Source organism: Rutidosis leptorrhynchoides, chromosome 9 (genome assembly GCF_046630445.1).
Source record: "Rutidosis leptorrhynchoides isolate AG116_Rl617_1_P2 chromosome 9, CSIRO_AGI_Rlap_v1, whole genome shotgun sequence".
In the NCBI taxonomy this organism is placed as follows: Eukaryota; Viridiplantae; Streptophyta; class Magnoliopsida; order Asterales; family Asteraceae; genus Rutidosis; species Rutidosis leptorrhynchoides.
This window is the reverse complement of record NC_092341.1, coordinates 2,111,570-2,183,658: the sequence shown is the minus strand read 5'-3', so window position 1 is coordinate 2,183,658 and position 72,089 is coordinate 2,111,570.

Below are 72,089 nucleotides of genomic sequence, written 5' to 3'. Positions count from 1 at the left end.
CTCATATTTTTGTAATTTTATGAGATATTTCATGCTAGTTGCCAAATGATGGTTCCCACATGTGTTAGGTGACTCACTTGGACTGCTAATAGCTGATCATTGGAGTGTATATACCAATAGTACATACATCTAAAAGCTGTGTATTGTACGAGTACGAATACGGGTGCATACGAGTAGAATTGTTGATGAAACTGAATGAGGATGTAATTGTAAGCATTTCTGTTAAGTAAAAGTATTTTGATAAGTGTCTTGAAGTCTTTCAAAAGTGTATGAATACATATTAAAACACTACATGTATATACATTTTAACTGAGTCGTTAAGTCATCGTTAGTCGTTACATGTAAGTGTTGTTTTGAAACCTTTAGGTTAACGATCTTGTTAAATGTTGTTAACCCAATGTTTATAATATCAAATGAGATTTTAAATTATTATATTATCATGATATTATGATGTACGAATATCTCTTAATATGATATATATATATATATACATTAAATGTCGTTAAAACGATAATCGTTACATATATGTCTCGTTTCAAAATCATTAAGTTAGTAGTCTTGTTTTTACATATGTAGTTCATTATTAATATACTTAATGATATGTTTACTTATCATAATATCATGTTAAGTATATATATAACCATATATGAAATGACCCGTTCATATACATTATAAACGATTCACAATAGTTGATTACATCGCGAGGTATTTGACCTCTATATGATACGTTTTACAAACATTGCATTCGTTTTTTTTTAAAAGACAAACTTTCTTTACATAAAAAATTGACGGCATGCATACCATTTCATATTACATCCAACTATAATTGACTTAATATTAATCTTGATGAACTCAACGACTCGAATGCAACGTCTTTCAAAGTATGTCATGAATGACTCCAGGTAATATCCTTAAAATGAGCTAATGCACAGCGGAAGATTTCTTTAATACCTGAGAATAAACATGCTTAAAAGTGTCAACCAAAAGGTTGGTGAGTTCATAGGTTTATCATATCAATCATTTCAATATATTAATAGACCACAAGATTTCCGTTTATAAATATATGTACACTCGCAAGTGTATAAAAGTATTCTATAAGTTGTAGGCACCCGGTAACAAGCCTTAACGTTCATGTTTTACCCTCTTAAGTACACCAAATCAGGTGTGTTTAATATAACCTCGAAGTACTAAAGCATCCCATAGTCAGGATGGGGTTTGTCAGGCCCAATAGATCTATCTTTAGGATTCGCGCCTACCGTACATAGACAAGTAGTTTAATGTTACCAAGCTAAGGGTATATTTCTGGTTTAAACCCACATAGAATTAGTTTTAGTACTTGTGCCTATTTCGTAAAACATTTATAAAACAGCGCATGTATTCTCAGCCCAAAAATATATATAAAAAGGGAGTAATGAAACTCACCATACTGTATTTTGTAGTAAAAATACATATAACATCATTGAACAAGTGTAAAGTTTGGCCTCGGATTCACGAACGTATCAATATTGAGATTTAATATTGCAGGAAAGGTACGCAAACGCAACGGAGATGACAAACACTAGATTGACTCCACGAACTATACCCCTGATCCATACCCATCACCTCCATAGCTAGAACCCATAATTTCCTTAGCCCTATCCCACTCGAACAACCACCTTGAAATCGCTCCTACGTACCCTCGTCGTAGTATTTTATGTAAATAATACTAGTACTAATAATTAAAGTATGATTAATAATAACAATAATAATAATTTTAATAATAATATTATTATTAATATATATAATAAGAGTAGAGAGAAAGATTGATCAGTTGTGGAATGAATTCGGTCACTAGACTTGCGATTTATAGTATATGATTAGTCTAGCCATCCCATGCGATTGTATGATTTTAAATGACAGCTGGTATCCTCAATTGCCTTACCGACACACGCATCATAACACATAACACATGTAACACGTAATGTAAAGTTATTTATATATTAATTAATATATAATTTATTTAATCTTTAGAATTAATTAAATATTATATTATATTTACGTGCGTAGTAAAAATATAATTTTTACAAAAATGACTCGTACGTTGTTACTCGACTCATGTACCACTTTCCGTTTTCCGGGCGCACTTTCGTACGTTTAGAAAACTAGCCCTTTATGTTACGTGACGTGTACCTTTTACAAAAATTAAGCTTACATAGCAATGAATTACTTTTATAAAAATATGACTTATAAAGTTGAGCGTTGTGATCATTTACTTTTATAAATCAGTGACTCGTTGTTTATCAAAATATTTTATTTTAAATTAAACGTTTTGTGACATGTACCTTTATTATTAACTAGACTTAAATTAATTAAAAACTAATCCACTCAAAGTGTAACTTAATCTTTTGAGTGTTTTGGTCATTTCCTTTTATAATTCGACGTCTCGTTATATAAAAAAATATATATTTAATCTTATTAGTTTGAATCAAAACGTTTTATGATTAAAATAAAATATATGTACATTTAAAATTTATAAACTTATACATAATACATATGTTTGAAATATTTATCTAATAATATAATATTTTACTTTTCAAAATTAATTATATTTCAAAGACCAATATAACATTAAAATCGTGTGAATACTAGATATTGTTATATCACCTAACGGTTATGCTCAAAAACTTAATCTGATATAACTTATTTATGCGTCAACCTTTACTTTAATTTCTCAAAGGCTCTAGTTAAAATATCTAATTATAAATCGAATCAATGAACAAGGATTACTATCTTTTACCTAACTAATATATCTAATATACATAATCACGTTCTATATACGTTGCAAGTTATCAACCAAGTGTTATGAAATTCAATCCTCCACCAACCTTTGACTAATCCTCGATAAGAACACTGTCGTTCTTGCATGCGTATCATTTTACTAAATTTCCGAATACCGTTAAAAATGTAATAGTCTCTTAAATCATAGTGGACCTTACGACGGAGACTCGTGATCATAATTCAATGTATCCGATAATTCAATCATTTGATATTATCTTTTAATCTCGTCGATAAACTTACATCGAACAATTACGTTCGTATAAAGTATTATCCATTCAATACCTTGATAACATTTCCAACCTCATTAGATAGATCTCAAAGCTTATATTCATATCAACTAATCCGTTCAATGTTTTATAATATGTGTCAATCTAATAAGCACACATGTATATATATATATATATATATATATATATATATATATATATATATATATATATATATATATATATTTACACGTAATTGTTCGTGAATCGTTTGGCATGGTCAAAGGGTATTTAATTAAATGAATATAATTTCAAAACTTTCGAGACTCAATCATTACAGATTTTCTTATCGTGTCGGATATATATAAAGGTTAAAGTTTAAATTTGTTCGGAAATTTCCGGGTCGTCACAGTACCTACCCGTTAAAGAAATTTCGTCCCGAAATTTGATCGAGGTCGTCATGGCTAACTTTAAAAATGTTTTCATGACGAATATGAGTTGATAAATAGAGTTTTATCATCATTGAGTAATATAGATAAAACAATTTGATTACGCGAAGAGTATAAGTGAAGCTATCGCAAGAGAGTGAAATGAGTAAAGTATATTCGTTTTAACCGATGACGTAGTTATGATTGATTTCCGGAATTCATGGAATTTAAAGAAAATCTTTGCAATAAGATTTGGTTCTTTGGCGATTAAGGAAATCAGGATCTTATTTGATTAAATGCGATAATCTGTCTCGATTTCTCTGTCTGATATTTTACTATAAATCCACCCCTTCGTTTCTTTATTTCCACAGCTCACACCTTCTAGTCTTTCTCCCCAATTCATACTTTAAAGCATTCGTTAATATGCTTCATCCAGTATTGATTCTTGATATACTCTTAACTTTCATATCTGTCATTCTTGTTTTTCATCTACCACCGGAGGAAGTTATTTTCTTCTACCATTACCTTGGGGTTATTTTTTTTTTCATTCTCCCGTGTCTTTATATTGCTATACGCATTGATATACAAGGTTTGTAATTTCGGGGTTGTTATCGGGCTTTATATTCTCCATTATATTTCGGAGCTTCATGCTTTCGTTTTCTCTTCCCGACCTTAAGTCAAGCGGATAATGGTCCAGAATTTGTAGATATGAATTTTTGGATGAACATAGTTAATGTTCCAAGAAGAAAATCGTAATGGCACGATCTTGATTTGGCAAATTACCAGAATATCCTAAAATATAGAGCTATCAAGATGATATGTTCTTAATATGTTTGGAAATTGGGTAGAATGTAAGAGTCGTGTAAATAGTACATGATAACGGTATGTTCTGTGAATCATCACGTTCCATTAGAAACTCAGTATGACTTACTGTAATATAATCACATTGATCAAGTGTCATTATATTATACTAACTCATGCTTCAGTTCCCAATACTACTTCAAAAACATTCCTATTTTAAATTCGAATTTTTTTTTTCTTCAGAATTTAGAAACTAACACAGTTTCTTTTTATGTTGTAACGCAGATATTGTGAATAGATAGAATATTTTGGATAAGAATAGTTGTGAAAATATCTTCAGGAATATCGAAGATATTTATAATAAAAGATACGATAATATCTTAGAATTCTTAACATAGATGGATGATGAAGAAGATTTGTCTGTGAAGGTTTAGAATAAGAAGTAAGGTGTTTTCTAACTATCTCAGTAGACTTTGAATCATTTGGATCCTTTGAAGGCAGGTTTAGTCTTTGTGATTTTTCCACAGCCTCCTTCATGGTCTGCTCAATCCGTTTTCCAGTTTCAAACCTTCTCTTTTTCTCAGCTTTACCACCATACTATTCTTTATCATCAAACTTTTGACTGTTAAAGTCGTTTACAGTTTTTGCTGCTTCATCAGCATTTTTCCAATTTCGGAGAACTAGTTCATAGTTTGGGATGTTTTTCAGAAAATTCACATTCGAAGTATGTAAGTCTAGGAGATAGACGTTATATGTATAACTTTTGACGTAAAATTGTCGCGAAATTCAAAATACTGATTGCTAATTCCTAGTAGTTGGTGTGACAATTATTGTTACAGGATGTAGGTGAGTACATGATGGGGTTTTAATGAATAAGTATAGTGGCTTTTCGGAGAGGCTTAAGTCGAAGGTTAATGAAGTTGTTGATAAGTTTACTGCTAATGTGGCGAGATATGAAAGGTTCTCCGGTAACAATGATGAAGGGGTAATTGTTATAATAAGGTTTATTCGTATAAACAAATGAAGGTGATTTGCTGGAGCTGTGACAAAACTGTCTATTTTGGAAAGAGATTGAAAAATTATATTTGGTAATAAATATCAAAGGATCTGACATGGATACGTGTTAAACTATAACTTTGGTTTCGAGAGCTTTTCAGATGCATGACAGTGGGTAATATGTGGTTGGATCATCATCTCGCATGTCTTTAGGAATTTCGAAGTGTTTGAACACATATTGTAATTGTTAATATACATATGATGTTCTAAGATTTTGAATGATATAAATATTTTTGTGAGTTCCATGAATAGAAATGAGGTTCTAGGACAGTTTTGAAGTCAAAGTATAGTTTTAAAAGATGTAGGAATCTAAGAGTGACGATTTCGGTTATATCTTGAATCGAATTATGAGATTTCAAAATCATAATATGTAATTAGATTTTGAATGAGTATGGTTGTTTTGATTTTTATAAAAGAATGTATATTGTTGTGAAAGTAGGGAGTATAATGGATGATTTGCTGAATCAGATTCGAAGAATGTAACATAATAATTGTGAATTTATATATCTCTCGGGTATTACCTACCCGTTAAAAAAAAATTCACAATTAATATTTTGTACAAAAGAATTTTATTACAGTCTTTATGGAAATATATATGTGTATATTTCTTCAGATGTAATATTGATTTAATGAGTTAATATTAAATTAAACTCATTTGATTTATGGTTAAGGCGAGGATAGATAATGTCTAAACTTTAGAAATTACATAATCGCCGTAGAATGTTTCCCCAATGAAGTTATGAATCAATACTTCATCGTTGTGGTATTCCTTGGTATCTACATGGCGTATGATGTCGATGCTCGTGGGACAGATTGTGAAGTTGAGGTTTGCGATGCGGTTGTTGTTGGTGGTGGTAATGGTACTGTTGATGTTGTTGATGGTGGTACTGGTTATGCTGCTGGTGCTGCTGCTGGTGTTTGTAACCTTTGCACCATATTCTCCAAAGCCACTACCCGAGCGCGAAGCTCGTTGACTTCTTCTATTACACCGGGGTGATTGTCGGTTCGGACGAGCGGATAAATAAGATCTAGAATTTGGTGTAGTATACAATTATGACGAGATACTCTGGAAATGAGAGAGAAAATGGTGTTTCGGAAAGGTTCGCCGGTAAGTGCTTCAGGTTCATTGCCAAGAGGGCAATGTGGTGGATGAAAGGGATCGCCTTCTTCTTGTCTCCAATGGTTAAGTAGATTACGAACCCATCCCCAATTCATCCAGAATAGATGATGGCTAATTGGTTGATTCATTCCGGTCACGCTGCTTTCAGAGCTCATGTGGAAATCCATATCGGCATAGCTGTCGGAATCCGAGGAACTCGAACTGGTTGAGGGATCCATCTTGTATGGTCAGGGAAAGAATTTTTTTGGTATGAAATAGATTGTAGAATTTAGATTTGGTATTCTTCAATACATAATTTACATATGTATATATAATACTAAAATCCCATAAATTACGGAGGAATCTTTGAAAGATGTCAGTCAAAGTTCACAGTAACAGATATGCTAAGATAAGAATTCGTCTATACACTATTATGAAATAAATGTAGGAAAACGCGTCTAGACTTAAGAATGATAAGCAGGTAATTTCCTAAGGATGGTAAGTAGATGATTTCCGACTAAAAATGATAAGCAAAAATTTTGACATGCAAACACGGTCGAAGTCCAGACTCACTAATGCATCTTAACAACTATCAGTTAGACACACTAATGCAAGACCTGGTTCGCTAAGACCATCGCTCTGATACCAACTGAAATGACCCGTTCATATACATTATAAACGATTCACAATAGTTGATTACATCGCGAGGTATTTGACCTCTATATGATACGTTTTACAAACATTGCATTCGTTTTTTTTAAAAGACAAACTTTCTTTACATCAAAAATTGACGGCATGCATACCATTTCATATTACATCCAACTATAATTGACTTAATATTAATCTTGATGAACTCAACGACTCGAATGCAACGTCTTTCAAAGTATGTCATGAATGACTCCAGGTAATATCCTTAAAATGAGCTAATGCACAGCGCAAGATTTCTTTAATACCTGAGAATAAACATGCTTAAAAGTGTCAACCAAAAGGTTGGTGAGTTCATAGGTTTATCATATCAATCATTTCAATATATTAATAGACCACAAGATTTCCGTTTATAAATATATGTACACTCGCAAGTGTATAAAAGTATTCTATAAGTTGTAGGCACCCGGTAACAAGCCTTAATGTTCATGTTTTACCCTCTTAAGTACACCAAATCAGGTGTGTTTAATATAACCTCGAAGTACTAAAGCATCCCATAGTCAGGATGGGGTTTGTCAGGCCCAATAGATCTATCTTTAGGATTCGCGCCTACCGTACATAGACAAGTAGTTTAATGTTACCAAGCTAAGGGTATATTTCTGGTTTAAACCCACATAGAATTAGTTTTAGTACTTGTGCCTATTTCGTAAAATATTTATAAAACAGCGCATGTATTCTCAGCCCAAAAATATATATAAAAAGGGAGTAATGAAACTCACCATACTGTATTTTGTAGTAAAAATACATATAACATCATTGAACAAGTGTAAAGTTTGGCCTCGGATTCACGAACGTATCAATATTGAGATTTAATATTGCAGGAAAGGTACGCAAACGCAACGGAGATGACAAACACTAGATTGACTCCACGAACTATACCCCTGATCCATACCCATCACCTCCATAGCTAGAACCCATAATTTCCTTAGCCCTATCCCACTCGAACAACCACCTTGAAATCGCTCCTACGTACCCTCGTCGTAGTATTTTATGTAAATAATACTAGTACTAATAATTAAAGTATGATTAATAATAACAATAATAATAATTTTAATAATAATAATATTATTATTAATATATATAATAAGAGTAGAGAGAAAGATTGATCAGTTGTGGAATGAATTCGGTCACTAGACTTGCGATTTATAGTATATGATTAGTCTAGCCATCCCATGCGATTGTATGATTTTAAATGACAGCTGGTATCCTCAATTGCCTTGCCGACACATGCATCATAACACATAACACATGTAACACGTAATGTAAAGTTATTTATATATTAATTAATATATAATTTATTTAATCTTTAGAATTAATTAAATATTATATTATATTTACGTGCGTAGTAAAAATATAATTTTTACAAAAATGACTCGTACGTTGTTACTCGACTCATGTACCACTTTCCGTTTTCCGGGCGCACTTTCGTACGTTTAGAAAACTAGCCCTTTATGTTACGTGACGTGTACCTTTTACAAAAATTAAGCTTACATAGCAATGAATTACTTTTATAAAAATATGACTTATAAAGTTGAGCGTTGTGATCATTTACTTTTATAAATCAGTGACTCGTTGTTTATCAAAATATTTTATTTTAAATTAAACGTTTTGTGACATGTACCTTTATTATTAACTAGACTTAAATTAATTAAAAACTAATCCACTCAAAGTGTAACTTAATCTTTTGAGTGTTTTGGTCATTTCCTTTTATAATTCGACGTCTCGTTATATAAAAAAATATATATTTAATCTTATTAGTTTGAATCAAAACGTTTTATGATTAAAATAAAATATATGTACATTTAAAATTTATAAACTTATACATAATACATATGTTTGAAATATTTATCTAATAATATAATATTTTACTTTTCAAAATTAATTATATTTCAAAGACCAATATAACATTAAAATCGTGTGAATACTAGATATTGTTATATCACCTAACTGTTATGCTCAAAAACTTAATCTGATATAACTTATTTATGCGTCAACCTTTACTTTAATTTCTCAAAGGCTCTAGTTAAAATATCTAATTATAAATCGAATCATTGAACAAGGATTACTATCTTTTACCTAACTAATATATCTAATATACATAATCACGTTCTATATACGTTGCAAGTTATCAACCAAGTGTTATGAAATTCAATCCTCCACCAACCTTTGACTAATCCTCGATAAGAACACTGTCGTTCTTGCATGCGTATCACTTTACTAAATTTTCGAATACCGTTAAAAATGTAATAGTCTCTTAAATCATAGTAGACCTTACGACGGAGACTCGTGATCATAATTCAATGTATCCGATAATTCAATCATTTGATATTATCTTTTAATCTCGTCGATAAACTTACATCGAACAATTACGTTCGTATAAAGTATTATCCATTCAATACCTTGATAACATTTCCAACCTCATTAGATAGATCTCAAAGCTTATATTCATATCAACTAATCCGTTCAATGTTTTATAATATGTGTCAATCTAATAAGCACACATGTATATATATATATATATATATATATATATATATATATATATATATATATATATATATATATATTTACACGTAATTGTTCGTGAATCGTTTGGCATGGTCAAAGGGTATTTAATTAAATGAATATAATTTCAAAACTTTCGAGACTCAATCATTACAGATTTGCTTATCGTGTCGGATATATATAAAGGTTAAAGTTTAAATTTGTTCGGAAATTTCCGGGTCGTCACAATATATATGTCATCATATAGTTTTTACAAGTTTTAACGTTCGTGAATCACCGGTCAACTTGGGTGGTCAATTGTCTATATGAAACCTATTTCAATTAATCAAGTCTTAACAAGTTTGATTGCTTAACATGTTGGAAACACTTAATCATGTAAATATCAATTTCATTTAATATATATAAACATGGAAAAGTTCGGGTCACTACAGTACCTACCCGTTAAATAAATTTCGTCCCGAAATTTTAAGCAGTTGGAAGTGTTGACGTATCTTCTGGAAATAAATGCGGGTATTTCTTCTTCATCTGATCTTCTCGTTCCCAGGTGAACTCGGGTGCTCTACGAGCATTCCATCGAACCTTAACAATCGGTATCTTGTTTTGTTTAAGTCTCTTAACCTCACGTTCCATTATTTCGACGGGTTCTTCAATGAATTGAAGTTTTTCATTGATTTGGATTTCGTCCAACGGAATAGTGAGATCTTCTTTAGCAAAACATTTCTTCAAATTTGAGACGTGGAAAGTGTTATGTACAGCCGCGAGTTGTTGAGGTAGCTCCAGTTGGTAAGCTACTGGTCCGACACGATCTATAATCTTGAATGGTCCAATGTACCTTGGATTTAGTTTCCCCCGTTTACCAAATCGAACAACGCCTTTCCAAGGTGAAACCTTAAGCATGACCATTTCTCCAATTTCAAACTCTATATCCTTTCTTTTACTGTTCGCGTAGCTCTTTTGTCGACTCTGGGCGGTTTTCAATCTTTGTTGAATTTGGATGATTTTCTCGGTAGTTTCTTGTATTATCTCCGGACCCGTAATCTGTCTATCCCCTACTTCACTCCAACAAATCGGAGACCTGCACTTTCTACCATAAAGTACTTCAAATGGCGCCATCTCAATGCTTGAATGGTAGCTGTTGTTGTAGGAAAATTCTGCTAACGGTAGATGTCGATCCCAACTGTTTCCAAAATCAATAACACATGCTCGTAGCATGTCTTCAAGCGTTTGTATCGTCCTTTCGCTCTGTCCATCAGTTTGTGGATGATAGGCAGTACTCATGTCTAGACGAGTTCCTAATGCTTGCTGTAATGTCTGCCAGAATCTTGAAATAAATCTGCCATCCCTATCAGAGATAATAGAGATTGGTATTCCATGTCTGGAGACGACTTCCTTCAAATACAGTCGTGCTAACTTCTCCATCTTGCCATCTTCTCTTATTGGCAGGAAGTGTGCTGACTTGGTAAGACGATCAACTATTACCCAAATAGTATCATAACCACTTGCAGTCCTTGGCAATTTAGTAATGAAATCCATGGTAATGTTTTCCCATTTCCATTCCGGGATTTCAGGTTGTCGTAGTAGACCTGATGGTTTCTGATATTCAGCTTTGATCTTAGAACACGTCAAACATTCTCCTACATATTTAGCAATATCGGCTTTCATACCTGGCCACCAAAAATGTTTCTTAAGATCCTTGTACATATTCCCCATTCCAGGATGTATTGAGTATCTAGTTTTATGAGCTTCTCTAAGTACCATTTCTCTCATATCTCCAAATTTTGGTACCCAAATTCTTTCAGCCCTATACCGGGTTCCGTCTTCCCGAATATTAAGATGCTTCTCCGATCCTTTGGGTATTTCATCCTTTAAATTTCCCTCTTTTAAAACTCCTTGTTGCGCCTCCTTTATTTGAGTAGTAAGGTTAGTGTGAATCATTATATTCATAGATTTTACTCGAATGGATTCTCTGTCCTTCCTGCTCAAGGCGTCGGTTACTACATTTGCTTTCCCCGGGTGGTAACGAATTTCAAAGTCGTAATCATTCAACAATTCAATCCACCTACGCTGCCTCATATTCAGTTGTTTTTAATTAAATATGTGTTGAAGACTTTTGTGGTCGGTATATATAATACTTTTGACCCCATATAAGTAGTGACTCCAAGTCTTTAATGCAAAAACAACCGCGCCTAATTCCAAATCATGCGTCGTATAATTTTGTTCGTGAATCTTCAATTGTCTAGACGCATAAGCAATCACCTTCGTCCGTTGCATTAATACACAACCGAGACCTTGCTTTGATGCGTCACAATAAATCAAAAAATCATCCCTCCCTTCAGGCAATGACAATATAGGTGCCGTAGTTAGCTTTTTCTTCAATAATTGAAATGCCTTCTCTTGTTCATCCTTCCATTCAAATTTCTTCCCTTTATGCGTTAATGCAGTCAAGGGTTTTGCTATTTTGGAGAAATCTTGGATGAATCTTCTGTAGTAACCAGCCAATCCTAAAAATTGACGTATATGCTTCGGAGTTTTTGGGGTTTCCCACTTTTCAATGGTTTCGATCTTTGCCGGGTCCACCTGAATACCTTCTTTGTTCACTATGTGACCGAGGAATTGAACTTCTTCCAACCAAAATGCACACTTTGAAAACTTAGCGTACAGTTTTTCTTTCATCAATACTTCTAGCACTTTTCTCAAATGTTCTTCGTGCTCTTGATCATTCTTTGAGTAAATAAGTATGTCATCGATGAAAACAATGACAAACTTGTCAAGATATGGCCCACACACTCGGTTCATAAGGTCCATGAACACAGCTGGTGCGTTAGTCAATCCAAATGGCATAACCATAGACTCGTAATGACCATAACGCGTCCTAAAAGCAGTTTTTGGAATATCATCCTCCTTTACTCGCATTTGATGATATCCAGAACGTAAATCGATCTTCGAATAAACCGACGAGCCTTGTAGTTGATCAAATAAGTCGTCGATTCTCGGTAGTGGGTAGCGGTTTTTGATGGTAAGTTTGTTCAACTCTCGGTAGTCGATACACAACCTGAATGTACCATCTTTCTTCTTGACAAACAAAACAGGAGCTCCCCACGGTGATGTGCTTGGTCGAATAAAACCATGTTCTAAAAGTTCTTGTAATTGACTTTGCAGTTCTTTCATCTCGCTGGGTGCGAGTCTGTAAGGAGCACGAGCTATTGGTGCAGCTCCTGGTACAAGATCTATTTGAAATTCAACAGATCGATGTGGAGGTAGTCCCGGTAATTCTTTCGAAAATACATCGGGAAATTCTTTTGCGACGGGAACATCATTGATGCTCTTTTCTTCAGTTTGTACTTTCTCGACGTGTGCTAGAACAGCATAGCAACCTTTTCTTATTAGTTTTTGTGCCTTCAAATTACTAATAACATGTAGCTTCATGTTGCCCTTTTCTCCGCACACCATTAAGGGTTCTCCTTCTTCTCGTACAATGCGAATTGCATTTTTATAACATACGATCTCTGCTTTCACCTTCTTCAGCCAGTCCATGCCAACTATTACATCAAAACTCCCTAACTCTACTAGTATCAAATCAATCTTAAATATTTCACTACCAAGTTTAATTTCTCGATTCCGGCATATATTATCTGCTGAAATTAATTTACCGTTTGCTAATTCGAGTAAAAATTTACTATCTAACGGCGTCAATGGACAACTTAATTTAGCACAAAAATCTCTACTCATATAGCTTCTATCCGCACCCGAATCAAATAAAACGTAAGCAGATTTATTGTCAATAAGAAACGTACCCGTAACAAGTTCCGGGTCTTCCTGTGCCTCTGCCGCATTAATATTGAAAACTCTTCCGCGGCCTTGTCCATTCACGATCTCCTGGTTCGGGAAATTTCTAATAATGTGGCCCGGTTTTCCACATTTATAACAAACTACATTGGCATAACTTACTCCGACACTACTTGCTCCGCCATTACTCGTTCCGACACCATTTGTTCCTTTCGTTCTGTTAACTCCTGGTCCATAGACCTCACACTTCACCGCGCTATGACCATTTCTTTTACACTTGTTGCAAAATTTGGTGCAGAATCCCGAGTGATACTTTTCACACCTTTGGCATAGCTGCTTCTGATTGTTGTTGTTGTTGCGGTTGTTATTGTTGTTGGGATGATTGTTATAGTTGTTGTTGTTGTTGTTGTTGTTGTTGTTGTTGTTGGGCCGTTTGTTGTAGTTGCGATTGATGTTGCGATTGTTGGGATAATTGTTGCGATTATTATTGTAATTGCTGTTGTTGTTGTATTGGTGATTCTTATCACCGTTTTCCTCCCACTTTCTTTTGACTTGCTTCACATTGGCCTCTTCAGCCGTCTGTTCTTTAATTCTTTCCTCAATCTGGTTCACTAGTTTGTGAGCCATTCTACATGCCTGTTGTATGGAGGCGGGCTCGTGTGAACTTATATCTTCTTGGATTCTTTCCAGTAATCCTTTCACAAACGCGTCGATCTTCTCTTCCTCATCTTCGAACGCTCCCGGACACAATAGGCACAATTCTGTGAATCGTCTTTCGTACGTGGTAATATCAAATCCTTGGGTTTGTAACCCTCTAAGTTCTGTCTTGAGCTTATTGACCTCGGTTCTGGGACGGTATTTCTCGTTCATCAAGTGCTTGAATGCTGACCACGGTAGTGCGTACGCATCATCTTGTCCCACTTGCTCTAGATAGGTATTCCACCATGTTAACGCAGAACCTGTGAAGGTATGCGTAGCATACTTCACTTTGTCCTCTTCAGTACACTTACTTATGGCAAACACCGATTCGACCTTCTCGATCCACCGTTTCAATCCGATCGGTCCTTCGGTTCCATCAAATTCCAAAGGTTTGCAGGCAGTGAATTCTTTGTAGGTGCATCCTACATGATTTCCTGTACTGCTAGATCCAAGGTTATTGTTGGTATGTAGCGCAGCCTGTACTGCGGCTATGTTTGAAGCTAGAAAAGTACGGAATTCCTCTTCATTCATATTCACGGTGTGTCGAGTAGTCGGTGCCATTTCCTTCAAAATAGTCAAATGGAACAAGTTAATCATACAGAATATTAAGAGTAGTTAATAGTATTTCGTAGCATAATATGAACTCATTTATAAAAGCTTTTTCTTCATATTAGCATTTTATAAGTTTAAATTCGGGTAGTACCTACCCGTTAAGTTCATACTTAGTAGCTAATATACAATTCAACTACTACAATTCTATATGAAAAACTGATTATAATAATATTTCGCGTTCAAACTTTTATACAATATTTTACCAACTTACAATACCGCTTATTTTACATAAAGCATGAAATATAGCACACAATAACTTTGATACAAGATAGTTGTGAAGATAATTCTAGCTAGTACACAAGTCGTTCAGTAAAGGCAATAAAGACACGTAATTCATACGTCCAGAAACAAGTCATGCATTCTGGTTTTACTAGGACTACTTCCCATCCTTGGTCTTGTGGAACATAACCGTTATGGCCGTTGATAAGACAGTGTGTTGTAACGTCATCAAAGGGACGAGGGTTACGTAATGTCCAACAGTCCCGTAACAATCTAAAAACCTCATTTCTTACCCCAATTACCGACTCCGTTACTTGTGGGAACGTTTTGTTTAATAGTTGTAGCCCGATGTTCTTGTTCTCACTTTGGTGAGAAGCGAACATTACTAACCCGTAAGCATAGCATGCTTCTTTATGTTGCATGTTAGCCGCTTTTTCTAAATCATGAAGTCCTATATTCGGATACATTGAGTCAAAATAATTTCTTAACCCATTGCGTAAAATAGCATTTGGGTTCCCCGCAATATATGCGTCAAAGTAAACACATCGTAACTTATGGGTTTCCCAATGTGATATCCCCCATCTTTCAAACGAAAGTCTCTTATAAACCAAGACATTCTTGGAACGTTCTTCGAATGTCTTACAAACTGATTTCGCCTTAAATAGTTGTGCCGAGGAATTCTGACCGGCTCTAGACAAGATTTCATCAATCATGTCTCTGGGTAGGTCTCTTAAAATATTGGGTTGTCTATCTATTTTGTGTTTTTAAACTGTAAAATAGACAAGAGTTAGATTCATAAAAAAAATTACTTATTAATACAAGCAATTTTTACATATATCATAAAGCATAAGCATACTATATTACATATATTACACCACACGAATACAACTATCTTATTCCGACTCGCTCGTTTCTTCTTCTTCGGTTTTGGTTCGTTTTGCCAAGTTTCTAGGGATATATGATGTTCCCCTAATACGAGCCGTCGTTTTCCACATTGGTTTAGAAAAACCTGGTGGTTTAGAGGTTCCCGGGTCATTGTTACAACTTAAGGGCTTCGGGGGTTGACGATACATATAAAGTTCATCGGGGTTGGAATTAGATTTCTCTATTTTTATGCCCTTTCCCTTATTATTTTCTTTTGCCTTTTTAAATTCAGTTGGGGTAATTTCTATAACATCATCGGAATTCTCGTCGGAATCCGATTCATCGGAGAATTGGTAATCCTCCCAATATTTTGCTTCCATGGCGGAAACGCCATTGACCATAATTAACCTTGGTCGGTTGGTTGAGGATTTTCTTTTACTTAACCGTTTTATTATTTCCCCCACCGGTTCTATTTCCTCCTCCGGTTCCTCCTCTTCCGGTTCTGATTCTTCTTCCGGTTCCGACTCTTCTTCCGGTTACTCTTCGGGAACTTGTGAATCAGTCCACGAATCATTCCAATTTACATTTGACTCTTCGTTATTATTAGGTGAGTCAATGGGACTTGTTCTAGAGGTAGACATCTATCACATAATATCAAACGCGTTAAGAGATTAATATATCACATAATATTCACATGTTAAAAAATATATAGTTTCCAACAAAATTTATTAAGCAATCATTTTTCAAGTAAACACGGTCGAAGTCCAGACTCACTAATGTATCCTAACAAACTCGATAAGACACACTAATGCAAAATTCTGGTTCTCTAAGACCAACGCTCGGATACCAACTGAAATGTCCCGATCTTATTGATTAAAAACGTTCCATATTAATTGATTTCGTTGCGAGGTTTTGACCTCTATATGAGACGTTTTTCAAAGACTGCATTCATTTTTAAAACAAACCATAACCTTTATTTCAAAAATAAAGGTTTAAAAAGCTTTACGTAGATTATCAAATATTGATAATCTAAAATATCCTGTTTACACACGACCATTACATAATGGTTTACAATACAAATATGTTACATCGAAATGCAGTTTTTACACAATATCATACAAACATGGACTCCAAATCTTGTCCTTATTTTAGTATGCAACAGCGGAAGCTCTTAGTATTCACCTGAGAATAAACATGCTTTAAACGTCAACAAAAATGTTGGTGAGTTATAGGTTTAACCTATATATATCAAATCGTAACAATAGACCACAAGATTTCATATTTCAATACACATCCCATACATAGAGATAAAAATCATTCATATGGTGAACACCTGGTAACCGACATTAACAAGATGCATATATATAAGAATATCCCCATCATTCCGGGACACCCTTCGGATATGATATAAATTTCGAAGTACTAAAGCATCCGGTACTTTGGATGGGGTTTGTTAGGCCCAATAGATCTATCTTTAGGATTCGCGTCAATTAGGGTGTCTGTTCCCTAATTCTTAGATTACCAGACTTGATAAAAAGGGGCATATTCGATTTCGATAATTCAACCATAGAATGTAGTTTCACGTACTTGTGTATATTTTGTAAATCATTTATAAAACCTGCATGTATTCTCATCCCAAAAATATTAGATTTTAAAAGTGGGACTATAACTCACTTTCACAGATTTTTACTTCGTCGGGAAGTAAGACTTGGCCACTGGTTGATTCACGAACCTATAACAATATATACATATATATCAAAGTATGTTCAGAATATATTTACAACACTTTTAATATATTTTGATGTTTTAAGTTTATTAAGTCAGCTGTCCTCGTTAGTAACCTACAACTAGTTGTCCACAGTTAGATGTACAGAAATAAATCGATAATTATTATCTTGAATCAATCCATGACCCAGTGTACACGTATCTCAGTATTGATCACAACTCAAACTATATATATTTTAGAATCAACCTCAACCCTGTATAGCTAACTCCAACATTCACATATAGAGTGTCTATGGTTGTTCCGAAATATATATAGATGTGTCGATATGATAGGTCGAAACATTGTATACGTGTCTATGGTATCTCAAGATTACATAATATACAATACAAGTTGATTAAGTTATGGTTGGAATAGATTTGTTACCAATATTCACGTAGCTAAAATGAGAAAAATTATCCAATCTTGTTTTACCCATAACTTCTTCATTTTAAATCCGTTTTGAGTGAATCAAATTGCTATGGTTTCATATTGAACTCTATTTTATGAATCTAAACAGAAAAAGTATAGGTTTATAGTTGGAAAAATAAGTTACAAGTCATTTTTGTAAAGGTAGTCATTTCAGTCGAAAGAACGACGTCTAGATGGCCATTTTAGAAAACATACTTCCACTTTGAGTTTAACCATAATTTTTGGATATAGTTTCATGTTCATAGTAAAAATCATTTTCCCAGAATAACAACTTTTAAATCAAAGTTTATCATAGTTTTTAATTAACTAACCCAAAACAGCCCGCGGTGTTACTACGACGGCGTAAATCCAGTTTTACGGTGTTTTTCGTGTTTCCAGGTTTTAAATCATTAAGTTAGAATATCATATAGATATAGAACATGTGTTTAGTTGATTTTAAAAGTCAAGTTAGAAGGATTAACTTTTATTTGCGAACAAGTTTAGAATTAACTAAACTATGTTCTAGTGATTACAAGTTTAAACCTTCGAATAAGATAGCTTTATATGTATGAATCGAATGATGTTATGAACATCATTACTACCTCAAGTTCCTTGGATAAACCTACTGGAAATTAGAAAAATAGATCTAGCTTCAAAGGATCCTTGGATGGCTTGAAAGTTCTTGAAGCAGAATCATGACACGAAAACAATTTCAAGTAAGATTTCCACTCGAAATAAGATTGTTATAGTTATAGAAATTGAATTAAAGTTTGAATATGATTATTACCTTGTATTAGAAAGATAACCTACTGTAATTAACAAAGGTTTCTTGATCTTGGATGATTACTTGGAATGGATTTAGAAAACTTGGAAGTAAACTTGCAATCTTGGAAGTATTCTTGATTTTATAAAACTAGAACTTTTAGAATTTATGAAGAACACTTAGAACTTGAAGATAGAACTTGAGAGAGATCAATTAGATGAAGAAAATTGAAGAATGAAAGTGTTTGTAGGTGTTTTTGTCGTTGGTGTATGGATTAGATATAAAGGATATGTAATTTTATTTTCATGTAAATAAGTCATGAATGATTACTCATATTTTTGTAATTTAATGAGATATTTCATGCTAGTTGCCAAATAATGGTTCCCACATGTGTTAGGTGACTCACATGGATTGCTAATAGCTGATCATTGGAGTGTATATACCAATAGTACATGCATCTAAATTTGTGTATTGTACGAGTACGAATACGGGTGCATACGAGTAGAATTGTTGATGAAACTTAACGAGGATGTAATTGTAAGCATTTTTGTTAAGTAGAAGTATTTTGATAAGTGTATTGAAGTCTTTCAAAAGTGTATGAATACATATTAAAACACTACATGTATATACATTTTAACTGAGTCGTTAAGTCATCGTTAGTCGTTACATGTAAGTGTTGTTTTGAAACCTTTAGGTTAACGATCTTGTTAAATGTTGTTAACCCAATGTTTATAATATCAAATGAGATTTTAAATTATTATATTATCATGATATTATGATGTACGAATATCTCTTAATATGATATATATATATACATTAAATGTCGTTAAAACGATAATCGTTACATATATGTCTCGTTTCAAAATCATTAAGTTAGTAGTCTTGTTTTTACATATGTAGTTCATTATTAATATACTTAATGATATGTTTACTTATCATAATATCATGTTAACTATATATATAACCATATATATGTCATCATATAGTTTTTACAAGTTTTAACGTTCGTGAATCACCGGTCAACTTGGGTGGTCAATTATCTATATGAAACCTATTTCAATTAATCAAGTCTTAACAAGTTTGATTGCTTAACATGTTGGAAACACTTAATCATGTAAATATCAATTTCATTTAATATATATAAACATGGAAAAGTTTGGGTCACTACTGTTGGGATTTAACAAGTTCAAAACACTTAAACTATATTTAGATTCAAATCAAAGCGGAAGCATGTTAATTACCATTTTAGAACTTGTATACCTTTAACCAATTAAAGTTAAATCCCAATTAGGATCAAGTTGTGAAACATACTTACAAACTACAAGTAAGAAAAGTGTTTATACCTTCTCCTAGCTTGTTGATAGATGATGATGAAGATGATGATGAATGGAGCTCCAAAACAATGAAACCTCAAGTAGTTATACCCCAAACTATGCACCAACACCCTTGCTATTAGTTAGGATTTTGTTTGACACTTGAATGAGCTTGCAAAAACCAAATGAAGAACCTTTTCTCCCTCTCCAAACCCCACGGCAGCAGCAGCTGAATGGGAGTGTTTTTGTGCAGTTTTTTTTAAGTATAATTGCATGTGTGTGTTCCTACAAGAGTCAAGATGCTTACATATGGAATTGAGAAAGTATGGGTGAAAGATTCCAAGTCTAAAGCATGTGTATCTCATTCCCTATGCCACTTCCCTTTCAAGTATTATTAAATAAGTTTTATAAAAAAATACATTTTATAAAACTCTACATAATACTTCCATATGTATATATATGTTATGTACATTTATTTTATAAAACCAAACTTTATAAAATGTAACATAACAAAATCAATTATTTAACCCATAAATAATTTAAACTCTTGATATATAAATTATTCCATAATTTATATATACACATCAAGTAATCTTTCAGAAAACGATTTTCTTTAAAATTCAAGTGTCGCGTATTTGATCAATGATCCAATCGTTAAGATCAAATACGAATAATGTGTTGGTAAGCTTGTTATTGGGTATGACCCGACTTGGATCAAAACATATTAGCCACGTTAATTCAATATGTCTCTCGGGCATACGAAAAACCTTCAATCTCCCACTTGCACGAGAAACATAAGAAATTAATGCAAGTGATGGATACCACCTAACGACCGTCCATCACCCCCAATATGTTATGACTTTGTGCCATTCAATAACATCATCCCTTTCAAGTTCCCATCTCGAATATGAATAGGTGAATCTTTACATTATATCCTTTCATCCTAGATGTCATGTTAAATCCAAGAGATATAGAGTGATCACTCTCTTCTAGATTTAACTTTTCAGGCCTTAAACATCTGACTCTCAACGAATAAGAGGGACAAATTCCATCTTGACTACATACGTCCTAGATATATACCTTGCATTATACCTGAGCTCTTCCTTATGAACTACCATGTTTCAGAATAGCGAAGGAAAGATTCAAGGCACAATACTTGGTAAATATCCGAACCCAATATATCTCTCAGGTCAGAGGATACAATGATATTCGCCTTTACTCAAGATTACATGTGATCAACCATAAAGGCTCCATTTAGTAAATCTTGACGGCGGGTCTTCCAATATTTGTATCCCACAAATATCTATGAACCTTGGTTGCAACCTTGCCCTACATTCATCCCGTGAATGTACACCAATCCAAGTTCATAATAGTCTAAACCTCACACTTGTTCCCACAAATGTGATCGACTACGGAATTTAGAATAATTACTTATTCATGGATAAAATATGCAAAATAAGAACATAACTCAAAATAAATTAATACCATAATTATATTATTGAGTTTGAACAATTTCGTTCCATTACAATACTTAAAACAGATCATGACCAATCACTAGAATATCGAAGCCCTAATGCACAAACATGTCCTGCATGTTTTGGTCCATGTAAGAGCTTCGTGAGAGGATCCGCTATATTAAGATCTGTGTGAACTTTGCGAATACATATCTTTCCCTTTTCAACTTCATCCCTTATGTAGTTGAATCTCCGCTCAATGTGACGGGTCTTTTGGTGAGCACGAGGTTCTTTGATTTGAGCAATCGCACCCTCGTTGTCACAAAAGATCTCAAGAGGGTCCTGAATGGAAGGGACTACTCCTAAGTCGTCGATGAATTTCTTCATCCATGCAGCTTCCTGAGCTGCCAATGATGCGGCGATGTACTCCGACTCTGTAGTGGATAATGCAACAACATCCTGTTTTGAACTCTTCCAAGAGACTGCACCTCCATTTAACGTGAAGACATAACCGGAATTGTGATCGAGAATCATCTCGATCAGTTTGGAAACTCGCGTCCACGTAACCTTTTACAGCTAGTTCCTCCTCACCAGACCCGTATATAAGAAACATATCCTTAGTCCTCCTAAGGTATTTCAATATACTTTTAACAGCAATCCAATGACTGTTTCCTGGGTTATTCTGGTATCTACTTGTCAGGCTAAGAGCGCATGACACATCCGGTCTAGTGCATATCATTGCATACATGATTGACCCAATAGCAGATGCATAAGGGACCTTCTTCATTCTCTCTTGTTCATCTTTCGTGGTAGGACACTGAGATGAACTGAGAGGCGTTCCTCTTTGAATAGGTACCAAACCTTTCTTAGAGTTCTCCATCTTGAACCTTTTCAAGACCTTTTCAATGTATGCACTTTGATTCAAACCTATCAGTTTCTTGGATCTATTCCTGTAGATCCCAATCCCCAAAACGTATTGTGCTTCTCCAAGATCCTTAATGGAGAAGCATTTACTTAGCCAAGTTTTAACACCTTGCATTGCCGGAATATCATTTCCAAATAACAATATATCATCCACATATAGTACAAGGAACATGATAGTGCTCCCACTAGCTTTCTTGTATACACAAGCTTCATCACCATTTTTAATGAAGCCAAATTTCTTGGCCTCCTCATTAAATCGATGATTCCACATTCTAGATGCTTGTTTCAATCCGTAGATTGACTTCTTTAACTTGCATACCTTTTTAGGATATTTCAGATCAACAAAACCTTCAGGCTGAACCATATAGACATCTTCCTCAAGATGTCCATTTAGGAAAGCGGTCTTGACATCCATTTGCCATATTTCATAATCATAATGAGCAGCAATGGCAAGTAATATCCTAATAGACTTTAGCATTGCCACAGGCGAAAAAGTTTCATCATAGTCAACCCCTTGAGTTTGAGTGAAACATTTTGCTACAAGTCTAGCTTTATATGTATCCAAGTTTCCATGTATGTCGATTTTCATTTTGAAAAGCCATTTACAATCAACTAGCCTTGAGCCAGTAGGTTGTACAACCAGTTCCCAAACTTGGTTGTCATACATGGATTGCATCTCAGCGTTCATGGCTTCCTGCCATTTATCCTTATCAGTCCTCGACAAAGCATCTTGGAAGTTTGTTGGTTCATCCAAATCAACCACATAGCAACCATCCATGAGAAACCCATATCTCTCAGGAGGATTACTAATCCTACTAGATTTGCGAACGTCTTGTGTATTTTGATCATCCATCTGATCACTCTCAAAATTTTCATGTTGAGTGCTAGTGTCAGCCAATTGTGTATCATCTACTTGATCTTGAACCTCTTCAATATCTATCTTCCTTTCACTATTTCCTTCCATTAGGAACTTAGTTTCAAGGAATTCAGCCTTTCGAGCAACAAATACATTTTGCTCGGTTGGATCATAGAAATAGTATCCCATATCATCCTTGGGATATCCTATGAAGATACACTTCGTGGATCGAGCATTCAACTTATTAGGGACGTAACGCTTAGGATAAGCTTCACATCCTCATACCTTTAAGTATGATAGAGATGGAGGTTTTCCAAACCACATCTCATGAGGTGTTCGTTCCACTTTCTTGGTTGGGGCCATATTTAAAATACGAGCCGCAGAGCATAGACAATAACCCCAAAATGATAGAGGTATCGAGCTTCTAGCCATCATAGATCGAACCATATCCATTAGGGTTCGGTTCCTCCTTTCGGAAACTCCGTTAAGTTGTGGTGTTCCGGGTGGAGTAAGTTGCGAGATAATCCCACAACTTCTAAGATGATCTTGGAAAGCATCACTTAGGTATTCACCTCCTCTATCGGTACGAAGTACCTTGATTGTCTTATTAAGTTGATTTTGTACTTCGTTTTGATATTCCTTGAATGCCTCAAAAGTTTCGTCCTTATGTCTTAATAAGTAGACATATCCGAAACGACTGAAGTCATCAATGAAAGTAACGAAGTATCTTTCACCATTCCTAGTTATGGGCTTAAAGGGTCCACATACATCCGAGTGTATTAATCCCAATAAGTCCTTAGCCCTTTCATAGGTCCCTTTGAAAGGTGCTTTAGTCATTTTGCCTTGTAAGCAAGACTCACATACATCAAACGAGTCTAGTTCATTTGATTTCAAAAGTCCATTCTTTTGAAGTGTATGTATTCGGTTCTTGTTTATATGACCAAGGCGACAATGCCATAAGTAGGAATCACTCAAATCCCTTTTGAGTTTCTTGGTGTTCGCATGGAACATTGAGCTACTGCTTGAAGTGTCATTATGAACCAATTCATAAATACCATTCGAAGGCGAAGCCTTAAAATAGAACACATTATCTAAAGAAACATGGATATCATCATTAATGAAATTAAGATTAAAACCACATTGTTTCAAACGGGATACAGAAATAATGTTTCGAGATAAATCGGGTGCATACAAAACATTTTTCAAAATAAGCTCCAAACCACTTGGTAGCTTTAAAACAAAGTCTCCTTGAGCTTTCACTTACACCCTTGCTCCATTTCCCATGAAGAGACTTGTCGTTCCCGCTTCTCGATCACTTCTTTTGAACCCCTGCAAAGAATTGCAAATATGAGTTCCACATCCTGTGTCTAATACCCATGTATTAGAAGAAGTAATACTAAGCTCAATGTATACCATATATACATTACCTGAGGTTTGCCCTGCATCCCTCTTTTCCTTCAACTCCTTAAGGTAGACCGGGCAGTTTCGTTTCCAGTGACCCATTTCACCGCAACCAAAGCACGGATCTTCCTTGGGGTTAGCTTTACCGGCAACCTTTTGCTTCTTGTTGTTGGTTGGGGTAACCATCTTCCCCTTTCCCTTTCCCTTGCCTTGGTAGGCGGGTCCTTTCCTCTTAGCCGCCTTTGGCTTAGAAGTGTTATGGTTTTTGGACCCGCCTTCATTGATCGTAAACACGGGTGAAGCCCTTTTTTCCATGCTTGTTTCTGCCGTCTTAAGCATGGCATGTAATTCGCCAATGCTTTTATCCCAACCATTCATGTTATAGTTTAACACGAATGTGTCAAACCTCTTTGACAATGAGTTAAGGATAAGGTCCGTGGCTAATTCATTAGACATGTTGCAATTTAGACGGTTTGCTCGATCAATGAGGCTTTTCATCTTAAGGACATAAGATGAAACGGATTGGGTGTCGTCCATCCGACATGCATGAAGTGCTCGGACCGTTTCAAAGTGCTCGACACGAGCTTGTTGAAGGAACATCTCCTTCAATTGTATGATCATGTCATATGCACCATGATGCTCGAAATCCTTTTGGAGTTCGGGTATCATAGTCCCAAGCATGAGGCAAGAAACTTGCAACGAATCGGTGCAATATTTCTCCCAATAAGCCATGGCTTCCGTATCATCCTCGTCCGGTTGATCGGGAATGGGGTCTTCCAACACATACGCCCTGTCCTCAAGTTTGAGGACTATTCTTAGATTGCGGAACCAATCCATGAAGTTTGTATGGTTGAGTTTTTCCTTTTCGAGGATTGACCTCAACGATAGGTTGTTAAAGTTGATAGGTGCGTTTGGAATGTTGTTGTTGTTATTGGCGGCCATCTACAAAATTTAACAAAGTTGTTTAAGTATTAATTTTAATTTAATCAATCAATACCCTTTAAATCCAATTGATATTTATTAAATTTTAGAATCCAACGGTAAACCAAATTTCGGTTAGGTGACCTTTATCCCGTTATTTGATTTAGCTAGGTAGTCATTATATGACAATTGCAATCCTTTTGCAACTTCTAAGTTATGGGATCATGCAATCCTTTTGCATGGCATATTATCCCATCAACGCCTATTTGTCCATCATGCTTCGGTGACCCTAAGTTCATGATTCCCAGATCAAGTCGTCCTACTTGTGCTAACGTGTAAATTCAACATACTAGTGGTTAGGTGACCTTTATCCCACAAGTGTGCGAAATTCACCTCAATCATATTAGTTTGCTCATAACGGTTAGGTGACCTTTATCCCATTAAGAGTTCCCTAATATTTTTAAGTGTTTGCACAAAAGGATGGCATTTAACTTGTTTGTCTTGTTGTTAAAGGGATTTTAAGTTTCATAATTTCTAGTTTGAGAAAACATATATGCCATACACCAACATGCATTTAGTGTATGGTTTATTTGAAATCCATTTTCAAGTCTAGTAATTTTAGCCAATTACTTGATATAAACCATTTTATATATATGATCCTTATCATGTTCTTAATAACCGATTATTAATGTCCTTTTAGCCGTTTTTAATTTAACCAATTAAATTGACGTTTTGCATGTCGTTAATAATTTAACCAATTAAATTGTAGTTATGCTTGTTGTTAACTTGTGTGATAACTTGTAGTAGTAACATACACAATCCACAATCATACAAGAAATAAAACAACCACGCATGCAAACAAATGTGTTCACAATCAAGCCGATTTGGTAGACATTTGTTTAGCCGAAAACAAATGTCATCGGTTAAGGGTTATAACACTAAGTAGGAGATTTCAAAATCTCCCACTTAATCTTGCATCCAAATGCATCTTCCAAGTCTTCATCTTGTATCTTCATTTTTACAAAATATATCCTAATACATTTTTCTAGAAAATGAAAATACAGCCTAATCTATTTTACATATCAAATATAAAATAAATTACATAACCAAAATAATAAAATTACAAACCATATTGAATGAATATTACAACCACATGAATGAATTAATATTACATACCAAATGAATAGATTAATTCAACCAAACATGCAACCAAACAAACACAAGGTCAAGGCTTGATTGTGAACTCAACATGCAACCAAAATATGACCAAAGTGGAAGATCCAAAACCCATTTTGCGTCCCCAATATTTCGGCCAAAGCATTAAACCCACCCAAAACTTTAATTTTTGCATTTTACTATCATGCATGTACATAAAATGCAAAATATAAAGTGAGTATAATAACCATCTCGAAGCATATTTCAACAACCTCGGCTCTAGATACCATTGTTGGGATTTAACAAGTTCAAAACACTTAAACTATATTTAGATTCAAATCAAAGCGGAAGCATGTTAATTACCATTTTAGAACTTGTATACCTTTAACCAATTAAAGTTAAATCCCAATTAGGATCAAGTTGTGAAACATACTTACAAACTACAAGTAAGAAAAGTGTTTATACCTTCTCCTAGCTTGTTGATAGATGATGATGAAGATGATGATGAATGGAGCTCCAAAACAATGAAACCTCAAGTAGTTATACCCCAAACTATGCACCAACACCCTTGCTATTAGTTAGGATTTTGTTTGACACTTGAATGAGCTTGCAAAAACCAAATGAAGAACCTTTTCTCCCTCTCCAAACCCCATGGCAGTAGCAGCTGAATGGGAGTGTTTTTGTGCAGTTTTTTTTAAGTATAATTGCATGTGTGTGTTCCTACAAGAGTCAAGATGCTTACATATGGAATTGAGAAAGTATGGGTGAAAGATTCCAAGTCTAAAGCATGTGTATCTCATTTCCTATGCCACTTCTCTTTCAAGTATTATTAAATAAGTTTTATAAAAAAATACATTTTATAAAACTCTACATAATACTTCCATATGTATATATATGTTATGTACATTTATTTTATAAAACCAAACTTTATAAAATGTAACATAACAAAATCAATTATTTAACCCATAAATAATTTAAACTCTTGATATATAAATTATTCCATAATTTATATATACACATCAAGTAATCTTTCAGAAAACGATTTTCTTTAAAATTCAAGTGTCGCGTATTTGATCAATGATCCAATCGTTAAGATCAAATACGAATAATGTGTTGGTAAGCTTGTTATTGGGTATGACCCGACTTGGATCAAAACATATTAGCCACGTTAATTCAATATGTCTCTCGGGCATACGAAAAACCTTCAACTACAATAGTTAGCTTGCCCTTAAGTGAAGAATGCTCGTTAGTGTTACAACATGGAATTCCCCCTAAGTTAGGAGATACAGGAAGATTTACGGTATCTTGTTACCTGCAAGATGTCCAAATTAGCAATGCGTTAGCAGACTTAGGAGCCAGTGTAAACCTAATGCCCTATTCGTTATTCAAAAAGCTAGGATTAAATGACTTAAGACCAACCAAAATGACTATCCAACTCGCGGACAGATCAGTTAAAATTCCTCGGGGAATAGCTGAGGATGTCCTAGTTAGAGTGGATAAGTTCGCGTTTCCCGTTGATTTTGTCATTATGGATATTGAGGAAGACACGAAGGTCCCACTCATTCTTGGCAGACCATTCCTGAATACTGCTAAGGCCGTAGTTGACGTTCACGAGAAATCATTAAAGTTAAGGGTTGGAGGAGAAGAAATCACATTCAATGTCGATCGACTCATGAACCATCCTAAGGAAGAAGATGTGAATCTCTCTGATTCTTTTCAAGAACTCATCAACGAATACCTGGAAGAGACTATGGCTATATGTAGTCAAGATCAAATATCTAAGGATCTGTTCTTCACACCTCCTGAAGGAAATCTCGACATCCATTCAGCCATGAACTTTAGTCAACACATATCTCCCCTCTCTGAAAGTAACTTTCTTGGCAATACTATTCAAATAGCACCACTAGGACAAGGCATTCCTTTACCTATATTAAGGAGAAGACCGAATGAAGAAACAGATTTCATTCAGGTATATCAGGAACCCCAGTCAAGGAAAGACTGTGAGGAATTTCCCGAACCTACCTTCAAAACTAAAGAAGACGTTTCTGAAGAGGAAGCATTAAGAAGGACAATTTCCAGAAATGAAGAACCGATAGCATCAGTGACCGCTACTGAAGAATCAGAATTCCAGGAGAAGTATGACTCTTTAGACCAAAAGGAGATAGCTAGGAGGTAGCCATCTATCAAGGAGCCTCCAGAATTAGAGTTAAAGAAGTTACCCGACAATTTGGAGTATGCATTCTTAGAAGGAGAATCGCAACTCCCTGTGATCATATCGAAAGACCTCACGCCACAAGAGAAGGCGAAATTGATTCAAGTTTTGAAATCACATAAGAAGGCAATTGCTTGAAAGATCTCCGACATCAAAGGGACCAGCCCCAACTATTGCACCCACAAGATCTTCATGGAAAATGATTTCAAACCTTCAGTTCAGAGGCAAAGAAGGGTCAACCCTATGATTCAAGAAGTCATCAAGAAAGAAGTAATCAAACTTCTAGACACTGGTCTGATCTATCCCATCTCTGATTCACCATGGGTTAGTCCTGTTCAAGTGGTACCTAAAAAGGGAGGGACGATCGTAATTCAAAATGAGAATAATGAGCTTATTCCAACTCGGGAAGTCACCGGTCAGAGGGTTTGCATATATTATCGTAAACTAAACAATATATATATATATATATATATATATATATATATATATATATATATATATATATATATATATATATATATATATATATATATATATATATATATAAAACCCGGAAGGATCATTTTCCATTACCTTTCATCGATCAAATGTTGGAACGTCTATCAGGAAATGAATACTACTGTTTCCTTGGCGGTTTTTCCGGCTACTTTCAAATTCCCCTCGATCCAAAGGACCAAGAGAAAATAACCTTTACCTGTCCTTATGGAACATTTGCGTATCGACGTATGCCCTTTGAGTTATGCAATGCACCAGCTACATTCCAGCGATGCATGGTAGCAATATTCCACGACATGATTGAGCGTTGTATGGAAGTCTTCATGGACGACTTCGCAGTCTTTGGTAGTACCTTTGATTCATGCCTTTCAAACCTTGACAAGATGCTCACCCGGTGCGAAGTGTCGAATTTAGTTCTGAATTGGGAAAAATGTCACTTCATGGTAAAAGAAGGGATAGTTTTAGGACATAAGATCTTAAAAGCAGGAATAAGGCTAAGATTGAGACCATTACTAAACTTCTAGGACCTACCACAGTAAGAGTGGTAAGGAGTTTCCTAGGACACGCCTGTTTTTACCGACGCTTCATTTTTTTCAAAGGTCACACGACCTCTCACTCATCTCCTAGGGAAGGAAGTCCCGTTTGTCTTCGATGAAGAATGTCGAAAAGCATTCAACTATCTGAAAAAACAGCTAACACATGCGCCCATCATGATAGCTCCTGATTGGAGTCTACCCTTTGAGATCATGTGTGATGTGAGTGATTTCGCAGTTAGATCTGTGCTTGGACAACGGGTAAATAAACACTTTCATCCAATCTATTACGCAAGCAAAACCTTAACCGGAGCTCAAGAGAATTACACTACCACGGAGAAGGAGCTGCTAGCCGTAGTATTCGCCTTCGACAAATTCCGTTCCTATCTCATTCTGTCCAAGACTACAATCTATACAGATCATTCAGCCCTCAAATATCTATTCACTAAGCAAGACGCGAAACCAAGACTCCTACGATGGATCTTACTCCTTCAGGAATTCGACATTGAGATTAAAGATAAGAAAGGAGCAGAGAACGTCGCAACAGACCATCTTAGTCGTTTGGAGAACCCAACAATGGAAAAACTTGCTGAACAAGATATCGGAGATAAATTTCTGGAAGAACAGCTTATGAGTTTAGGACAAACTCACATAGGATCACAATTTACTAACACTCCTTGGTATGCCGACATGGCCAACTACCTAGTTGCTGGAGTAGTACAAAAGGGAATGATTACCTCCCGAAGAAGGAAGTTCTTCAGGGATGCCAAGTACTACTACTGGGAAGATCCTTACCTGTTTAGAATTTGCCCTGATCAGATAATCAGGAGGTGTGTAGATGAAAACAAGCAGCAGGGATTCTTCACCAATGTCACCATGGACCAACTGGAGGTCATCATGGAGCAAACTTAACCACGAGAAAAGTCTACGAATCAGGATTCTACTGGCCGTCTATATTCCGAGATGTGCAAGAGCTTGTAAAGCGTTGCGACGCATGCCAAAAGCAAGGTATTATCTCTATGAAGAACGAGATGCCTCGGACTAATATCCAAGCTTGCGAGATCTTCGATATATGGGGATTAGACTTCATGAGCCCATTCCCAAAGTCTAACGGGAAAGAATATGTCCTCGTAGCAGTAGATTACGTCTCCAGATGGGTCGAAGCTAAAGCATTTCTGACTAATGATGCCAAAGTCGTCACAAATTTCCTGAAGAGACTCTTCTGCAGATTTAGAGCTCCCCGTGCGATAATAAGTGATAGAGGCACACACTTCTGTAATACTCAGTTTATGAAGGTGATGCAATAATACGGAGTTACCCACAAAATGTCCACTTCCTATCATCTGCAGACCAATGGACAAGCAGAGGTCACGAACAGAGCACTCAAATGAATCTTAGAATGAACTGACAGCCATCATGGAAATAAATGGGCCGAGAAGCTAGATGATGCTCTGTGGGCATTCCGGACTGCCTACAAGAATCCTCTAGGAACTACACCCTACCGCATGATCTATGGAAAAGCTTGTCACCTTCCGCTGGAACATGAATATAAAGCTCTCTGGGTGCTGAAGACCTTCAACCTCGATCCCTCAGTTACCGGAAGACATCGGAAAATGAAAATGAACGAACTAGCCGAATTGAGAGACCAAGCATATGAAACGTCATACATCAACAAGAAATGAACAAAGCTTACGCATGATGCAAAATTGATCCCTACAAAGTTCGCCCCTGGAGATAAAGTTCTTCTCTTCAATTCTCGATTCAAGAAGTTCGCGGGAAAATTTAGATCAAGATGGAGTGGCCCATACAAAGTTTTTCCACACGGAGCCGTAGAATTGGAAGGACCTACTGGTAACTTCAAAGTTAATGGCCACCGGTTGAAAGCTCATCTAGAAGACCACGATAAGGAGGAGCACCTCTTCTCCTTTGATCCATTCTGAAGATCTGACAAGAAAAAGTCGAGTTGTAACGACTTGATAAACAAAGCGCTCTTGGGAGGCACCCCTTGCTTATCCTTTTTATTACTTATTTATTTTTATTTCAATTATTTTCAGTCTTAAGATATTATCTGTGTACTAACAACTAAGCGCCATACTTGCGCTTAGTACTTACAAGTTTGTTGAATGTGTTCAGGAGAAATGCCAAGTTCAGGAGCTTCAGCTTACATTCCAGTTCGTAGGAGGAGGACTCTTAGAGTTTACTCTTTCGGAAGCAGTGCTGATCAGAACAGGCCATCAACAGGGAAACTAGGCCCAAGGCGATTGATATTGGAGAGAGTTGAGGAGGATATCGGTACAGCACCGCTAGCTCCTCCGGTTCGATGATCTAGACGTTTAGCCAGGAGATCAGCCGAGCACACACAATTTCCAGATACGCATGAGCCAAAGATAGTGATACATTACGGAGCCACTTTCAGTGACCTTGATGTTGCATGGGCGCTACTCAGAGATCAGCAGAGACTCTACAGAGCTCTGAGAGCATACCTCCAGCGCGAGGGGATGCCACGCAGTACTTTTGGTCCGTCTTCATTTAGGCTAGCGCGCCATGTTCAGCCAACACGACAAGATACGCCCAGGCGTTCCACACCGGCCTCAGTTCACTCAGTTGCCTCAGCTGCTATGCCTACACATGCTACTCCTATTCCCATCACGCCACCTGCTCCAGTCACCGAGCCAGTTCCAGTCACTGAGTTACCAGAGGGTTGTCACATAGTCACTATTCCCATTTCAGTGGAGCCACCAACGGCCCAGGCATTTGAGATCACTGGGAGCATACCTGACGAGGAGCCTTTCCCAGACTTATCCCACCTGGAGATACCGTCAGACTTATGTCTGGATTCATTACTAGGCCCTGAGTTGGATATAGGGCAACCTCTCGAGTACTTGCCGAACCTAGAGGATGATGAGATCTTCAGATACTTCGCAGAGCCTACTCAGCGCATTGACCAAGTTAGTATCCCATAGACTACTTTATCTTTATTTTATCTTTTAAGTTTTTATCTTTTTAAAGCATTGTACTGAAAGTTATATATAGTGGAAATGCTGTCTTTCTCTTTTTGTTCTTCATGCAGAAATATTATCAAAAGAGACTGGTACGTAGGAAATTGACCGTAGGAAGGCCCAGCACTAGGAAAGTAACACGACCATAGGGAAGTAATCCTTCCTCAAACCTGTTTCGATTATAACGCACTAAAATCTCTAAGTGTGGGGTAACCCCGCAACTAACTTAGAATTTTAGAAGTCAATGTCCTTAATTTATATAGTATCAAAATATTCTTTCCAGAGAACATTAGGGACAATGTTCTTCTAAGTATGGGGTAATGGGTAAAGGTTTTTAAAGGTCGAAGTTTTAATAGTCAAGTAACCATAAAACGCCAAGTTTTGAAAAATTCTTTTGTTCAAAAGTAACTAAGCAATGGATATTGGGTAATTTTGAAAATTCTTACTTTGTTTTCGCCCAAAAGATCTAATAAAATTGCTAGAAATCGGTTTTCGGAACATTTATTAGAACGGAACGAATAAGCTGAAACTTATGTTTTGTGTCAAAAGATTTCTTTTAAGAAATATGTAAAAGGCTACGCATGATCAAGCACGACCCCTACTCCTAAAAAGTGAGGAATCTTGGACCCAAAGTATCTGTATGACCCATCAAATCTACAGTACTTTGTTATTTCAAATTGATGAGCGTGCTGGTGTACGGTTTAAGTTAGAACTTGGTTCAGACATACTTTTCAAGACCAATGGTTAGTAAGCGCCATACGTGGTGCAGGTGCGATACTCCTTTCGAAATCATTCTAAATAGAGAAGACAAAAACCCTCTGTTTTCGTTTCCACTCCACGCAATTTAAACCGACCAACTCACATAAAGAGTTGATGAATCAGAAATATTCACCCCAAATTCACTCCCAAAATACACCATTCACCATTCACTCCCCTTTCCATTTACCAAAAGATCCAGAGATTAATAAAGAGATAGATCGATCAAATTCGCTTCAAAAGCACTAGTTGAAAGATTCCGAACCCCTGATTGTTTTTGATAGGTCAAAGACCTATTTTCAGTGGATTATCACTTCCTCTCTGTTCACCAGGAACGAAAGACAAAAGTTATGAAGAAAGGGTATGCCGAAAAAAATATGATTATGAAAGAGCAAAGTCTCTAAATAAGGCAAAAAGAAACCCGAGGAGATGCCCTAAAGAAGAATGCTGGAAGAGCAAAAGAAAATTCTAGACAAAGTCTAATCAAAATCTACCTCTTCCAAAGAAAACCTTTACGGAATTCTAAGCCATTCTCTATCCAAAACGGATACTCTGAAGAATCAAAGTCTATCAATTCTCTCAAAAATCAAAAGATCTGGATACCTTTCACCGAATCATAAATTTCCAACCAAACCCTATAACCCATCTTCCTCTTGAAAGAATGCTTAGGAAGAAGATCAGTGCCGTCCTTACTTAACCGGTGGAGATATCGATGCTTTACCAAGCCTATGATGATAACTGTTACACGACTGGCTTCTGAGTGACAATACAATTGGAATAGGACACCCTAAACACTTGAGTGATATGAGTGATCCGTCAGTGAGGAGCCTGATCATGTATACTCTACATCTGAGAGTTGGAAAGTACGCCTTTTCCACTATGGACGCAATTGAAATCTGGCGGCCAAATCATCGAAGCTCGAAACTTTTTCTAATACTTTCGAAAGATGCGCTAACTTCTGATGAAGGCATAATAAAAAGATCTACGGGTAGGGTAAGGGAGAATCTATTAGAAATATCCTTATATTCCTGCTTTTTGCTTTAGGACAAGCAAAGCCAAGTGTGGGGTATTTGATATCGGGCAAAAAGTCATGTTTTTACCCCCTAAATTAAGCCCTAAAACAATAAAGACTAAAACTTTGTCGGAAAAATTATCGCTTTTTCGGTTGATTTTGTAGATTAAGTAATTACAAAAGCGATGCAAAATGAATCAAGTAAAATGGAGCTAAAACGAAGATTCTAGAGCGAAAACGGTGAAAGACAAGAAATCAAGTTACGATCCAGTGAATCAAGGCTGACCAGCACCAAAAACGGCCTGGCCTGCCAGTATGTGGTACGGCCTACCAAAGGGTCCAGCAAACGGCCCCTTAATACGGCTTGCCATGCAAACGGCCTGCCAAATACGGCCTGTTAAACAGCCTGCCAGCCGTTTGCAGGCAAAAATGGGGTCTATTTAAAGGGCTCTTTCCATCCATTCCAACACACTCAAACTTGTAATTCATTTTATATTTTCAATCTTTTAGTTAGTTTTAGTAGTAGCTAGCTTAGCTTTTATTTTCCGGAGGATATCCTGGCGAGTCCCTGCGATCTCGGGCAGATTTGTTCGGCCTTTTCAGGTTTTTATTCCAAATGATTGTCTTTTGTATTAAACATGTATTCTTACTTTTTATGTTTAATAATGCATTCCGATATTGCCATGATAGCTTAATTTATCTGTATGTTGCCATGATAAAAGTTTGGGTTAGCGTAATTATGTTAATTTAGTACGATTACTGTTATAATACTGGACTAGAAAGTCTGATAGATTTGTATGCTAGCATCTTAAGGATTGACCAACCTAGGTGTAGTGACCCGAACTTTTCCATGTTTATATATATATTAAATGAAATTGTTATTTACATGATTAAGTGTTTCCAACATGTTAAGAAATCAAACTTGTTAAGACTTGATTAATTGAAATAGGTTTCATATAGACAATTGACCACCCAAGTTGACCGGTGATTCACGAACGTTAAAACTTGTAAAAACTATACGATGACATATATATGGTTATATATATAGTTAACATGATTTTATTATAAGTATGTATCTCATTAGGTATTTTAACAATGAGTTATATACATAAAAATGACACTATTAATTTAAGAAACTCGAAAACGATATATATAACGATTATCGTTATAACAATGTCTTACTAGGTACATATGAATCATATTAAGATATTGATACACTTGGTTAATTATGTTAAATGATAAGTAAATATATTATTAAGTGTATTAACAATGAAATACATATGTAAAAATAAGACTACTAACTTAATGATTTCGAAACGAGACATATGTGTAACGATTATCGTTGTAACGACATTTAACTGTATATATATCATACTAAGATATATTATATATCATAATATCATGATAATATAACAATTTAACATATCATTTATTATAATAAACAATGGGTTAACAACATTCAACAAGATCGTTAACCTAAAGGTTTCAAAACAACATTTACATGTAACGACTAACGATGACTTAATGACTCAATTAAAATGTATATACATGTAGTGTTTTAATATGTATTCATATACTTTTGAAAGACTTAAAGACACTTATCAAAATACTTCTACTTAACAAAAATGCTTACAATTACATCCTCGTTCAGTTTCATCAACAATTCTACTCGTATGCACCCGTATTCGTACTCGTACAATACACAGCTTTTAGATGTATGTACTATTGGTATATACACTCCAATGATCAGCTCTTAGTAGCCCATGTGAGTCACCTAACACATGTGGGAACCATCATTTGGCAACTAGCATGAAATATCTCATAAAATTACAAAAATATGAGTAATCATTCATGACTTATTTACATGAAAATAAAATTATATATCCTTTATATCTAATCCATACACCAACGACCAAAAACACCTACAAACACTTTCATTCTTCAATTTCCTTCATCTAATTGATCTCTCTCAAGTTCTATCTTCAAGTTCTAAGTGTTCTTCATAAAGTCCAAAAGTTCTAGTTTCATAAAATCAAGAATACTTCCAAGATTGCAAGTTTACTTCCAAGTTTTCTAAATCATTCCAAGTAATCATCCAAGATCAAGAAACCTTTGTTACTTACAGTAGGTTATCTTTCTCATTTCCAGTAGTTTTATCCAGAAAACTTGAGGTAGTAATGATGTTCATAACATCATTCGATTCATACATATAAAGCTATCTTATTCGAAGGTTTAAACTTGTAATCACTAGAACATAGTTTAGTTAATTCTAAACTTGTTCGCAAACAAAAGTTAATACTTCTAACTTGACTTTTAAAATCAACTAAACACATATTCTATATCTATATTATATGCTAACTTAATTATTTAAAACCTGAAAACACGAAAAACACCGTAAAATCGGATTTACCCCATCGTAGTAACACCGCGGGCTGTTTTGGGTTAGTTAATTAAAAATTATGATAAACTTTGATTTAAAAGTTGTTATTTTGGGAAAATGATTTTTATTATGAACATGAAACTATATCCAAAAATTATGGTTAAACTCAAAGTGGAAGTATGTTTTCTAAAATGGTCATCTAGACGTCGTTCTTTCGACTGAAATGACTACCTTTATAAAAATGACTTGTAACTTATTTTTCTGACTATAAACCTATACTTTTTCTGTTTAGATTCATAAAATAGAGTTCAATATTAAACCATAGCAATTTTATTCACTCAAAACGGATTTAAAATGAAGAAGTTATGGTTAAAACAAGATTGGATAATTTTTCTCATTTTAGCTACGTGAAAATTGGTAACAAATCTATTCCAACCATAACTTAATCAACTTGTATTGTATATTATGTAATCTTGAGATACCATAGACACGTATACAATGTTTCGACCTATCATGTCGACACATATATATATATTTCGGAATAACCATAGACACTCTATATGTGAATGTTGGAGTTAGCTATATAGGGTTGAGGTTGATTCCAAAATATATATAGTTTGAGTTGTGATCAATACTGAGATACGTATACACTGGGTCGTGGATTGATTCAAGATAATATTTATCGATTTATTTCTGTACATCTAACTGTGGACAACTAGTTGTAGGTTACTAACGAGGACAACTGACTTAATAAACTTAAAACATCAAAATATATTAAAAGTGTTGTAAATATATTTTGAACATACTTTGATATATATGTATATATTGTTATAGGTTCGTGAATCAACCAGTGGCCAAGTCTTACTTCCCGACGAAGTAAAAATCTGTGAAAGTGAGTTATAGTCCCACTTTTAAAATCTAATATTTTTGGGATGAGAATAAATGCAGGTTTTATAAATGATTTACAAAATAGACACAAGTACGTGAAACTACATTCTATGGTTGAATTATCGAAATCGAATATGCCCCTTTTTATTAAGTCTGGTAATCTAAGAATTAGGGAACAGACACCCTAATTGACGCGAATCCTAAAGATAGATCTATTGGGCCTAACAAACCCCATCCAAAGTACCGGATTCTTTAGTACTTCGAAATTTATATCATATCCGAAGGGTGTCCCGGAATGATGGGGATATTCTTATATATGCATCTTGTTAATGTCGGTTACCAGGTGTTCACCATATGAATGATTTTTATCTCTATGTATGGGATGTGTATTGAAATATGAAATCTTGTGGTCTATTGTTACGATTTGATATATATATATATATATATAGGTTAAACCTATAACTCACCAACATTTTTGTTGACGTTTGAAGCATGTTTATTCTCAGGTGAATATTAAGAGCTTCCGCTGTTGCATACTAAAATAAGGACAAGATTTGGAGTCCATGTTTGTATGATATTGTGTAAAAACTGCATTCAAGAAGCTAATTTCGATGTAACATATTTGTATTGTAAACCATTATGTTATGGTCGTGTGTAAACAGGATATTTTAGATTATCATTTTTTGATAATCTACGTAAAGCTTTTTAAACCTTTATTTATGAAATAAAGGTTATGGTTTGTTTTAAAAATGAATGCAGTCTTTGAAAAACGTCTCATATAGAGGTCAAAACCTCGCAACGAAATCAATTAATATGGAACGTTTTTAATCAATAAGAACGGGACATTCCAGTTGGTATCCGAGCGTTGGTCTTAGAGAACCAGAAAATTTGCATTAGTGTGTCTTATCAAGTTTGTTAGGATGCATTAGTGAGTCTGGACTTCGACCGTATTTTCTTTAAAAATGATTGCTTAACATTTTTGTTGGAAACTATATATTATTAACATGTATATATTATGTGATATATTAATCTCTTAACATGTTTGATATTGTGTGATAGATGTCTACCTCTAGCACAAATCCCATTGACTCACCTAATAATAACGAAGAGTCGAATATATATTGGACTGATTCACAAGTTCCCGAAGAAGAACCGGAAGAAGAATCAGAACCGGAAGAAGAATCAGAACCGGAAGAGGAGGAACCGGAGGAGGAAATAGAACTAGTGGGGGAAATAATAAAACGGTTAAGTAAAAGAAAATCCTCAACCAACCGACCAAGGTTAATTATGGTCAATGGTGTTTCCGCCAAGGAAGCAAAATATTGGGAGGATTACCAATTCTCCGATGAATCGAATTCCGACGAGAATTCCGATGATGTTATAGAAATTACCCCAACTGAATTTCAAAAGGTAAAAGAAAATAATAAGGGAAAGGGCACAAAAATAGAGAAATCTAATTCCAACCCCGATGAAATTTATATGTATCGTCAACCCCCGAAGCCCTTAAGTTGTAACAATGACCCGGGAACCTCTAAACCACCAGGTTTTTCTAAACTAATGTGGAAAACGACGGCTCGTATTAGGGGAACATCATATATCCCTAGAAACTTGGCAAAATGAACCAAAACCGAAGAAGAAGAAACGAGCAAGTCGGAATAAGATAGTTGTATTCGTGTGGTGTAATATATGTAATATAGTGTGCTTATGCTTTATGATATATGTAAAAATTGCTTGTATTAATAAGTATTTTTTTTTATGAATCTAACTCTTGTCTATTTTACAGTATAAAAACACAAAATGGATAGACAACCCAATATTTTAAGAGACCTACCCGGAGACATGATTGATGAAATCTTGTCTAGAGTCGGTCAGAATTCCTCGGCACAACTATTTAAGGCGAGATCAGTTTGTAAGACTGATGTTTCGCGAGGTGTATATAAAATACTATTAACTTTTAGCAGAAAATACTATTAAATACGATACAATTTTACACAAGATATTTATTTATTTATAGAATGGATATACTTAAACCTTGCTACAACACTTATAGGCAGTGTACCTAATCGTACAGTAGTGTAGTTTTTAGTAAGTCCGGTTCGTTCCACAGGGAAATCTTTAAACAAAGCTCAACGCTATATTAGTTTACTTTTATAAAAGTACAAATATATATATAGGTAATATTATTATTATAAAGGGGGTTTTTTACCGTTTAATGACCGGTTTGTCGATTTTAAAACTTTAGTCGCAGTTAAAACCTAATGTAAAATATTAAATAAATACAAGACTTTAAATTAAAGCGTAAAGTAAATAACGATAATGAAATTGCAAATAATAAAAATGCGATAAAATTGCAATAATTAAAAAGTACGATAATTAAAAGTGCGATAAAATAAAATAACAATAATTAAAAAGTGCGATAATTAGAAGTGCAATTAAATATAAAATAAAGGAAATTAAATATGAAATAAAAGAATTATGCTTATTTAAACTTCCGTAATCATGATGTTTGACGTGTTGATTTTAGTTTTATGCCCATGGGTTAATTGTCCTTTGTCCTGGATTATTCAATATGTCCGTCTGGTTTTTGTCCATAACAGTCCATCAGTCATAAATATAAATTGCAAGTGTCCTTGTCAAATTATTATTATACCCGAAGATAAATATTCCGACTAATTGGGGATTCGAATTGTAACAAGGTTTTAATACTTTGTTTAATGAATACACCAGGTTATCGACTGCGTGTAAACCAAGGTTTTACTACTTTGTTAACAATTACACCAATTACCCTTGAATGTAATTTCACCCCTGTTTTAATTATTCTAGTGGCTATTAATCCATTCCCGTGTCCGGTTAAATGAACGATTATTCGTACATATAAATACCCCGCCCATCGTGTCCGATCGAGTGTATATGGTAATTTATAGGGACGCCCAATTGTAAATCTTTATATTAACATTAACAAACTTTCATTTAGTTAAACAAATATAAAGCCCATTAATAGCCCATAGCCTAGTTTCCACAAGTGTCGTTCTTTTGTCCAAACCCCAATTATGGTACAAAGCCCAATTACCCAATTTTAGTAATTAGCCCAACATCATGATTACTTCGTTTTAAATAAGCATAATAATAACTTAGCTACGAGACATTAATATAAAAAGGTTGAACATAACTTACAATGATTAAAAATAGCGTAGCGTTACACGGACAGAATTTCGACTTACACCCTTACAACATTCGCTAACATACCCTTATTATTAGAATTATAATTAAAATTAAAATATAAATTATAAATATAAATATATTACGTATATATTGAGAGAGATTGAGAAAAAATAGATGATGTTTTTGATCAGAATTCGGGTTGATTTATAGCCAGGAATGATTTTTGGGGCTCCGCGACTCGCGGCAAAAAGCCCTTCAAACTCCGCGAGTCGCGGAGAGGTATTTTCATTTTACTCCCTTGGAGTTTCCTGCTGCCGACGGTTTTAAATATATATATATAATATATATATAATTAATATAATTAATTATATATTATATTATATTTATATATATAGTTAACTTGTAATTTTTAGTCCGTTGCGTCGAGCGTTAAGAGTTGACTCTGGTCCCGGTTCCGGATTTTCGAACGTCCTCGCGTACAATTTAATATCTTGTACTTTGCGTTTTGAATCTTGTACTCTTGTGATTTCGAGACGTTTCTTATCAATAATTGGAACCTTTTTGATTGTCTTTTGTTCTTTTGAGCTTTTTGGTCGTTTGCGTCTTCAATTCGTCGAATCTGTCTTTTGTCTTCACCTTTTATTATTTAAACGAATATCTCTTGTAAATAGAACAATTGCAACTAAAAGCTTGTCTTTCTTGAGGAATAATGCTATGAAATATATGTTCGTTTTTAGCATTATCAAATATTCCCACACTTGAGCGTTGCTTGTCCTCAAGCAATATCGTCTTGAAATACTAGAATCACTTTTTTATTCTTCACACTTTGTACATCAGTGATTTCTATACGGCGGTATAAACAATGGTAGTAACGATATGGTTTACAGTCCCACATGACTATAAAAATTTAGATCCATTAAGGAAATTGGATCTTTATGAAAACATTTGATCTTTTGAAAATTAAATCTAGTTTTTACCCTAGATAAGTTTTCCGGAATAACCCTTTACCGGTGTTTGCAAAATATTTTTGTGGGTTTGGTGGGTTTCAGATTTGAAAATTTTAGCTCAAAACTTGCGGTTTTGTGTCACCCACTTGCTAACCTTGTATTTGGAAAGCAACACGTCCAGTTTACTTGTTCCGTATATTACCTTTCGGCAAACTACCGTCCGGTTGTAAAGGAAAGCGTTGAACAAGCAACTGTTTAAGGCAATGTCCCGTGACATGCTTTTGATTATGGTCTATAACGTGTCGGACGCAATTACTATCCTTGGTAGGAGAAATAGTAAAGCTCACCCTTATAATTTGTCGGTCTGGCACAAGGTCCTGTCTTTGACCATGCTATGCAACCACCGTTCTTACGGTTGACACCCGATTTAGTTCAGGTGACCTAATGAATTCCAGGTGAATTCCTAGGATTTTACGTTCAATGGTAATGAACGCATTGAAAATAGGGTTTTCAGAAAACAAATCGGTTTATAATTTTGATCAAAATATTTTCTCGTTTAAGCTCGAGTTTAGATATCATTGAATTCCATGAGTTTGTAATTCTCAATCTTTAAGGTCAATCTCTAGGATTGAGTAATATCAGTCTTAAAAGCTGATTTTTAATCTTTAAGGAGATTATCCTTTCTGGGGATCTGATTCATTAGTCTTATCCAGCTAATTTGCACGGTGCCCCCCCATTGTACTTGATAAATCCTTCTCATGGTTAGGATAAATCTGACCACTTGGCGACCCTGTTTAATGCTGAGGTCCGTGGATTTCCTGCTGATTTTAGTGATGACTTTTCTAGATTTTTCGTCAACCTACAGCTGGTCTGGACGACAACTTCATGACCTAAATCAAGAAGCGCGTGTCTTTTTCGGAAGACTTTACTTCCTTTTAATGATGGAATTGATTCATCGTGTAGATCCATCTCTTCTTTTCTTTCATTGGGTAAAACAGTTTAGTTTAGTTCAAAGCAAAAGTATTTTCAGTTATTTGTTACAAATATATGTGACATATGTTTAAAATAACTTGGTAAATTTTCCCACACTTGGCTTTTTATTTTTCTTTTTATCGTCCTCTATTCCATTTTAAATGAATTTTAACATTTTAGTTTGTTTCTCAATTTATGTCCTTTCCGAGGTAACAATAATTTCGGTGTTAAAACCTAGTTTTATCGTTCATAAATATGTATAAACATGATTTGAATTCATTTAATTGAAAATTTCGAAAAATTTTACTAGAATTGGGTAGTCAGTATATAAGACTAGGGCTGTTCTTTTTATCAGAGAGCACTAGATTCTAATACAACTACTGCTTTACTAGTATTTTTAATGGTAACCAAGTGTTTAATATAAAAATTTTAAAATCCGAAAGAATTTAATCCCTTCCCACACTTAAGATCTTGCAATGCCCTCATTTGCAAGAAATCAGTAACAATTTAAATTATTGAGGGTGATTTGTGTGAAAATGATTAAATTTTTACCAAAGTTTCCAAATATATTGGCGTTTGTTTGCTGAATGATAAATGGTGCACATCATTTGTTCATTCCGTCTTGTTGTTATTTCACATATATTTTGCATCTTGTCGTCAAAATTACTTGCTTTTGCTGAACTTAATGCCAGTCTTTGAAAATGCGTTGTTTTACCCTGTTGTGTACATAAGATAAACTGCAAACATATATACATATTTTTGAAGTTTGGTATATTACCCCACATTCAAAAATTATTAAAATCTAAGAATAAAAGTTAGATAAATATAAAAATGATTACAATATTAACAAAAAATATTAAACATATCAATAATTACAAATTACAAAATAAAAATAAAAATAAGTAAACTAAGGATGATATTGGTACCAATAGGGGTTCCACGCATAACCATAAGTGCTATAGAATGCCTCGGCAGGGTCATACGTAGGATATGGTGGCTGCATCTCTATCGACCAAGGAGGGAAGACGGGTTTCGGTGTAGGAATATAGTTTCTACCTATGTGTTGGCAATGCGCTATGATCTGGTTCTGATGAACTTGCCAATCTTCAAATGCTCTCTGTCTAGCATTTTCGTATTCCTGAGAAGCTATAAACCTATGCATTTCTTGCCCCCCTCCTACATTACCTTGTTCCTGGTTTCTCTCTACCTGTGGATGTCTACCATTATATCGTACTGCGGCGTTATTTCGCCGCTTCAACACTTTCGCACCATGGTACACATTTAAACCTATAGTGTCGCGGGGTTCCGGCTCTTCTACTAATAATCCCCCCCGACTTATATCCACACCGAGATATTCACCAATCAAAGTAATAAAAATACCACCTCCTATTATGCTATGTGGACGCATCCCTCGAACCATAGCTGATAAATAATAACCCACACAATATGGTATACTTACAGCGCTGTGTGGGTCTCGAATACACATATGGTAAAACAAATCTTGTTCATTTACCTTTTCTTTGTTTTTACCCCTTTGTGTAATCGAATTAGCTAAAAATCTATGTATTACTCTTAATTCGGCTCTATCTATATCCAAATAAGAGTAGTTTCCCCCTTTAAAACGGTGGTGGCTTGTCATTTGACTCCACACACCGTGTGTAACAAAATTTTCATCTATTTTCCTACCGTTTAGTATCAATCCTCTACAATCGGCAGACGCTAATTCCTCAGGCGTATATATACGTAAAGCCTGAGCCATGTCTAGTAAAGACATGTGGCGCATCGAACCGCCTAACAAAAATCTAACAAAAGAACGATCGGTTAAACTGGCTACCCGATCATTCAACTCTATACTACATAACAACTCTTCACACCATACTTTATATACAGGTCTGCGTATGGTGAATAAACATATCCAGTCATTAAAATAAGAATTACCATACCTCTGTACCAGTAATTCCCTAATTGGCCCGGCCAATTCTACAGCTTCCAAGGGTCCCCATTCTATGACCCTCGGTACCTCAACAACCTTAGAGTGAAGAGTATGCAAACCCCGTTGATATTTTGGATAATCTATCCAAAGTCTGTCAAATCGCAGGTTCGGGTGTAACTGTTCCAAGTGCATATCTGAAAAGGTCATGACTGGATGAGGCACATCCTGCTTGTAGTAGTTATCTACCTCCTGTTGTTCCAAGTTCTCAGCAGGAGCATGGCGGGCTTGGGATGAAGATTCACCCCTTTCAGTCTGCAAAACACATCAAACACAAATTTTGTGCATCCAAATATGCATTAGTGTCAGCAAAATCATCAATCAAAATAATTACAATGACATTATCAATTTATATCAAACTTAAGCTTATTTTCACATTTTTATCAAATCTACACTTTTTCAAATAAGCATATACGAAAATTTTCGCCAAGTTCATAAGCATTCAACTCAAATAACATGTCAAAATAATCATTACTAGCAAATAAACAAGTCTCAAATGGCATTATCTTTCAAAAATCAAGTTCATGAATTTTGGACTTGAAAAAGTCCACTTTAATTCTCAAAATCATGTTTAGGCTCAAAGTTTGGATCATTTAACTACCTAGACATGTTACACTACTCAATTTAGCAACAATTCATGACAAAAATCGGCCATAACCTGTTTATATCAAAAAGCCCCAAATTGCTCAAGAACACAAACCCTAGATTCTAAAGATTTTGAAGTTTTTGGCTTCAAATCATGTTAACAAGCATCAATCTAGGTTATACATGCATAATATACTAACAATTTAACATTAATTACACTAAAAATTAACAAAATTCAAATTATGAAAATATGCTCAAGAACACACTAAAATTCGGATTTAAAGGTGATTTGGGGTGTAATTGTACCTGTTTTCTTGAGTAGTTCCTAGATATCATCCTTCTCAACATGATTGTAGTGAAAAATTTGAAGATTAACGGTGAAAAATCGAGTTTTTGGGATGATTTTCGTGGGTTTTCTCGGGTTTTTTTCGAAGTGCAGTATGTGTGTGTGTGTTGGTGGGAGTGAACTGATCGTGTGCAGCTGTTTTATTTTTTTCTGTAATTTTGTCCCTCCGCGAGTCGCGGAGGTTTGCACTGCAAACTCCGCGAGTCGCGGAGTTTTTTTTTTTTTTTTTTTTTTTTTTTTTTATAATCTTTAACTTATAAAACAATTAAGAAATTAATTTTAAAATTTTGTTTCCCTTGTTATTTAGGACGAGGTCGTTTCGGATCGATGTCCTAGTCCGTCCCTCGACAAAATTTTAAAATTTGTCTTTTTGTAGCGATTGTTTTAAAAGCTAAGATTTTTGGGTTTTTTAATGTTTTTGGCATACTTTAAATCAATAAGATTAAAAATAATGATAATAAAAGTTCTCGTCCCTCCCTCGGGTAAAGCAATTTTGGTTCAAAGACCTAGTCTTCAACTTACGACGAATTTTAAAAATCATATTTTTAACTTAATGAGATAAAGTAAATTTTTGTTTTTAAATTCACACAACTTAAATAATAAATTCAAAATTAAAAAATTAAAAATTAAAAATTCACACCAAACTTAAAATTTGAAATGCATAAAATTAAAATTCATATTTTAAAAATTAAAAATTCACACCAAACTTAATTTAAAAATTCATAAATTCATATCAAACTTATATTTCAAATATTTATAATTTTAAATATATTGTTTTTACAAAGTTTACAATATTAATTTAAGATTTAAATATTAAGATTAAAAACATAATAAAATTAAAAATCTTTTTGTCTTTTTATCCCACTTTAATCAATCAAATATTATCAAAAATATGCGCCCCTCTTTTCGGTAAAGTAATTTCGGTTCCAAGACCTAATTTAACTCATGACGAATTTTTAAAATATTTTGGGTTGATTGATTAAAGATATTTATACCTTAAGAATAAACGTTAAATTTCGCAGTGATGTAATAAATTTTTGAACAATATCAATAATTTCGGTCGCCAAACCTAATTTTATTTAATACCAATTTAATACTTTTTAGCGAACAAATTAGCGTTTATTATCAAAAGGTTAAAAATAAGAATAAAAACTGTACAGACATACCTGTGAAATAGATTTCTTAGTTATATGATCTATTATATTCATAAGATAGTCGGTTTAATTGGTTTTCCATGGCTGCATAGGCGTAACCTCGAGCATTCATTGTCTTTTCTTCTAAACATATAAACGGTCCGTCTCTGCATAAAGTAACAAATTCGGTATTTGAATAGGTTTGATTATTTGAACATTTACCTCCATGTGACCATTTTCCGCATTTGTGACATTTTTCTAGGTGTCGTGCTCTTCTTTTCGCTGCGGATTTTGATTTTCCTTTACCAAATTGTAACTTATTATCTTCGCATCTGGATCCTTTTCTAACTCCGTCCATTCTTTCTCTGATTACTGATACTAATTCACTCGGTAGTATGTCATTATTTCTTTTAGTGATCAAAGCATGTAGCATTAGACCATGGTTTAGTTCACAGGCAGTCTTCATTTCGTAAAAACCTAAAAAAATAAAAATTCAGAATGGGGGGAGAAGACTAGTTCTTTAGGGTCTGCTAGGGAAAGACCATACGTGTTCCATTTTCGAGAACTACACGAAAACAGACAATCTAACTCTAACAGAAATACATATTATCCTTTACAGATTTGATTCTCCCCACACTTAGTTAGCTGTGGTGTCGAAATTGTGATTAACTTCGTTGTCGACTTCCATCGGACCATGTATGTAATGTTTAACTCTGTGACCATTAACTTTAAATTCAATCCCATTTGAATTTATCAATTCTATCGTTCCGTATGGGAAAACTCTTTTGACTATGAATGGTCCAGACCATCTTGATTTCAATTTTCCAGGAAATAGCTTGAATCGTGAATTGAAAAGAAGAACTTTGTCTCCTTCTTTAAATTCTTTTGAACTTCTGATTCTTTTATCATGCCATTTCTTCGTTCTTTCTTTATAGATTAACGAATTTTCGTATGCTTCATGTCTTAATTCTTCTAATTCGTTTAGTTGACTTAATCGTAGACGTCCGGCTTCATGTAAATCAAGATTACATGTCTTCAAAGCCCAAAATGCTTTGTGTTCAATTTCTACTGGAAGATGACATGCTTTTCCATACACAAGTCTAAAAGGTGTGGTTCCAATTGGAGTTTTGTAGGCTGTTCTAAAAGCCCAGAGTGCATCCTCCAATTTAATGGACCATTCCTTCGGATTTGATCCTACGGTTTTCTCTAGAATACGTTTTAAAGCTCGGTTGGTATTTTCAACTTGTCCACTTGTTTGTGGATGATATGCGGTGGAGATTTTATGAGTTACTCCATATCTTTTAAGAACTTTCTCAAGTTGATTATTACAGAAATGAGTACCCCGATCACTTATTAAAGCTTTCGGTGTTCCAAACCTTGCAAAAAGACGTTTTAAAAAGTTTACTACAACTCGTGCATCGTTAGTTGGGAGAGCTTGTGCTTCCGCCCATTTAGATACATAATCAATGGCTACGAGTATATATAGATTATTATGAGATTTTGGAAATGGACCCATAAAGTCAATACCCCAAATGTCAAATACTTCACATACTTGGATGACATTTTGTGGCATTTCATCGCGTTGACTTATTCTTCCGGCCCTTTGACATGCATCACAGGATTTGCAAAGAAGGTGTGCGTCTTTGTAAATTGTAGGCCAATAGAATCCAGCTTCATAAACTTTTCTTGCTGTTAGTTGAGGCCCATAATGCCCTCCTGTTGGTCCTGTGTGACAATGGTTTAAAATTTTACTAGCTTCATCTCCAAATACACATCGGCGTATTATTCCATCGGGACAACTTTTAAACAGATGTGGATCTTCCCAGAAATAGTGTTTTATATCACTGAAGAATTTCTTTCGTCTTTGGTACGATAATCCTTTTTCAAGGAATCCACAAACTAAGTAGTTTGCATAGTCTGCAAACCATGGGATTTCTTTATAATCTATCTTCAATAGATATTCATCAGGAAAGTTGTCTTGTATGGTCGATTCATTCAGAACTTCTAATTCGGGATTTTCAAGACGAGAAAGATGATCAGCGGCGAGATTTTCTGCTCCTTTTTTATCTCGGATTTCAATATCAAACTCTTGTAAGAGTAAGATCCAACGGATTAATCTTGGTTTAGCATCTTGTTTTGAAAATAGGTATCTAAGAGCAGAATGGTCGGTATAGACCACCGTTTTTGCTAGAACGAGATATGATCGAAATTTGTCAAAAGCAAAGACAATAGCAAGGAGTTCTTTTTCAGTAGTTGTATAGTTCGTTTGTGCTCCTTGTAATGTCTTACTAGCATAATATATAGGTTGAAATCGTTTTTCAATCCTTTGTCCTAAAACGGCTCCCATTGCAAAATCACTTGCATCGCACATTAGTTCAAATGGTAGATTCCAATTTGGTGTTATCATGATCGGTGCATTAGTGAGTTTCTCTTTAAGAATATTAAAAGATTTGATACACTCATCTGTAAAGATGAATGGCGCATCCTTTTCTAGGAGTTTATTCATAGGAGTGGCAATTTTAGAAAAATCTTTTATGAAACGTCGGTAAAAACCGGCATGCCCTAGAAAACTCCTAACTCCTCTAACATTGGTGGGATGTGGAAGTTTAGCAATTACATCTACTTTAGCTCTATCCACTTCAATTCCTTCTTTTGAAATTTTATGTCCAAGAACGATGCCTTCTTTAACCATGAAATGGCATTTCTCCCAATTAAGTACTAGATTTGATTTTTCGCATCTAATTAGCATTCGTTCCAGATTAACTAGACATGATTTAAATGTATCACCGAAGACTGAAAAGTCATCCATGAATACTTCCATGCATTCTTCTATCATGTCGTGAAAAATCGCCATCATACACCTTTGAAAGGTTGCAGGGGCGTTACAAAGTCCAAATGGCATGCGTTTGTAAGCAAAAGTACCATAAGGGCACGTGAATGTGGTTTTCTCTTGATCTTCGGGTGCTATTGGAATTTGAAAATATCCGGAAAATCCATCTAGGAAACAATAGTAACTATTTCCGGCTAATCTTTCCAACATTTGATCTATGAAAGGTAAGGGAAAGTGATCTTTTCTGGTGGCGTCATTTAATTTTCTATAATCAATACATACACGCCATCCTGTTACAGTCCTAGTAGGAATAAGCTCATTTTTCTCATTTGTGATAACAGTCATGCCACCCTTCTTAGGCACGCATTGAACTGGGCTTACCCATGGACTATCAGAAATTGGATATATCAAACCTGCATCTAGCAGTTTAATAATCTCTTTCTTAACTACATCTTGCATATTAGGATTTAGTCTTCGTTGGCGTTGCACATACGTTTTATGACCTTCTTCCATAAGGATTTTATGTGTGCAATACGAAGGACTTATTCCTTTAATATCATGAATCTTCCATGCAATGGCTGGTTTATGAGCTTTCAACACAGAAATGAGTTGTGATTTCTCATTTTCAGTAAGAGAAGACGATATTATTACAGGTAATTCAGATTCACCATGTAAATAAGCGTATTCCAAATGGTTTGGAAGTGGCTTTAACTCTAATTTCGGAGGTTCTTCTATCGATGATTTATATCGATATCTGTCTTCTTCTTTTAGCATTTGAATTTCTTCTGTTGTTGGTTCATATCCATTAGCTATAAGTGTAGCTAACATTTCAGCTTCATCAATTGGTTCATTTCCTTCTCCTAAAGAACATTCTCCTGTTCCTTGTAATTCTGGAAATTCTTCTAATAATTCTGCATGTGCATCTATAGTTTGAATATAATAACATGTATCATCTGCAGATTGTGGTTGTTGCATTGCTCTATCAACTGAAAAGGTAACACTCTCATCCTCTATACTTAGGGTCAGTTTCTTACCGAACACGTCTATCATTGCTTTAGCCGTGTTTAAGAATGGTCTTCCTAATATGAGAGGAACTTGAGAATCTTCTTCCATGTCTAAAACAACAAAATCTACTGGAAATACTAAAGTACCAACTTTAACTAGCATGTTCTCCATTATCCCTCTAGGATATTTTATTGATCTATCGGCTAGTTGTATGCTTATTCTGGTTGGTTTTAATTCTCCAAGGTCTAGTTTAGCGTATAGTGAATACGGCATTAGATTTATACTAGCACCTAAATCTGCCAATGCTTCTATTGAACTAAGACTACCCAGAAAACATGGAATTGTGAAACTTCCTGGATCAGATAGTTTTTCTGGTATCTTATTCAACAGCACTGCTGAACAATTAGCATTCATAGTAACAGCCGAGAGTTCTTCCATTTTCTTTCTATTCGTGATTAGATCTTTCAAGAATTTAGCATATCTTGGCATTCCTGAAATCACATCAATGAAAGGAAGATTTACATTTATCTGTTTAAACATATCCAAGAATTTGGATTGCTCGGCTTCAAGTTTCTCTTTCTTCATTTTACTCGGGTAAGGAAGTGGTGGTTGGTATGGTTTAACATAAGGTTTATCCTTAACTGTGTTATCTTCATTAACCTTTTCAACTACCGGTTCTTTTTCCTTTTCTTGATCAGGTTGTGGTTCTTGTGTAGTAGGAATAGTTTCATCAGAAGTTACAGGTATTTCAGGTGGTTTAAGTGTTGTACCACTTCTTGTGGTAATAGCTTTAGCTGTTTCATTCCGGGGGTTAGCATTTGTATCGCTTGGTAGACTTCCCGGTTTTCTTTCACCTATTAACCTTGCTAGGTTACTTACTTCTTGTTCCAGATTTTGAATAGAAGCTTGTTGATTTCTAAATGCTTGAGCATTTTGTTCATTGGTTTGTTTTTGAGATGTGAAAAACTGCGTTTGAGTTTCAACTAGCTTCGTCATCATATCTTCTAAATTCGGCTTTTTATCATCGGTTTGTTGTGGTGGTTTATTTTGAAAATTCGGTCTTTGCTGATTGTAAGTATTATTGGATACTTGTTGATTGCTAGGACCTTGTTGGTTGTTGTATGGAATATTTCGGTTATAATTCTGGTTTTGATTGTAAATCGGTCTTGGCGGTTGATAATTATTCTGATAATTATTTCCAGGCCTTTGGTTTATGTATGAAATATTCTCTCTTTGTTCCATTGTTAATTCAATACTTAGACAATCTTTTGTCAAATGTGGTCCTCCACACTGCTCACAACTAATTCGTATAGCATGAATATCTTTAGTCATCTTTTCCATTCGTCTCTCGAAAGCATCTATCTTTGCCGAAATGGAATCTAAGTCATGGCTAGAATCGGCTCTAGCTGCTTTAGATGATCTAATGATGTCTTTTTCTTGGTGCCACTCATGTGAGTGGGAAGCAGTGTTATCAATAATTTTGTAAGCATCAGTTTCAGTTTTCTTCATAATCGAACCACCAGCTGCTATATCTATGTCTTTTCTTGTAGTGATGTCGCAGCCTTGGTAGAATATTTGTACTATTTGACAGGTGTCTAAACCATGTTGCGGACATCCTCGTAATAACTTTCCATATCTTGTCCACGCCTCATATAGAGTTTCATTTGGCTTCTGTGTGAACGTAACAATTTCTGCTTGAAGTCTTACGGCTTTAGATGCAGGAAAGAATTGTTTAAGAAATTTGTCAATTAAAACGTCCCATGTATCGATCGCCCCTTCAGGTAACGATTCCAACCAATCTTTGGCTTCTCCCTTTAAAGTCCAGGGAAATAACATGAGATATATTTGTTCATCCTCCACTTCTCGTATTTTAAATAGTGTGCAGATCCTATTAAAGGTACGTAGATGTTCATTTGGATCTTCCTTCGGTGCACCACTAAATTGACATTGATTAGTCACCATGTGTAGAATTTGTCCTTTGATTTCATAATCTGGCGCATTAATGTCTGGATGAGTAATTGCGTGACCTTGGCCAGTGCGTTTAGCTCTCATTCGGTCTTCCATACTTAAAGGTTCCAGATTCTCCATAATTGAATTTGTTGAATCGGTATCACTAGATGGTTCTGATTTAATGGTTCGTTCCTCAACAATCTCTGTTTGAATGATTGGTGGTTCCGGAGGAAAGTTTAATGGTTCAGGATCTATGAACCGTTCCTGAATATTTTCTGGATTATCAATTGTGAGGTTGGGTTCAAAAAATGGATTATCGGAAATTTGAACTGAAGTACTTGGTCGACTGGATGACGATTCTAAAGAAAAATCAACGGCGGTTATATTTGTTAAACGATGTCTTGATCGAGTTACAGGTGGTGAACGTACAAAAGGTGATGAACGTCTTGCTCGGTGCATTCACAGAATATCCTATTAGTTTTTTTAAAAAGGAAAGAAAAATTATAATAAGTTATCCAATCAATAGACTTTTCTGATTTTGCCCACGTTTCGAATAGCCAAAAGATGCAGCAGAGGGGCAGGATTCGTTTGGTCTCAATATAATTGAGGACTGTTTGGCTCCAATAACCCGGTCCACGTACAAATCCAACTATTACTACGAACCAGAAAATTTTGATGTCTATCAATTTAACCACTTAAAATAAATTTTCGTAATTTTAAGAATTTTAGATAAGAAGTAGAATAAAATTCTAAGTCCTAAAACTAGAATGGCGAGAAATAAGAAAGACAAAGAGTTTGTCGCAAAAGGTCGAAAAAGAAAAATGGTTGAAAAAAAGTAAAAGGTGACGGAAAAATAAAAGAAACTTAAAAAAAACTTAAAAATACTTAACTAACCTAACCTTATTACTACAACTAACTTAAAATTATAATCGCAAATTGAAATTACTAATTGGAATGATAATTGGTACATAGTAAAAGGTCTCTAAAAATATTAAAGCTTACAGGAAAAACTAAATCCCAAATGGAAATAACTTAAAAAGAAACTAAAACTTAAAAAGGCGTCGCAAAATTCTAAAGCACCTAAATCTTAGTCTAAAGAAAAAGCACTTAAGGAATTCTACGGCAAAGCCTAAAAATCTAGGAGTAAAAATAACTATAGCAAAAACTAAGTTTAAAATTAATTATGAGCTAAAAATACAAATATTACGCTACAACGATTAAAAAGGTACAAAATATAAAAATATACAAAAAGTTGTAAAAAGTACAATTTTTATAAAAATATTATTTTTATATTATTTATTTAATAAAACTACTAATTTTTCAATTTTAATAAAACTAATTAAACAAAATACATAAATATAAAGTAAAAAGTAAAAATAAAACTAAAATTAATAATAATAATAATAATTAAGTAATTAATAATAATAATAATAAATTAAAACCCCGTAATTAATGCAACTTTAGGGTTTTGTCCGTGTGTCAGAAGACCTCCGCGAGTCGCGGTGAGAAATGAGGAAAACCCCGCGAGTCGCGGGGTTCAGGAATTCAGTTGACAGGTTTTGTTTTTACGCGTTTTTCTTTATTTTTTTTTTTATTATTATTTTGTTTTCTGTTTTTAATTTAAATAAACGATTTTTAATAAAATTTATATTTTTATAAATTAAAATAAAGATAAAGAAACTTATAAAACTTAAATATTTAACAAAATCCTAAAAATACTTATATTTTTGTTTTTCTTTTTATATTTTTGAATGATTAAAACGTAATTTTTACAAAAACGACTTTTAATAAAAGTAAATAAAAATTTTTTTTTTTTTTTATATTAGCGTTGCGCTTCCGGCTTTTAAGATAGTTCCCCGGCAGCGGCGCCAAAAATTACTTGATGTTTCGCGAGGTGTATATAAAATACTATTAACTTTTAGCAGAAAATACTATTAAATACGATACAATTTTACACAAGATATTTATTTATTTATAGAATGGATATACTTAAACCTTGCTACAACACTTATAGGCAGTGTACCTAATCGTACAGTAGTGTAGTTTTTAGTAAGTCCGGTTCGTTCCACAGGGAAATCTTTAAACAAAGCTCAACGCTATATTAGTTTACTTTTATAAAAGTACAAATATATATATAGGTAATATTATTATTATAAAGGGGGTTTTTTACCGTTTAATGACCGGTTTGTCGATTTTAAAACTTTAGTCGCAGTTAAAACCTAATGTAAAATATTAAATAAATACAAGACTTTAAATTAAAGCGTAAAGTAAATAACGATAATGAAATTGCAAATAATAAAAATGCGATAAAATTGCAATAATTAAAAAGTACGATAATTAAAAGTGCGATAAAATAAAATAACAATAATTAAAAAGTGCGATAATTAGAAGTGCAATTAAATATAAAATAAAGGAAATTAAATATGAAATAAAAGAATTATGCTTATTTAAACTTCCGTAATCATGATGTTTGACGTGTTGATTTTAGTTTTATGCCCATGGGTTAATTGTCCTTTGTCCTGGATTATTCAATATGTCCGTCTGGTTTTTGTCCATAACAGTCCATCAGTCATAAATATAAATTGCAAGTGTCCTTGTCAAATTATTATTATACCCGAAGATAAATATTCCAACTAATTGGGGATTCGAATTGTAACAAGGTTTTAATACTTTGTTTAATGAATACACCAGGTTATCGACTGCGTGTAAACCAAGGTTTTACTACTTTGTTAACAATTACACCAATTACCCTTGAATGTAATTTCACCCCTGTTTTAATTATTCTAGTGGCTATTAATCCATTCCCGTGTCCGGTTAAATGAACGATTATTCGTACATATAAATACCCCGCCCATCGTGTCCGATCGAGTGTATATGGTAATTTATAGGGACGCCCAATTGTAAATCTTTATATTAACATTAACAAACTTTCATTTAGTTAAACAAATATAAAGCCCATTAATAGCCCATAGCCTAGTTTCCACAAGTGTCGTTCTTTTGTCCAAACCCCAATTATGGTACAAAGCCCAATTACCCAATTTTAGTAATTAGCCCAACATCATGATTACTTCGTTTTAAATAAGCATAATAATAACTTAGCTACGAGACATTAATATAAAAAGGTTGAACATAACTTACAATGATTAAAAATAGCGTAGCGTTACACGGACAGAATTTCGACTTACACCCTTACAACATTCGCTAACATACCCTTATTATTAGAATTATAATTAAAATTAAAATATAAATTATAAATATAAATATATTACGTATATATTGAGAGAGATTGAGAAAAAATAGATGATGTTTTTGATCAGAATTCGGGTTGATTTATAGCCAGGAATGATTTTTGGGGCTCCGCGACTCGCGGCAAAAAGCCCTTCAAACTCCGCGAGTCGCGGAGAGGTATTTTCATTTTACTCCCTTGGAGTTTCCTGCTGCCGACGGTTTTAAATATATATATATAATATATATATAATTAATATAATTAATTATATATTATATTATATTTATATATATAGTTAACTTGTAATTTTTAGTCCGTTGCGTCGAGCGTTAAGAGTTGACTCTGGTCCCGGTTCCGGATTTTCGAACGTCCTCGCGTACAATTTAATATCTTGTACTTTGCGTTTTGAATCTTGTACTCTTGTGATTTCGAGACGTTTCTTATCAATAATTGGAACCTTTTTGATTGTCTTTTGTTCTTTTGAGCTTTTTGGTCGTTTGCGTCTTCAATTCGTCGAATCTGTCTTTTGTCTTCACCTTTTATTATTTAAACGAATATCTCTTGTAAATAGAACAATTGCAACTAAAAGCTTGTCTTTCTTGAGGAATAATGCTATGAAATATATGTTCGTTTTTAGCATTATCAAAGACATTCGAAGAACGTTCCAAGAATGCCTTGGTTTATAAAAGGCTTTCGTTCGAAAGATGGGGGATATCACATTGGGAAATCCATAAGTTACGATGTGTTTACTTTGACGCATATATTGCGGGGAACCCAAATGCTATTTTACGCAACGGGTTAAGAAATTATTTTGACTCAATGTATCCGAATATAGGACTTCGTGATTTAGAAAAAGCGGCTAACATGCAACATAAAGAAGCATGTTATGCTTACGGGTCAGTAATGTTCGCTTCTCACCAAAGTGAGAAAAAGAACATCGGGCTACAACTATTAAACAAAACGTTCCCACAAGTGACGGAGTCGGTAATTGGGGTAAGAAATGAGGTTTTTAGGTTATTACGAGACTGTTGGTCATTACCTAACCCTCGTCCCTTTGACGACGTTACAACACGCTGTCTTATCAAAGACCATAACGGTTATGTTCCACAAGACCAAGGATGGGAAGTAGTCATAGTAAAACCAGAATGCATGACTTGTTTCTGGACGTATGAATTACGTGTCTTTATTGCCTTTGCTGAACTACTTGTGTACTAGCTAGAATTATCTTCACAACTATCTTGTATCAAAGTTATTGTGTGCTATATTTCATGCTTTATGTAAAATAAGCGGTATTGTAAGTTTGTAAAATATTGTATAAAAGTTTGAACGCGAAATATTATTATAATCAGTTTTTCATATAGAATTGTAGTAGTTGAATTGTATATTAGCTACTAAGTATGAACTTAACGGGTAGGTACTACCCGAATTTAAACTTATAAAACGCTAATATGAAGAAAAAGATTTTATAAATGAGTTCATATTATGCTACGAGATACTATTAACTACTCTTAATATTCTGTATGATTAACTTGTTCCATTTGACTATTTTGAAGGAAATGGCACCGACTACTCGACACACCGTGAATATGAATGAAGAGGAATTCCGTACTTTTCTAGCTTCAAACATAGCCGCAGTACAGGCTGCGCTACATACCAACAATAACCTTGGATCTAGCAGTATAGGAAATCGTGTAGGATGCACCTACAAAGAATTCACTGCCTGCAAACCTTTGGAATTTGATGGAACCGAAGGACCGATCGGATTGAAACGGTGGACCGAGAAGGTCGAATCGGTGTTTTCCATAAGTAAGTGTACTGAAGAGGGCAAAGTGAAGTATGCTACGCATACCTTCACAGGTTCTGCGTTAACATGGTGGAATACCTATCTAGAGCAAGTGGGACAAGATGATGCGTACGCACTACCGTATTCAGCATTCAAGCACTTGATGAACGAGAAGTACCGTCCCAGAACCGAGGTCAATAAGCTCAAGACAGAACTTAGAGGGTTACGAACCCAAGGATTTGATATTACCACGTACGAAAGACGATTCACAGAATTGTGCCTATTGTGTCCGGGAGCGTTCGAAGATGAGGAAGAGAAGATCGACGCGTTTGTGAAAGGATTACCAGAAAGAATCCAAGAAGATATAAGTTCACACGAGCCCGTCTCTATACAACAAGCATGTAGAATGGCTCACAAACTAGTGAACCAGATTGAGGAATGAATTAAAGAACAGATGGCTGAAGAGGCCAATGAGAAGCAAGTCAAAAGAAAGTGGGAGGAAAACGGTGATAAGAATCACCAATACAACAACAACAGCAATTACAACAATAATCGCAACAATTATCCCAATAATCGCAACATCAATCGCAACTACAACAAACGGCCTAACAACAACAACAACAACAACAACAACTACAACAATCATCCCAACAACAATAACAACCGCAACAACAACAACAACAATCAAAAGCAGCTATGCTAAAGGTGTGAAAAGTATCACTCGGGGTTCTGCACCAAATTTTGCAACAAGTGTAAAAGAAATGGTCATAGCGCGGCGAAGTGTGAGGTCTACGGACCAGGGGTTAATAGAACGAAAGGAACAAATGGTGTCGGAACGAGTAATGGCGGAGCAAGTAGTGTCGGAGCAAGTTATGCCAATGTAGTTTGTTATAAATGTGGAAAACCGGGCCACATTATTAGAAATTGCCCTAACCAGGATAACACGAATGGACAAGGCCGCGGAAGAGTTTTCAATATTAATGCGGCAGAGGCACAGGAAGACCCGGAGCTTGTTACGGGTACGTTTCTTATTGATAATAAATCTGCTTACGTTTTATTTGATTCGGGTGCGGATAGAAGCTATATGAGTAGAGATTTTTGTGCTAAATTAAGTTGTCCATTGGCGCCGTTGGATAGTAAATTTTTACTCGAATTAGCAAATGGTAAATTAATTTCAGCAGATAATATATGTCGAAATCGAGAAATTAAACTGGTTAGCAAAACATTTAAGATTGACTTGATACCAGTAGAGTTAGGGAGTTTTGATGTGATAATCGGTATGGACTGGTTGAAAGAAGTGAAAGCAGAGATCGTTTGTTATAAAAATGCAATTCGCATTATACGAGAAAAAGAAAAACCCTTAATGGTGTACGGAGAAAAGGGCAACACGAAGCTACATCTTATTAGTAATTTGAAGGCACAAAAACTAATAAGAAAAGGTTGCTATGCTGTTCTAGCACACGTCGAGAAAGTACAAACTGAAGAAAAGAGCATCAATGATGTTCCCGTCGCAAAAGAATTTCCTGATGTATGTCCGAAAGAATTACCGGGACTACCTCCACATCGATCTGTTAAATTTCAAATAGATCTTGTACCAGGAGCTGCACCAATAGCTCGTGCTCCTTACAGACTCGCACCCAGCGAGATGAAAGAACTGCAAAGCCAATTACAAGAACTTTTAGAGCGTGGTTTCATTCGACCAAGCACATCACCATGGGGAGCTCCTATTTTGTTTGTCAAGAAGAAGGATGGTACATTTAGGTTGTGTATTGACTACAGAGAGTTTAATAAACTTACCATCAAAAACCGTTATCCACTGCCGAGAATTGACGACTTGTTTGATCAACTACAAGGCTCGTCAGTTTATTCAAAGATTGATTTACGTTCTGGATATCATCAAATGCGAGTAAAGGAGGATGATATTCCGAAAACTGCTTTTAGGACGCGTTATGGTCATTACAAGTTTATGGTTATGCCATTTGGGTTGACTAACGCACCAGCTGTGTTCATGGACCTCATGAACCGAGTGTGTGGGCCATATATTGACAAGTTTGTCATTGTTTTCATCGATGACATACTTATTTACTCAAAGAATGATCAAGAGCACGAAGAACATTTGAGAAAAGTGCTAGAAGTATTGAGGAAAGAAAAACTGTATGCTAAGTTTTCAAAGTGTGCATTTTAGTTGCAAGAAGTTCAATTCCTCGGTCACATAGTGAACAAAGAAGGTATCCAGGTGGACCCGGCAAAGATCGAAATCGTTGAAAAGTGGGAAACCCCAAAAACTCCGAAGCATATACGTCAATTTTTAGGATTGGCTGGTTACTACAGAAGATTCAGCCAAGATTTCTCCAAAATAGCAAAACCCTTGACTGCATTAACGCATAAAGGGAAGAAATTTGAATGGAAGGATGAACAAGAGAAGGCATTTCAATTATTGAAGAAAAAGCTAACTACGGCACCTATATTGTCATTGCCTGAAGGGAATGATGATTTTGTGATTTATTGTGACGCATCAAAGCAAGGTCTCGGTTGTGTATTAATGCAACGGACGAAGGTGATTGCTTATGCGTCTAGTCAATTGAAGATTCACGAGCAAAATTATACGACGCATGATTTGGAATTAGGCGCGGTTGTTTTTGCATTAAAGACTTGGAGGCACTACTTATATGGGGTCAAAAGTATTATATATACTGACCACAAAAGTCTTCAACACATATTTAATCAGAAACAACTGAATATGAGGCAGCGTAGGTGGATTGAATTGTTGAATGATTACGACTTTGAGATTCGTTACCACCCGGGGAAGGAAAATGTGGTAGCCGACGCCTTGAGCAGAAAGGATAGAGAACCCATTCGAGTAAAATCTATGAATATAATGATTCACACTAACCTTACTACTCAAATAAAGGAGGCGCAACAAGGAGTTTTAAAAGAGTTAAATTTAAAGGATGAAATACCCAAAGGATCGGAGAAGCATCTTAATATTCGGGAAGACGGAACCCGGTATAGGGCTGAAAGAATTTGGGTACCAAAATTTAGAGATATGAGAGAAATGGTACTTAGAGAAGCTCATAAAACCAGATACTCAATACATCCTGGAACGGGGAAGATGTACAAGGATCTCAAGAAACATTTTTGGTGGCCAGGTATGAAAGCCGATATTGCTAAATATGTAGGAGAATGTTTGACGTGTTCTAAGGTCAAAGCTGAACATCAGAAACCATCAGGTCTACTACAACAACCTGAAATCCCGGAATGGAAATGGGAAAACATTACCATGGATTTCATTACTAAATTGCCAAGGACTGCAAGTGGTTATGATACTATTTGGGTAATAGTTGATCGTCTCACCAAGTCAGCACACTTCCTTCCAATAAGAGAAGATGACAAGATGGAGAAGTTAGCACGACTGTATTTGAAGGAAGTCGTCTCCAGACATGGAATACCAATCTCTATTATCTCTGATAGGGATGGCAGATTTATTTCAAGATTCTGGCAGACATTACAGCAATCATTGGGAACTCGTCTAGACATGAGTACTGCCTATCATCCACAAACTGATGGGCAGAGTGAAAGGACGATACAAACGCTTGAAGACATGCTACGAGCTTGTGTTATTGATTTCGGAAACAGTTGGGATCAACATCTACCGTTAGCAGAATTTTCCTACAACAACAGCTACCATTCAAGCATTGAGATGGCGCCGTTTGAAGCACTTTAAGGTAGAAAGTGCAGGTCTCCGATTTGTTGGAGTGAAGTGGGGGATAGACAGATTACGGGTCCGGAGATAATACAAGAAACTACCGAGAAAATCATCCAAATTCAACAAAGATTGAAAACCGCTCAGAGTCGACAAAAGAGCTACGCGAACAGTAAAAGAAAAGATATAGAGTTTGAAATTGGAGAAATGGTCATGCTTAAGGTTTCACCTTGGAAAGGCGTTGTTCGATTTGGTAAACGGGGGAAACTAAATCCAAGGTACATTGGACCATTCAAGATTATAGATTGTGTCGGACCAGTAGCTTACCAACTGGAGCTACCTCAACAACTCGCGACTGTACATAACACTTTCCACGTCTCAAATTTGAAGAAATGTTTTGCTAAAGAAGATCTCACTATTCCGTTGGACGAAATCCAAATCAATGAAAAACTTCAATTCATTGAAGAACCCGTCGGAATAATGGATCGTGAGGTTAAGAGACTTAAACAAAACAAGATACCGATTGTTAAGGTTCGATGGAATGCTTGTAGAGGACCCGAGTTCACCTGGGAGCGTGAAGATCAGATGAAGAAGAAATACCCGCATTTATTTCCAGAAGATACGTCAACACCTCCAACTGCTTTAAATTTCGGGACGAAATTTATTTAACGGGTAGGTACTGTAGTGACCCGAACTTTTCCATGTTTATATATATATTAAATGAAATTGTTATTTACATGATTAAGTGTTTCCAACATGTTAAGCAATCAAACTTGTTAAGACTTGATTAATTGAAATAAGTTTCATATAGACAATTGACCACCCAAGTTGACCGGTGATTCACGAACGTTAAAACTTGTAAAAACTATACGATGACATATATATGGTTATATATATAGTTAACATGATTTTATTATAAGTATGTATCTCATTAGGTATTTTAACAATGAGTTATATACATAAAAATGAGACTATTAATTTAAGAAACTCGTAAACGATATATATAACGATTATCGTTATAACAACGTCTTACTAGGTACATATGAATCATATTAAGATATTGATATACTTGGTTAATTATGTTAAATGATAAGTAAATATATTATTAAGTGTATTAACAATGAAATACATATGTAAAAATAAGACTACTAACTTAATGATTTCGAAACGAGACATATATGTAACGATTATCGTTGTAACGACATTTAACTGTATATATATCATACTAAGATATATTATATATCATAATATCATGATAATATAACAATTTAACATCTCATTTATTATAATAAACAATGGGTTAACAACATTCAACAAGATCGTTAACCTAAAGGTTTCAAAACAACATTTACATGTAACGACTAACGATGACTTAATGACTCAGTTAAAATGTATAAACATGTAGTGTTTTAATATGTATTCATACACTTTTGAAAGACTTAAAGACACTTATCAAAATACTTCTACTTAAAAAAAATGCTTACAATTACATCCTCGTTCAGTTTCATCAACAATTCTACTCGTATGCACCCGTATTCGTACTCGTACAATACACAGCTTTTAAATGTATGTACTATTGGTATATACACTCCAATTATCAGCTCTTAGCAGCCCATGTGAGTCACCTAACACATTTGGGAACCATCATTTGGAAACTAGCATGAAATATCTCATAAAATTACAAAAATATGAGTAATCATTCATGACTTATTTACATGAAAATAAAATTACATATCCTTTATATCTAATCCATACACCAACGACCAAAAACACCTAAAAACACTTTCATTCTTCAATTTTCTTCATCTAATTGATCTCTCTCTAGTTCTATCTTCAAGTTCTGAGTGTGCTTCATAAATTCCAAAAGTTCTAGTTTCATAAAATCAAGAATACTTCCAAGATTGCAAGTTTACTTCCAAGTTTTCTAAATCCATTCCAAGTAATTATCCAAGAACAAGAAACCTTTGTTACTTACAGTAGGTTATATTTCTAATACAAGGTAATAATCATATTCAAACTTTAATTCAATTTCTATAACTATAACAATCTTATTTCGAGTGGAAATCTTACTTGAAATTGTTTTCGTGTCATGATTCTGCTTCAAGAACTTTCAAGCCATCCAAGGATCCTTTGAAGCTAGATCTATTTTTCTCATTTCCAGTAGGTTTATCCAAGGAACTTAAGGTAGTAATGATGTTCATAACATCATTCGATTCATACATATAAAGCTATCTTATTCGAAGGTTTAAACTTGTAATCACTAGAACATAGTTTAGTTAATTCTAAACTTGTTCGCAAATAAAAGTTAATCCTTCTAAATTGACTTTTAAAATCAACTAAACACATGTTATATATCTATATGATATGCTAACTTAATTATTTAAAACCTGGAAACACGAAAAACACCGTAAAATCGGATTTACGCCGATAGTAGTAACACCGCGGGCTGTTTTGGGTTAGTTAATTAAAAACTATGATAAACTTTGATTTAAAAGTTGTTATTCTGGGAAAATGATTTTTATTATGAACATGAAACTATATCCAAAAATCATGGTTAAACTCAAAGTGGAAGTATGTTTTTTCAAAATGGTCATCAAGACGTCGTTCTTTCGACTAAAATGACTACCTCTTACAAAAATGACTTGTAACTTATATTTCTGACTATAAACCTATACATTTTATGTTTCAATTCGTAAAATAGAGTTCAATATGAAACCATAGCAATTTGATTCACTCAAAACGGATTTAAAATGAAGAAGTTATGGGTAAAACAAGACTGGATAATTTTTCTCATTTTAGCTACGTGAAAATTGGTAACAAATCTATTCCAACCATAACTTAATCAACTTGAATTGTATATTATGTAATCTTGAGATACCATAGACACGTATACAATGTTTCAACCTATCATGTCGACACATCTATATATATTTCGGAACAACCATAGACACTCTATATGTGAATGTTGGAGTTAGCTATACAGGGTTGAGGTTGATTCCAAAATATATATAGTTTGAGTTGTGATCAATACTGAGATACGTATACATTGGGTCGTGGATTGATTCAAGATAATATTTATCGATTTATTTCTGTACATCTAACTGTGGACAACTAGTTGTAGGTTACTAACGAGGACAACTGACTTAATAAACTTAAAACATCAAAATATATTAAAAGTGTTGTAAATATATTTTGAACATACTTTGATATATATGTATATATTGTTATAGGTTCGTGAATCAACTAGTGGCCAAGTCTTACTTCCCGACGAAGTAAAAATCTGTAAAAGTGAGTTATAGTTCCACTTTTAAAATCTAATATTTTTGGGATGAGAATACATGCAGGTTTTATAAATGATTTACAAAATAGACACAAGTACGTGAAACTACATTCTATGGTTGAATTATCGAAATCGAATATGCCCCTTTTTATTAAGTCTGGTAATCTAAGAATTAGGGAACAGACACCCTAATTGGCGCGAATCCTAAAGATAGATCTATTGGGCCTAACAAACCCCATCCAAAGTACCAGATGCTTTAGTACTTCAAAATTTATATCATATCCGAAGGGTGTCCCGGAATGATGGGGATATTCTTATATATGCATCTTGTTAATGTCGGTTATCAGGTGTTCACCATATGAATGATTTTTATCTCTATGTATGGGATGTGTATTGAAATATGAAATCTTGTGGTCTATTGTTACGATTTGATATATATAGGTTAAACCTATAACTCACCAACATTTTTGTTGACGTTTGAAGCATGTTTATTCTCAGGTGAATATTAAGAGCTTCCGCTATTGCATACTAAAATAAGGACAAGATTTGGAGTCCATGTTTGTATGATATTGTGTAAAAACTGCATTCAAGAAACTGATTTCAATGTAACATATTTGTATTGTAAACCATTATGTTATGGTCGTGTGTAAACAGGATATTTTAGATTATCATTATTTGATAATCTACGTAAAGCTTTTTAAACCTTTATTTATGAAATAAAGGTTATGGTTTGTTTTAAAAATGAATGCAGTCTTTGAAAAACGTCTCATATAGAGGTCAAAACCTCGCAACGAAATCAATTAATATGGAACGTTTTTAATCAATAAGAACGGGACATTTCACTAGGTTGTGATCAGGACTTGTCGTCCTATATGAAATTAGCTACTTCATAGGATTAAGACCCCTGGTTATACTGTATCTGAAGATTCTATGAACTCGGTATGGCCGGAGTTCCCGAGAGGCATCTAATGCACTTTTAGGACACGGTACTTAGGAATTGAGACATGAATGACCTAGTATGCCTATTAACTGTTCCGAAGAGACCTCTTAGGAGCTGTTAAGATCTAGTTAGTGCCTTTACTATATGACCCAAGCCTATTGCATGTTCTTGTTTGATTGTTGCCCTAGGTCTTAGTCATACCAACTGTTTAGGTATTCATTAGGTTTCTATCTGCTTCACTATCAGTATATTAACTGTGATGCTGTATAATGTTTGAATTGTTGAGATCTCATTAGTATGATGGAATGGTTGTTAGTTTCCATTTAAGGTTTTGCCAACTTAAACCGACGGACTCCTTCCGTTTGTGATCAGTGTTCAATCAACACGGCACGTTGTTATTCAGTTACCTAAACTGATAACGAGGTTTAGGATTAGAGCATAACTCACTAATAAACCTAGTACTCTACTGAGGATAACCTCTGAGGTATTGTTACACTTCAGTTATACGACCAAGTGACATACTTCTCACTGCTCAAAGAGAACTCCGAGAGTTCAGAGATAAGTAGGTCTGTGTAATTGGCTCATCCAATCAGATCTACATCATTCCAAGCATAGTCTTAACATAAGCATAATTACCTTTCCCTAACCCAATACTGATATCTTGGTCAACATTTCCCTGATCTGCATACTCCGGATATCCTTCCACTTTATTTACTTTTCTGCATTTAGGACCTTTAGCTAAAATCAACTACTATCTTTTATCCAGGTAATTTAACTAAAAGACAATTATCCACTTGATCTTCAATTCGTTAATCAGCATAAAAATACTACACTAGGTTAACTTACACCTTCTACACCTTAGAAAGTAAAAGTAAATTTAGGCTCCGCAAAATATAAATAAACGAAGACACTGTGTGCTACCGAATCGGACATCCTGCGACTTAACGACACCGCACAAATAAAACCGTCTGTTAGTGGCATATCATAGACGCTTGTTAACAAGACAAAGTCTAGTATGCCAAATATTAAAAGTACACAACATGTAAGCAGAAACATTCATTTTATTAACTTCAGCATTTAGTTTAAACATGCCCTCAGTAGCATAACCTTTCCATACAAACATTCCATTTTTAGTTAAAGTAAATATATCAGCCCATGTAATCTGAGTGAACCCAGCCTTGTTGAGAAGATAACCCGAGACAAGATTCTTTCTTATCTCTGGAGTGTGCAAAACATCTTTAAGGATTAAAGTTTTTCCAGATTTAAACTTCAATTCAATGTTCCCCATACCAACAACATTAGTGGTGTAAGTATCACCCAACAACACTTTCATATCCTCGCTTGCAACAGTGTATGTTTTGAACATATTTCGATCATTGCAAACATGACGCGAAGCACCCGAGTCTATCCACCACCCATCTGATTGACCTACAAGGTTAATCTCAGTAATCATAGCTACCATTGGCAACTCTTCAGTCATGTTGACACCAGGAGTGGTGTTGGACCTGTTCCTACACTTGCGTGCCATATGACCCGGTTTACCACAATTGAAGCAAAGAAAAGGTTCTGAGTCTTTCTTAATAGGTGGTTGGTTCTTGTTTTGGTTCTTCTGTGGATACCAATTCTGGTGGTCCCCTCGAGGATGAATGTTGCGGGTTTGGTTCGACTTACGATTCTGATTCTTGAAGTTTTTACCTGTTGGTTTCAGAAAAGCAGCTGCTTTTTTGCTAGTGTTGTTGTTTGTAGAAACAAACAACACTTCCTCTTTCTGGTCTTGTTTACGGGCTTCCTCCTCAATGCGAAGGCGGGTGATCAGACTTTCAAGTGAAAATTCTTTGGTTTTGTGCCTGAGAGTATTTTTAAAATCTTTCCACGAAGGAGGTAATTTATCAATAATAACAGCAATTTGAAAATTTTCATCTAGAGACATACCTTCAGAGATGATTTCATGGGCTATTTTCTGAAGTTCATGGGATTGAGTCTCCACTGACTTGTCGTCGGTCATGGAGAATTTGAGATAGCGACTTACAGCATATTTCTTTGCTCCTGCTTCTTCAGTGTCATACTTTTTCTGCAATGCCGCCCATAGTTTTTTAGCATCGAAGTCATCAGAGTTGTAGTAGTCATAGAGATCATTTGACAACCCATTGAGAATGTAGTTTTTGCAAAGATAATTATTATCCTCCCATGTTTTCAAAGCCTTAGCTTGCTCTTCGTCTACCTGGTCAGCAGCTTCATTAACATTAGGTTTCTCTGTTGTAAGAACAGAGTTAACCTTCTTCATGGTAAGAAAAAACAACATCTTTTTTTCCATCGCTTGAAGTGAATACCCTCAAATTGAAACGGCTTGTTGAGATCAAGAGTAGCAACACCAGAATTTTCATTAGTAGTCATGGTTAAAAAACAAACATCTTAAAATTGTTGTACCTGGAAGGAGTCTACTACTGTTGAAGCAGAAAAAATCTGCAACGAAATAACAAATAAATTTCTGGGTTGAGTCACGGACTAGGTCGCTTTCTTTAAGACGTTTGTGGTACTGCCCGGAATTATGCTAGCAGACTATCAACCCCAATGCCCCCAGGATAAAACAGCCCAGTATAATTCACTGTATTAAATCTCCACTGCACAATGGAGACTTATAATTCACACCCTCTTAAACTGCTTGGAAATTCAAAAGAAAATATATTGATGAAGAAAGTAATCAAGAATGAAGGTTTTTTTTTATTTGCTATATGTTCTTATATGTATATTTACTTTCCTTCAACTTGTTTATATAGACAAAATACTAACGGATAGTTCTTATTATTTCAAGAAAAGTGGGTCTAGTAGTAGTATAATGTCATAACCCGTCCTTAACCATAAGAACGAGTTAGATAACGTATGATTTCATTGCGAGGTATTGACCTCTATATGCGACATTTTTAAAAGAACAACTGCATTTATTTTACATTACAAACCATAACTCTTATGTTAATACAAGCTTTAGACAATATAAAGATGATTATCGTTTAGCGATAATCTTAGACTTACAAACTTTACATGTGATGATAACAATACGATTTCTAGCATATTTTACATTACAATTCCTCGGATATGCAGTTTTATTTTTGACACAAATATGCATACTCAAGATCTTGCTTAAATTCAACATGTTGCAGCGGAAGCTTTTAGTTATCACCTGAGAATAGACATGTTTAAAACGTCAACATAAAGTTGGTGAGATATAGGTTTAATGCCGGCAGCGGTATAAATATAGACCACAAGATTTCATATGTAAACATTTTAATAAAAGTATTCTAAGTGGTTGAGCACTTGGTAACCATACTTAACATTTAATCACGTCGCATATTCCCTTTATTATGAAATCTTACTACACTGTACCAAGTATAGTCACGAAACGAAGTACTGTGCAACCGTTGAATACTAGTCGTCCAGTCCGGTTGGGGTTGTCAGGCCCGATAGATCTATCAACAGGATTCCCGTTTACAATACCGCTGTAAATAATAGTTACCAAGCTACAGGGAAATATGCCAGTGGTACAACTCAACGTAGAATATATTTTTCAGTTACTTGTGTCCATAACGTAAAACATAAAATACATGTATTCTCATCCCGAAATACTTAGAGTTTAAAAGTGGGACTATATACTCACTTTTGCCTTGAAGATATATATATGTTGACTTGGTCTCCGGTTGATATCACGAACCTATCCATATATAATTTATCAATATATTTTCATTTTAAACAATCGTCACATGTATATACTTATAATACTTTTAATGTCTTCTTAGTCCGTAGTTAGCAATTCAATTTTTAATGGTTCATATTTAGGTGTTTAATAAATAAATAAAACCCCCATCGAAATAAATAAAACCCCCATCGTATTCGTATTGGTCGGGATTAATCTTGACCCACGGTACCTGTGTTGTCAAATGACGTGTTGCGTACATAAAGTACCGGTGTTGTCAAATGACGTGTTGCGTACAATCATGGGATCTTACGATTAATCTTCTCGTATTGTTTATGGGTGATCCTGAAATATATAAAATTAAATTATGAGTACATATATATAAAATATCATGTTATTTTAAAAAGATGTGATTTATTTAATTTTTCTCCAATTATTTTCGTGGCTAAACTAGTTTTGGATATCCGATTTTGTTTTGGTCATAGTTTCTTCGTTACAACTCCGTTTTCGTTGGTTCAACTTGCCACTTCCTTGGATCGAGTCCCTCTTTAAGAATATGAACTGCAAATACCTTAGTTTGTATTCGAAATCACAGGTCATAGGTCAAACTTTGGTGAAACTTATGAAGTTGATCATTTTCCATCATGTAAACAACCTTAAATGATTATTTTTCTAAAAATACTTATACTTTGAGTTAAATCATGAAATTTTTATGTGTTATCATATTCATAGTAAATATCATTTTTCCAGAAAATAAACCTCCAATTCAAGGTTCAAAATAGTTTTTAACTATCCAACCCAAAACAGCCCCCGGTTGCACTCCGACGTCGTAAATTCAGTTTTTAAGGTGATCTTTGAAAAACCAAGTTATACCTTGTTAAATTAGCATATATTTATGATATATTACAGGTCTTTAAGTATTTTAAAAGTTAAGTTAGAAGGATCTATTTAGTTTGCAAACAAGTTTGAAATCATTCAAACTATGTTTTTGTTGTTAAAATTGTATACCATAAAATAAGATAGCTATATATATATGAATCGAATAAGGTTATGAACAAAGTTACTATCTCAAGTTACTTGGACAAGATTGCTGTAAAAGAGGAGTAAAAACCTAGAACCAAAAGAATGATAGAGTTGGATGAAAGATTGGAAGTAAACTTGTGTTCTTGGAAGGATTCTTGAAGTGTTTTTGTAAGGGTTTTCTTATGGTGATTAAGTGATGTTTTTGAAGCTAGATCTTCATGGTAACTTTGCTGAATTGATTAAGGGTTTAAGGATTATAAGTGTGTGGGTGTTTAACTAAGAAATGAAGATAGAATTTGAATCAAATGATGATCCCCCCCATGGTCTTAAAAACGTGAATCAAAGGAGACAAAGACAAGTTTTCATGTTGTATTTTTATGTAATTAGTCAAGCAATCATACAAAAGTAATTACCTTATACATAAGGCATGAACAAGGGCTGGTTGGTGGTGATTTTATGTGTATATACTAATAGTAAATACGTATAGAAGTTAGGTATGATACGAGTACATATACTCTAGATATACTTATAGAAATCTTGTGAAAACAGAACGAGGATTCAAATATAGCTATCTTTTGTGAATATACTTATATTGTTTTATGTATTTAAATCCTTAAAAAGTGATTAAATACATTACTTATACGATATATGTATAAACATTATAGGTCATAAGTATTTATGTCAAATAACGTTACGTATGGTTATCGTTTTGAAAACTTAAGTTAGTAGTTTCAAAGTATACTTATAACTTATTGTTATTAATAAAAAATGAGATATTAAAACATCCATAAATCATGTTAAATATGTATATATACATATATATACACAAACGTATAATTATCATATATTATATAGTTCGTGATATCATCGGTCAAACTAGACGGTCAAACGTTGTGTAAAACTCTTTTTAAAAACATAAGTTTCAACAATTTGGATTGCTTATCATGTTGGTAAGGTTTAATTTATGTAAATATTAATCTTATAAGTATAAATTGATCGAAAAAGTCCGGGTCATTACATATAATGGAGAACAAGATAAAAAAGGGAAACACGACCATATATCATGGAGAGCAAAATCGGGAGAATGATCATGTCATCCACTAATAGAAAGAGTCCACTAACTATCTTATATGATTATAAAATTCCAACACATAATATTCAAGTCTTTGATTGATTGTATGCGTATTTATGTTTAATTGCTCGATTACATGCTTTTACCAAAATCACGAATTTCGATCTGATAAAAACTGAAATTTACATGCTAAATGCAGATAAAATAAGTACATAGTTGGATTGTTCTTGAAAAATAGATAACTTTTTATGTAGATAATGCGCGTTTTCGATAAACGGTTAAAAAGATACATGCCATTAGGGTTTGATACAAATTCATTTTTGTTTCTAATTTTTATAGAATTGTGTGATGTACTACTTATCTTAACATGTTCATTATTGAATAGCTTTCGAAAAATTATTAACTTTGCGTTTAGATATCGT